Below are 72,089 nucleotides of genomic sequence, written 5' to 3'. Positions count from 1 at the left end.
TCCTCAGGAAGAGTGTTCCATGTATCCGGACCGTGATGTCTAATCGATTTTTGAGCAAGTAAAAGCTTTGGATTACTTAAATGAAAATCATGGGAACGACGGGTTGGGTATGAATGAATATGGTCATTGGTTACTAAGGCATTATGAAAAAATGGTAATAAATTTCGAGTGTGTTTATACATAAATATAGCAGTTAGATATATATGTATGTCATGGGCTTTTAAAGTTTTTAGGCGATGAAATATAGGATCGGTGTGAGCCAAAAAATTTGAGTGTGTGCATATACGAAGAGCCTTTTTCTGAAGAATAAAAATTGTATTTAATTTACTTTTGCTACAGTTGCCCCATACAATACTGCAATACATTACATATGGTAAAAATAAAGTGTTATATAACATAATTAAAGTTTGATCATTAATCAAATACTTTATTCTCCTTAAAACACCAGTTGTTTTAGATATTGCTGTAGTAATATTCTGCACATGAGTATTCCCAGTTAAATTGCTATCTAGGGTCACTCCTAGAAACTTGGTTGAGTGTTTCTCAGCAATGTTTATACCATCAATATAAATACTTTTGGGAAGGGTGGGTTGGGATTGAAGAGTATGAAAATGTATAAAACATGTTTTATCAATATTCAATGAAAGCTTGTTACTTCTAAACCATTTCGAAATATTACCTAATTCCATATTAAGTGTATCAATCAGTGTTGCAATATCCTTATGAGAATAAAAAAACGTTAGTGTCGTCTGCAAATAAGATGAAGTTCAAACGAGGGGAGCAATTGGTGATGTCATTAATGTAAATCAAAAAAAGTAGGGGTCCGAGGATAGATCCCTGAGGGACACCACATGACACGTTAGAATATAATGAGTGACTAGATTTAAATGCAACATATTGTTTGCGATGACTTAGATAACTTCTGAACCATGACAAAGTAATCCCTCTCACGCCATAATTCTGTAATTTTCCAAGTAAAATGTCGTGATCAATAGTGTCAAATGCCTTACTAAGATCCATAAAAACTCCAATTATATGTTCTTTTTTAAGTAAGCGCATCAATAATATTATCGACAGATTTGATTATAGCATAATCGGTAGAATATCCTTTCCTAAAACCAAACTGATTCGTATTCAATATATCATTTCCAATCATAAACGAGTAAAGACGCTTGTAAACTGCTTTTTCTAAGATTTTCGATAGAACAGGCAACAATGAGATGGGTCTATAATTTTTCACCATTAATGGATTTTCTCTTTTATAGATGGGGATAACTTTGGCGATTTTAAAAAGTCTGGAAACTTGCCATTAAGTAGGGATAGATAGAATATATGGGTGAGAGGGGCTGCTAGGGGGTAAATTATCTTTTTCAATAAATTCACCCTCAAATTATCGGGCCCACAGGATTTACTACATTTCAAAAGTCGAACAATATCAATAATTTCAGATTCATTAATTGGAGTAAAAAACAAAGAATTTTGATTATTTTCAGGTAAATATTCTTTATAATTTTTTGTATCATTTATGGGAATCGATGCTGCTAAAGAAGGACCAACATTAACAAAAAAATTATTAAAAATATTTGCAATTTGGTCAGGATTGGTGATAACATTATCATTATGAGTAATACTATCAGGACATTCCATAGGTTTCTTTTTGAGTATTTCATTAACAGTCCGCCAAAGAGCACTTTTATCATCCTTGTTAGATTCGAGTTTATTTGAAATATATGATTTACGTGAAACTCGAATTAAAGTAGTTAATTTATTTCTATATATATATTATACCTTTTCACATTTTCAGGAGTGGGTTTTCTCAGAGATATCTTATAAAGACGGTTTCGAGTAAGAATGGAATATATAAGACCTTGAGTAATCCAGGGTTGCCGGGCTCTTTTCCTTCCGTTTCTCTTGGTAGTTAAAGGAATATGTTTGTCATAATAATCTAATAATTTTTGTAAAAAAAATTTCATAAGAAGAATCAACGTCTTGGAGTTCAAAGACGTCATCCCATTGTTCTTCAAATAAATCTTGATTCAATGAATCAATATTTTGTGGTGTTTCATTTCTATACATTTTCAAGTATTGTTTGGGTTGGCGGCGTATTGGGGTTGTTACAGATTTGTCTTTAATCATAAAAATCGGTAGATGAATCGGTAGATTGAAGCGAGGGTGAGAAAGCCGGTAGATTGAAGCGAGGGTGAGAAAGCCCTGTGCTACACAAGGAAATTGTTGCATTTTTAGTGAAATTCAATAATCTTGTGCACACTTCATGTAGGAAATTTTGAAATTCTTCATGCAAAATAGAAAGAAATGTGAATAGTCATGGACTATGTTCATGGATGAAATGTCATTGAAAGTAGTATGTGTTATCTCTTGATCCGCGTGTGAGTATTCACTTAATATAAGTCGATAGAAGGGGACCTAAAGGGGAAGGGACAGTGGGAGGGGTATCCCCCTCCCACACGAGGGAGATTTTGAATTTTCGATCAGACCTAAAATTCAGCGATCTGGTGCACACTTTTGGTGAAATTTTTAAAAACTATGGCAAATAAATATTCACAAAAATGTGAATTACTATTAAATCGGGGTATAATCAGCTCTTGTTCCGCGTGTGCGCCATCACTGTATAACAGTACGGAAGTTAATGAAGCGGGGATGGGAGGGGTAGCCCCTTCCCACACGACGGAGCTTTTGCATTTTTAGAATTGAAATACAACGATCTAATGTACACTCTTGTTGGAATATCCGAATATTTGCATCAGATAAGTGTAACAAGTCATTTATGGCGGGAGACCAAGCGGGAGAAGGATGTGGGAGGATGTGTCCCCCTCCTACATGAGGGAGCTAAAAATTACATCTTTATGATTGCAATTCAAAGATCTGGAATGTCTGGCGCACACTTTGGTGGAGCGTGTAATGTAATGTAGCCATAATATAGCAAGGGGCGGGGGGGGGGGGTTGGAAGGGGTGTCCCCTAACCCCTCCCATTCGAGGGAGCCTTTGCATTTGGATCGAAATGAAAATGTTATATTGTCTAACACACATATTTGAGATACTGTCAAACAAAGAAGTGTAAAAATGTATGAATAAGATCCCAGCAGGGGAACAGGGTAAACTGAAAGAGGATATCTCCTTCCCATGTGAAGGAACTTTGGAATATGTTTGAACCGAAGTGACAGATCTGGTGCGCACTTTTTGATGAAATATTCCATAAAGTGTCAATCTCAAAAGTCTATACTAAGTGTATGGAAGTTGGCCTAAAGGAGGAGGGTGTGGGAGGGGGTATCCCTCCGACGTTATAGGGACATTTTCCATTTTCAGATCTGGCGCACTTTTGGTGAAATATCTGGACAGTTTCTATCAAAGAAAAAAAAAAGAAGCAAGATTTTTTTTTTTTTTTTGAGGGGGGGGGGGGGAGGGCGGGGGTAAAGTCATGTGTTTGCATAGCCCCCCCCCCCCCCCCGATATTTTTATTCCAGGATTGACGCCACTCAATACGAGGAAGCTTTTGCATTTTTCGAATCCAATTGGAAATATCTTGTAAACATGTCTTTGATGGAATATCGGAAATTGTCAATCCCCGAAGTGTACTACTACTAAATCTATGGGGGGGGGGGGGGAGGGAGGGGGAGGGAGGATATCTATTCCCACACAAGGGAACTTATGCATTTTATGAAACTGAAATGACAGATGTTTTGATGAATTATTCGGAAATCTGTCAATCTAAAGATCTGAACTAAATCAATGGGAAAGGACCAACAACATGGGTAGAACGCGAGAGAGATATTGTATTTTGCAGAATATTGAAAAACAACAATCTCGTGCACAGTTTCTGTAAAACATTTGGGCAGTTTTCCATCAAAAAAGCAAGAATATCTTCGACATCTCGAAAATCATTGGGGGGGGGGGGGGGGTAATATTATGGCAACTGCCCCGCACCCCTGCATACGAGAGAGCTTTTGCATTACTCTAGAATGGAAAAGAAATTATCTCGTAAACACATTTTTGATGGAATTTTGATACTTGTCAATCTAAATTAATGGTAAATAGGAAGAGGATATTCCCCTCCCACGGGAGGAAACTTTGGAATAACGTTTGAATTGAAGTGACAAGTCTAGTGAACACTTTTTGATGGAATATTCAGTATTTTTCATTCTCCCAAGTGTACTTTCGGTATACGGAGGGTATTCCCATCCAACACGACGGAGATTTCTCATTTTCAAAACTGAAATGTAACAATCTGGTGCACACCTTGGGTGAAATATTGGGAAAGTTTCGTATGGAAAAAATCCACATCTTGGGAATTATGGGGGGGGGGATGTTTGCTCCCCCTCCATATTGACGCCCCCCCCCCCCCCCCCCGAGGCGGTGCTCTCCCCAAAAATGAAGGAGATTCTTCATTTTTAGAATTGAAATTCAGCAAACTATAGTGAGCCCTCCAGGGAGCATATTTGAAAAAAAAATCAATCAAAAAGGTAGGAAAAATAAATATCCAGAGACAATCTACACTTCGTGTTCTGCGCCGGGGGGGGGGGGGGGGGGGAACACCCCTCCCACGCTATGGAGATTCTGCATTTTCAGAAGTGAAATTCAGCGACCTGATGCACACTTTCGGCGAGATATTTGAACAATTTTCAATTGGAAGGCTAATTCCTGCGCAGCCTAATTTTCATACCCTTTACAAAAGTGAGCAGTGCTCATCTAAGCAGGAAATATTTTTAGACTTTTTGGTGTCATTATGAAAGTTGAGTCCATAAGCTATCCATACATAGTAAACATTTCCGCCAGAATTGTATTTTTTTTTTTTAATTCGGCGGGCATTTCAAAAGTGTATTGTTTGTTTTTTTGAGACACACGGTAAACATAATGGTACTCTGTTAGAAATCAAATGGTGTTATTTGTGCAGACTAGGCTCATCAATAGCATCTTTTACTACTTTTAGGATTCGTATACACAATTATTATTTTCTCAAGCGCTCGCTCGCTCTCAAATAGGTCCTAGTAATATTGATCAACTTCAAGCATGATTCAGGTGTTGAAAACGTTAATTACCATACCAGTATACCTGCTATGACGCGCGCCACTCGAAACCATCTACAAATTACGTATATATGAGAAAAAAAAAAAACCCCACAAACAAATTTCCTGATAATCGAGCAGACGATGATGACTTCGTCAGAATACACCTATGGAAATGCAAGGGCATATATATATATTATATGTAATGTATATATATATATATATATATATATATATATATATATATATTAGATGTAATATACTATATATTATATATATATATATATCTATATATATATATATATATATATATATATATATAGATATATTATATATACTTGTATGTATCATAATTATCATGATCAGGAGCGTCGAGAAGTTTGGCGGGGTGGTGGAAATACCATTAGTTTGAGTGGGAAGTTTCGAGGGATGTTTGCGTTCACACTGGAAAAATTTCGAGATCTTAAAGATCGCAATCGTAAACTTCTCGATCTTCTGCCAGTACGATCGCCCCTATGATGAGAACCCCCCCCCCATACGAATTTAGGCCTTTGATTAGATGATAAATATGTAATTGAAAATCCTCAGGAAAATATCAAATAACTTTAACAGAATGCAAGGGATCAACACTCATTTCAGTCCTGAGCAGCCTCCCATGAACACACCGCTTCACTCTTCATTAGTGCTGATAATTCCAGTCCGTATCATGTGAAATGCTCACAGTCAAACCACATCCTCGATGAAAGCGTGCACGTTCTGCAATATGATGCCAGGCCTCCTGTCAATAGAAAGTAGAATAAATCTATGAATAAACTAGAAAAGTATTCTCTGACCTCTACCAAGCAGTCATTTTCAACCTATTACTGTTAATTCCACCCTATATGAATAGCCATGTATTTTCAGATCATCCGTATTATTAGATTCCTTCCATGAAAAAAAGAAAAGAAAAGAAAAAAAAAAAGAACGAGCTCATTGCTGCTGCAACTGCCTCCGTCGTATTTGCTGCCTAACGAACTAAAAGAAAAAGTTTCTAGTTCGGTGTTCCTGGCGAACAAAATCTCTTTGCAAACAGAGCAATGGCTCGAGGGGTCGCAAAAGCAAGCGCGCCATCTAGCGCTTAGCATTACAGACCCCATCATGAAGACTCCTTCATTAATACATGTATTTTCAATCAAGAGAAGTAGATCAACGAAAATTTTGCGAAAAAAAAACAACAGACAGACAGACACACACACACACACACACCCGCACACACAAATGACCTGTAAAGTTTTGTCGTACAAGGCATAATTTGCAACTCTGTGTGATGAAGATATTGAGTTGTTTGGTTTGTACAAAAAAGAAAAAAAAAATAGCTCATTTTCATTTTGTTTTTCAAACCTTGTTGGTATGTGATAAGAGCACTTGGAAAACATTTTTCTTTTTTTTTTTTTTGAGTGTGCTCAGCAATAAGTTATGTCTATACCAAAACATTGGAGAAATGAGAATGACTGACAATTTTGTGAAGAAAATTTTTATAGAGCTGCTCAACACTTTCATCACACAGAGTTGCCAAGTTCGATTGTCATACTTCCTAAACTTTAATTATATCATTCAAATTCATAATTTAATAATATTTATACATTTTTTGATGTATCCAATTCTCCCCCAAATTTTAACAGATTTACAATACTTCTAACTATGCCAAGTTTTCTGTTTTCAAACAAAGTTACATGATGATCTAACGCAAACTAAAGAATAAGGGACGTGTAGTAAAAGAAGCACACAGAAGCAGAGAATAACACATAAACAGATCACATTTCAAACAATATAGACTAAAGATGTGAGTTACATTGGGACTAAAAAAAAAACAGAAACAGAAATAACAACAAGAACAACAAAAACAAAGAGCGATCGCATAATTATGTATGTCATGAAATGTTTCCCTGATGAAGACGACCAATAATGGACACAAGCATGCACATGACTGTATAAGACTTCCCAGCAATATTACATAATGTATAAAATTATTAGTCTATTCTTAAAGGACCAGAAAAAGAGAGTCGCGCATATTATAGCGATCTTTAGATCCGCGACGTGAACGCTATTAAAAGACGACGCAATACTAGTACACAATCCATGAGCAAAAATAGTGCTCTACTGCACATGCGCGAGACAGTATGATATTGTCCAAGCCGGGAGGCTGTGCCGTCTTAGCGTTTGCGTCGCAAATCTAAAGCTCGCTAATATCGTGAAATGCATGAGTTCCAACATTTAGGCGTTATCGTATTAATGAATGTGTTTTGTGCAAAGAGTCGACCGAAGATATTTTCATAATCATGTTGACAGAGATTAAATGAAGAGACAGATTTCTAAAAAAACAACAACAACAAACAAAACAAACCAAAACAAACAAAACAAAACAAACAAAAGAAAACAAAAATTTATCTTAACGCACTGATTCTCCGATATACCTCTCGCCCGGGGAAGCTACGCAGCTACGTGTGTATTCCTGATTTAAACCATTCCCCGCCCCTCCCACCACCCCCACCCCCCCCCCCCCAAAAAAAAAAATGTCTCAAAGTTTGTTGCGTTTATGTGGGCAAAAAAGAAAGAAAGAAAGAAAGAAACAAGAAACAATCAAGACTAGATTTCGAATTAAGACTAGATTTCGACTGTAACGATGCCGCAGTCCAAAATATATTCACTCACTATCACACAGAGGATTAACTTCTTTCACTCACTCATAACGACGTAACTCAACTCTTTATTTCACATTTCAATATCAGAAGCTTAAATAAAAACTTTGATCAATTTCTTTCTTTTGTGAGCACGTTAAAAACCGAATATAATATTATCGGGCTTAGTGAAACTTGGTTAAAGGAGACATCACCCTCTTCGCTGCTTACAGTAGACGGTTTTAGACTCATAACAAATAATAGAACATGGAAGAAAGGAGGAGGAGTCGGATTTTATGTGTCACAGAATTTAGATTGTGTTTTTTTTGAAAAATATAGCGTGATGTCAGAAGTTTTTGAGAGTGTATTTATTGAGGTCAAAACTTTAAATAAAGGTAAAATAATAATTGGGGAGATTTATCGACCACCAAGCTCAAACCCTGCTGAATTTTTGGAGTTATTCTGCTGCCTTATTTCGAGCAGTTATTTTGATAGTAAGACATGTTTTGTCATGGGTGATTTTAACCTCAATCTTCTTAATTACAATGATAATCTTATATGTGCAGATTTTCTTAACCTTATGTTGTCGAAATCATTTATCCCCCTTACAAGAAAACCGACTCGAATAACCGATGATGTATCTACTCTTATTGATAACATTTTTGTAAATGACTTATTTTCTGACATCACTTCTGGCATAATAGTTTCTGACATCACTGATCATTTTCCAATCTATGCCCTTGTGTCCAATTTTATGACTGCTAATGTTTCTCACACCCACAATCCGGGTATTCGTGTAATGTCTGAATCCAACCTTAATAAACGTAGGGAGAAATTAAGTTCAGAAGATTGGTCCACCGTATACACCCAAAGCGATATTGATTTAGCATTTGAAAATTTTATGAATATTTTGATTACTAACTATGAATCTAGTGTTCTCCTCCAAAGGCCTCACCATTCAAATTACAAAAAAGTACCTCGACAACCATGGGTAACAAAATCTCTTCTCAGGTCCATTAACCGCAAGAATAATCTTTTTCATAAATATCGCAAAAATCCATGCCCTCGAAATAAATCAAGATATACTCGATATCGGAATATATTGACACGTGTTGCTAAGCGGAATTATTTTTCGCGACAGTTTGTTAAATATAAACATGATGTGAAGAGTACGTGGAAGGTGATTAACGAGACACTCAAATACAAAACCAATACCGATCCTCCCAAATATATTTCAACGGACGGCCGGCAGATTAACGATCCGGTTATCATGGCGGAATCTTTTAATGATTATTTCGCAAGTCTTGGTCCACATCTTGCCAGTAAAATCCGAAATCGTCAATTGAATATCACAGATACCCAGGTAATAGGAATCCTCAATCAATATTTTTTGAACCTATTGTTGAAGAAGAAATTGTTGATATCGTCAAGAATTTAAACGATAAAAAAGTTCAGGATATGATGGAATTACAAATTTTCTTTTGAAAAATGTTTTGAATCAAATCATTTCTCCTTTAACGTACATTTTTAATCAATCTTTATTTAATGGTAAAGTCCCCAGTAAAATGAAAGTCGCAAAAGTTGTCCCTATCTTTAAGAATGGACAGAAAGATTTGGTGAATAATTACCGACCAATTTCTTTATTGACTTTGATCTCTAAAATTCTTGAAAGGTTAGTTTACACGCGATTATTGAAATTTCTCACAAATCATATTTTATCAGATTCTCAGTTTGGTTTCAGAAAACATTATAACACAACCCATGCTTTACTTACTTTTATAGACAAGGTAGCTCATGCTATAGATAATTTTGAGCATACAATTGGAGTTTTTCTTGATTTTTCTAAAGCTTTCGATACGATAGATCACGAAATTTTATTTTCTAAACTGTGTCATTATGGAATTCGCGGGACACCTCTTGAATGGTTTAAGAGTTACTTAACCGATAGAAAGCAATTTGTTAACATTAATAGCTATGATTCGCAGTTAAAACTTATTTCATGTGGAGTCCCACAGGGCTCCCTCTTGGGCCCACTTTTATTTATCTTATACATAAACGACCTTAAAAAATCATCGCCAATTTTATCATTTATTTGTTTTGCTGATGACACAAGTTTGTTTTGTTCTCATCGAGACCCCAATACATTAATTGATATGATGAATACTGAGCTTAGGTCTGTGCAATACTGGATTTATGCAAACAAATTATCCCTGAATATAGAAAAAACTTATTATATGGTATTCAGTAATTCTTTGAATGTTGTTCCACATGAGATCAAAATAAATGATATATGTTTAACGCAGGTCAATAACGCAAAGTTTTTAGGGCTTTGGATTGACCGAGAATTATCCTGGAAAACTCATATCAATTTTGTAAGTAAAATTTTGTCCAGAAATATTGGAATTTTAAATAAGAGCTTAAACATTTGTTCCCTGTTTATATTTTGCAGAGTATATATTCTTCTTTAATATCTCCACACTTTAATTATGGAATTTTGGCATGGGGAAATGCAATTAATTTATTATTAGATTCCCTTCTTCGTATTCAAAAGCGTGCAATAAGAATTATAAACCACGCCGGATATTTTGCTCATACCAACTGTTTTTTTCATCAAAACAGAATTCTGAAAATTCCAGACCTATTTTATTATAATCTTGGAATTTTCATGTATAAACTAACAACTAATGAATTACCGTCTGTTTTTATCCACATGTTCAAAAGAAATCGCTCTATTCATTGTTACCCCACTCGTCAGAGTGACGCTTATCACCTTCCCCGTACTCGCACTATTTTTGCAAAGAAAACAATTATGTTTACTGGACCCAGATACTGGAATGACTTCCCTCAAGATATTACTTCTTCCTTATCTTTATTCACCTTCAAACGCAAACTAAAACGGCTATTACTTAGTGGATACACACTACCCGACTTTTAGCAACATTTTTTTTTTCTTAATACCCCCAGTCTTTTGTCTTTGTCTGCAGCTTCAAGTCATTTAACGATACCGTTATAGCACTTTTTTTTTTTCTTTGTAAACGCGGCGAAATATGTACAGTCTCTTTTAAGCGATATTAAAGTACTCATGTGGTTCGATAGTTCGTTCTTAATACTGATTTTGCACTGGTACAATTTAAGTTGGTCGAGATAAACATGTCCGTTCTCCGTATAATTTCACGCCTATAAATTCGGGAACCTACAGTTTTTACAAGCATCACTGCTTTTATGTAGGCCCCATCATATTTTTGACATTGATTTGTGATATCCTCAGATGATAATGACCATTTATATTTGTGTGTAATGTTTGTTTGTCTTTTTTTTTTCAGCATAAGATATGGTTGTATATATTTTGTACTTTTGTTTTATTGTCAATCATTTTGTAATCCCATCACTGAGAAAGTGGAAATATGAAATAAACTTGAAACTTGAAACTTGAATCAAACGCACACTTACAATGCCACAAACACTTGAGTTATAAAGAGACCTGTGCCCTCTTTCATAAAGCTGTTCGTAAAGTTACGAACAACTTACGAGCGACTGGTGATCAGTTCTGATGTGCTATACTTATCAGAATTTCCATAATTCAGCACAAGAACTGACCACCAGTCGCTCGTAAGTTGTTCGTAACTTTACGAACAGCTTTATGAAACACCCCCCTGATCTTAAGATTAATCCTCCGCATGTGAATGTAGTACCTGAATGTTATAGCGTATGACAAGGCTACAATGGTCAGCTGATGATCGCATGATCAACATGATGATGATGATACGTTATTGTTTGGACGAAAAGACTTGAGTTACTTCTTGGAGTTGACTCAAAGCCGTTGGTTCCGTGCTTGGCTGCCACATTGTTTTCAAGCATTCCTTACTTCCTGAGCAGCTATTGTATGTCAGCCAATAATGATTCCAAATGGACAGAATGGCAATGGTATAATAATACCATTAATAAAGATGATGATGATATTAAAAAATAGTGGCAATAACAATGGCAACAATAATGTAAGTTATGATAGTGATATTGATCATAATACTAACTAATGTTAAGAATGTCGATATGTAAAAGATTAGTATTCGTTATCGTGGTTGTGTGTGTATTTGAAGCCCCAAAATTTTACACGATCGAATATCTTTATTCTATAATAATTTGCATTGCAATTCTTGAATAACTGAAAAAGACAGACTCCTTTCCTGCTCAAATATATTGGGAAGGTATACAGAGATATACAGACACGATAGCAGAGATCATACCTTCGAACAATGTTTTTTTTTTTCTTACTTAAAGAAAAAATACAGAATGATACAAAATGACAAAAATTGGATAAGACATAAGGAAGATATGACATGTGAAATTTCACATTTTTTCGAAAAACATTACTTGCCCAGTCCTTCTGAATATTCAAATGAGCGAGCTGGATGTTGTTATACCCTAGGCCCTGTCGTCAAACCTTTCCGTGCAGGGCTTGCGTGCGACTAGCGAAAAATACTTTTTGCTACCCGGAGATCCCCCGCAGATGACCCGCACATGAGATTATCTAGCACATACCTTGCCCGTAGTTGCGCACGCAAGCCCTATTTTCCGGGCAAGCTGTGTGGGGATTTTCTGGCACGCAGGACAATTTTTGCGGGTGTCCCACAGAGGTACACGCAGAACAACAGTAGGAGGTCCAGTAGGTGGCAGCACCTCGCAGGCAACTCCCACGAAGGTACCTCGCAGTCCCCGTATGTCGCTCGTAACTAAAAACGGATCGGTTTCGAAGCACTCACGCAGGTCACACGGGGTACACGCAAGTAGCAGGTAAAAAGCACGCGTCTAGCAGGTAAGACGCAAGTGCCAAACTCGGAAACATCCTTGTCCGCCGGCAGAAAATTCTCCTGCGTGCTGGAAAATCCCTACTCGCAACAAGCTCGCGTAGCCTGCCCTGAAAGGTGTGACAGGGCCTTATTATTTTTCATCTATGTTATGAAATTCGGAAAAATTACTTTTAGCTAATTATATACAAGAGTATAAGTAAAGCATGTAATAGCATGTTCCCTTACCAAGACATGACAGTATGGCTTTTTCATTTTGGGTGGTTTTAAGACAAGTTTCCTATTCATACATCTACAATATGAGATTTTTGTCAATTCTGTTTATGAAATGAATAAGAAATTATAAGAGCATGACATCGTCATCTTGCTCATTTGAACATTCATATGGACTGGTCAAGAAATGTAATACGAACAATGTGAAATTTCGAAATGTCATATCGTCCATATATTTTTGTATCGTTCTGTAGGGAATATTTTCTCCTTCTTTTGAAGTTTAATTAATTAATATTCTTGGAGTGGATTCCCTCTTTAAGAAGGAAGTCAGCAGCAAGGTGCCACTTTGAGTTTCGGGAAATTCCCTGCAGCCTTCTAGTATTTCGGAAGGTGATTTGAGAAGACTTTCGTTTTTGTATGAGAGCCAATACCTTGGGGCAAATTATTTGTAAAGGGCCCCATTTTTCTCTCTTCTTTCTTTCTTTAAAACAACAACAACAATACCATCACAATAATCACGAACGCAGGAAAAATCGCAATCATCAAGTCACTCTGCCAAGCAGTTTATTATAAGATTCTTAGAATTTATGACTGAAATGATTTTCAATTAGGACAGTTTATGCATAAATATAATTTGTTATGATCTTCCGATGATATTATCTGAAATGTTTATCAAAAATGGTTCGGTTCATAATAACCAAACAAGACAGTCTAACTCACTGCATTTGCCTTTGAAAGGAACATTATCTGCTATGAAAATTTTTACATTCACAGGGCCTAAACTCTGGAATTCATTGGACACAAGTTTAAAAGAAATATGCATGTTGAGCAATTTTAAGGAGCGATTTAGAAATAAAATATTATTAAGACATTCTGATTGAAGTTATTAATCCTCTTCCTTGATATCCTCTTCTCTCTCTACCTCTTCTTTCCCTTCCCATCTCAACGTATCTCATCTATTTCCTCTTATCTCTCTCTCTCTCTCTCCCGTAATGCGGCGCTTAAGTTTTAGTTATTGTGGTTCCGTATGCCTTTCAGATATTTTGTTCTGTTTATTGTTATAATATACGTATGTGTCTCATACTGATGAAGTTTTATTTTTTTTTTTTAGGGGGTCTAAGTAATACAAGCTATGCTTTAGTCTCCCCCGCTTTGGTTTTTATGACTCCAAAGTGTTGCATCTGATGTTATTAGTACATGTATTATACTTTCAATTATTTTTATACATGAAAATAGTATTTATTGTATAGTAACTCAGTTATGTTTCATTTATATTTTTGTGAACTCAAAGTAGAAATCCAATCAAATCATAATATAAAAGTATATTCACCTTGTTAATCTTTGTGATCAGTAAGCCAAACATTGTACACAGAAAAAAAAGTCCCTGAAAATATGAGGAAAGTGTGTTAAGTCTTAAGGTGAACAAGAATTAATATTTTGTGGAGGAATTCGAATCTATCATTCCCAGCTACTGAGTATGTACAGTGGTACTTGATATTGAATTCTTCCCAAAGTCTTATTTCAGGATGTATGATTCAACTTGGTGGTTGGGCCCGGGTTAAACACTCTGTCGAAATTCGAGGCAAGTCAAATTTTCGTTATGCTAATCAGAAACGGATTCCTGTCTTTAAAGTGATGTGATATATCATATCTATCCTAAAATGAGTGTAAACTCAGCTAATTGTGCACTATTCCGAAATAGAAATTAATCGACGAAAGTAAATCACTCGTATAACGGATTGATTTGTGGATTGGTAAGCCCCTGTCACACTTAGCCGGATAGGCCAACCGTACAAGAAACGGGCGAGTTGCTCATCCGTTGTTCAAATCGTCAATCTGCTGGACAAAGTGTAAAGTTTCCGTTTTAGAGGAGTGTACATACACGGTCTAGGGGCCAAACAAAACGAAAAACCAACGCACCTGGGGCGATTGTGTAAAGGAAAGTGGAACGTGCGCAACGCGTGAGAAACGAATATGAACCGCATGCTAACAGGACAAAATGCGCGAGGAACAAATGGGTGACGCATGAGACGTATCGATAGTCAGGGAACCGTGCGTATACATTTGATATGCTGTGCATAGCCGTTCCATCCGTTTCATCTCTTACAGCAAAGAACTCGACAGGAGACCTATATAGCGAATGGAAATGCGTGGAAAATGACACAGAACAAAATGTTTCGTTCGTTTGTTTCTTTAATCTGTGCTATCACTGGCTTTTACAATTTTCACATGTTATCGACAGTGTAATTAATGTAACGTGTGAAAGACAATTTCACATGTTTGGCTATGAGAATTAAAAAAAAAAAGTCATTCATAAATCAAATGGTATAGGCCCTGATGGGCAGTTTTTAAAGGAAGCTCCGTTCCAATCAAATGGCTAAGATGGAGATCCACATAGTAAATATATATCAAAATGTGAAAATGGATCGCCAGGCTTTAATACCGTTGTTTCAGCAGGTAATAAAAGTAGTATATAGGAAGTCAGCTCTTCTTTCCGTTAACACTCTGTGTGTGCCACGTTTATTTGTTTATTTCCTGTCCATAGGTATGTACATGTATATGAAATTTGTGCACATTTGACTCAGTGGCACAGAAAGGGTGAGATTGAATTTTCTATTCTTCATTAGAATTCAAATTCTACTTCAAATTCAAATTCAAATTCAAATGATTTAATTTCCATATAAAGTAATACAAAGTAATATACATAAAGCTTACAGGAGTACAGAATATTTTAAGGAATTTAAATCATAGCTTCAACAAAGCATGAATACAATCATAACAATATCAACTTTCTTTTGGTAAATAAACAAGTACAAATACAAATACAATTTTTTTTAAAACTATATATTAACAGGAGGAATTCACAAGAGAAGCATAGCTTGTAAATTTTGTAAATTACTGTGGGAGATAAGGGCATCTCAAGATCCGTCAGGACACCATGTACAGCGATGTATGAAAATTTTAATATCATGACGTCAGGCAAAACAGACTGAAAAAAAGGACAATGCCAAGGACAGGAACAATATCAAGGACGGAACGGGCAGGAAAACAAATTTAAGATAGGCATAACAAAGAAAGAAAGGGAAATAAAAACAAGTGGTCTGCAATTAGGTTTTTGCGAAAGGTCACCACGGCATGGATGGGATAGAAACTTAAAATTTAATGATAATTAACTAAATAATGAAACAAAGACTCGAATTATCAAAAGAAAAAAAAAAAACACCCCACATTATTTATTTATCAACTAATAAATTTATTCATTATTCGTTTCTGTGAATATGACAAAATTTTTTTTTCAGTTTTGATTTGAAGGGAGGAATAGTCAGAGTCTCTTTGAGAGTGTTGTCATGACTGTTTCAGAACCTCGCGGCGGGCCATTGAAAACGAATGTGTTTCAATGATAGTCACTGGAACGTTGAGTAGGATAATTGTGAACATTTAATTGTTGAAAATCTAATCAAATATTTCGTGATAGATTTTTTATAATTGTATTTAAACATATATTGTCCCAGCTGAAATAAATATAAATCATTTACCTTAAGCATTTTATCATCAGTAAACAAATTTTCAGTACGAGCACGTGGATTTACGTTGAAAATTATTCTCAATCTCAATTTTTTAACTTTTGTTTTTGTAAAAGAAATAGATGCGTGTTGCCCCATACAAAAATTCCATAATACGGTATAATAAAACTGGAGTAAAGCATAATCAATGTAACTGATGGGAAAAATATTCAAGTTTATTAGTTACATCTGATCATACGTTGAACGACGCGTTCTAATATAAGTCGTTGAGCTTAAGCCATAAGGAAGGAAATGTGTAACTATAGTAGCGATCACACATCGCCGGTTTAAATGGCGGTTCATGGTGGTTCGGCAATTCGCCAATCCGCGTTAGCGACGTGTTCAAAACGTGTTGAGAATGTAAACACATCGCGTTTAAAGTGCTTTCCGCCATCGTTGGGACACGGTTCACGGCGGTTGAGAACCGCCATGAACCGCCATCTAAACCGGCGATGTGTGATCGCCCCTTAAGCGATTGAATTATTATATCCTTTGCCCCTTAAATTCCCCGTTTTGAGCATCTCTTTGAAGGAAGTAATGGATTGTCAGGAAATACATCTAGAGTTAACTTCCCGGTGACGAATGCTGTAATTAGCTTGTGTAACATTTTTGTTTTGTAACTACCAGATCATTTTACGGTCATGTGCACCAATAACCTTCAAGAAAACAGGAAGAACCACCCTGTCAAAAAAAAAATAAAAAAATAAGGCAACTTATGCGCGCATGGATATTTTCAATTCATGGAGAGTGAAGAGTCTGAAGATTAGGATAAATATTGAGACGATTTGAATGCAAGAAGTCACATCAGGACTGTGCCTGAGACAATAACAAGTTTTTATCTTAGATATAGGCTGATCAGTTATCGTTCTAGTATTGTACTTTTACCTGCCTGGACGACTTGCCCAGCTACGAAGATGCCGAAACTTTCTGTGCTCGTTTTGGCCGTCATGATCATCGTTTTTCACTGCGGTGTCAGCGCAAGTGGTAAGGACTGTAAAACCCTTTGTAGTAGTCTGATAACATAATTTCCTTAGTTTTTTTCCTTAGTATGTCAGCTTTGTTGCTCTATTATCATTCTTAGGAAGTGACTGCAATTTTCCTTTGAATTCAGCCAGATCCATAATACGTTCAAGACCTTGAGTCATGTGTTGCCGATGCTTCCATTCCCGCCTTTCATTGTTTATATTATCGCAGATTTTCACGATCTGTTTACTTTCCATGATTTTTTTTTCTTCGAAAGCATTTCATCCCGAGTTTATTTATATTGCTCTGATGCAGACGTCTTACAGACATATCCACATGCACATCACTTGAAAATCACACAATGTGAGTAAAAAAAAAAATCCAAGTTTTCTCACATCACTCCTGCACTGGTTACAAGTTTGTGAAGGAGTTAAGTTTGAGATTCTATTATTGACTTGGAAAGGTGTTGATGGTGGATGTGCTTCTCAGAATATACCTGATCTAATCTCTGATTATGTAGCTAGTCGAAATCTTCGATCTCGCGGGAGTGGAACAATCCAATCAGCGTCAGAGAGAGAGCATGTGCATCTGCTTAACTGTCTTGAATTAGTTGTCCTCCAGAGTCCTCCACCAGAGCTATTAATATTTCACCCAACGTTACATCTCTTGCATCGAGCGATGTTTCGCTATAGAACATCAACCTGATGGCGAATGATTGATGAGATGTCCTCTGGAGGAGTCAGTAATTTTCGGAGATAAACATTACAGTTGTTTTTAATCACGTAACTTTCATAATAGTAAATTAGCAAAAATCAAAGTTCTTTCTTGATTTGTATAATGATGGGGCACAGAAATCCCCTCCGATGGACTATTACTATGATATTCGGCATTCGTCAAGTATTCTTCATTGTGTTGCTGTTCTACAGGACAGGAAAAAAGTTTGAGGCAAAGTGTACAAAAGCGCACAAAGCGCAATGTATGTAATTTATTCTTTGAGTGGGGGAGTCCAATTTTATCACCCTATATGGCTCTTCTCAGGCCCACTCCGCTAAAAGTTGATTTCTTCATATAACGTGAAGTCTATGCACGTGTGTCATACCTCCTCTTCAAATACGAAACGAGCAATGAAGTGTATCTGATGTCAAGTCTTTGGCCATTAATTCAAGTAAGCCCTGACGAAAGCGTTTTCCATTTTCCATTTCCCATTTTCCCCTCCCCCCCCCGTCTCTCTCTCTCTCTCTCTCCAAACCGGAGACCCTGCAGGTGATGCCCGCAAGAGGGGTAGGCGGTCAGTGCTGCAGTTTTCGCAAATGGTCAGATGTGCCACCGGTCGGTCAGCATTGTGGGACTACAACGGATACGGCTGCTGGTGTGGCGTTGGTGGAAGGGGAACACCTGTGGACGGTACCGACAGGTGAACTATTTGTTTAAAAAAAACCCCCAAAACCGCAATTTTCTATTAAGGACCAAGGACCTTTCACATTTACAACATCACACTTGATATTTTCGAGATGTGATTGTTAATGTGCCATTCAACAAAAATGCTAATGATATTGATGGTATTGTTACAAAGATGAAAATATAATGGTAGATACGAAAAAAACACCCCACCTTAATTGTAAATAATAATTGTCATTAGCTGTCCATGAAAAGGGAGTTTTTCCTTGATTCTTTTCATACACCACAACATTATAGTCACGGTCTTAACCATAGGCGATGAAGGGATCCCGATCGCGATTTCTAAAGCGTATAATATTATGTCCCTTTATTTTCTAGCATTTTTAATAGATTTTGAATCTGCAAACAAAATCCCAAGATATATTTGATGGAAAGAGAAAAGTTCTTTTGAAATGAAAATATTTCGGATATTCCACAAAAGAGCAGACTAATGCAATGACTCCTCAATGTGGGTGGGGACCAAGGGCGCCGGAAGCGGGGGGGGGGGGGGGGCAGGGGTGGCACTTGCCCCCCCCCCCCAAACAAAATGTTGGGGGGGCAAAACGAGTTTTTGCCCCCCCAAAGTGCCCCCTGTAACAAATAATTAATCACTGATCTAAAGACCAAAATGAACAATAAAGGCATATTTCTTGTCTAAATGTTGTAATTTCATAACTGAAAATGCAAAAATTTTCGCCCCTAACGGGGCGAAAATTATAATACACTAACAACATACATTATTGTATCTATACACTAATAGTAACTTATGAATAAATTTAGTGTATAGATGGTAGCCTCGTGTCCTCGAGTGTGCCCGCTGAAACATACCTTTAGTAAACCTTACACATTTCATTTTCTTCTTTGCTTTCTAGCAGTATAAGAATATTTTTTATTGTTCGAACGAATTTAATTCCTCAGAAATTAAATTCAAAATGCTCTATAAAAGCGACTTTTAAACTCTGTTTTTACAAAAAGTCCCTACCGTGGGAGGGGGTATCCCCCTCCCACACCCTCCCCCGCTCGGTCGCTTCGCTCCCTTGACGACGATCTCACACCATCACATAATATACCCCCGTATGTTAAGATCATAGTCCTTCCAACTGATTTTTTTTTTTTTCAATATGTTAATTCCCTAGAAATGTGCTTTTAAATGTTCTATAAACGCGACTTTTATACTCTGTTTTTACAAAAAGTCCCTACCGTGGGCCCCCCTCCCACACCCTCCCCCGCTCGGTTGGTTCGCTCCCTCGCACCATCATAATCATATTATTAATGTACTCCCGTATGTTATGATCATAGTCCTTCCAACTGATTTTTTCAATATGTTAATTCCCTAGAAATTTGCTTTAAATTCTCTATAAACGCGACTTTTATACTATGTTTTTACAAAAAGTCCCTACCGTGGGATGGGGTATCCCCCCTCCCACACCCTCCCCCCGCTCGGTCGCTTCGCTCCCTCGCCGAGGATCTCACACAATCACATTATTATGTACTCCCGTATGTAATAATCAGTCCTTCGCACTGATTATTTTTCACTATGTTTAATTCCCTAGAAATTTGCTTTTTAATGGTCTATAAACGCGACTTTTGTACCCTGTTTTACAAAAGCTCCCTACAGTGGAGGGGGGGGGGGGTATCCCCCTTTCCACCCCCCCCCTCACTCGCTTCGCTCCCGCGCCGAGGATCTGACATCGTCACATAAATGTGCCCCTGTTGAGATTTTGCCCCCCCCCCCAAAAAAAAAAAACAAAAAAAAAAAAAAAACAGAAGTGTTCCGGCGCGCTTGGTGGGGACACCCTCTTCAGCACCCTCCTCCATTGAGTACACTGTGAAAGATGCACACGCGGAACAAAAGGTGACGGATATGATGCCATACAAAATGCTGTGAATCATACTCCAGTCATCATCACCAGATTCTACGATTTAGTCAATCAGAATGTAGCTGATCTTTTTTTTTTTTTCAATCACGGGCCTACACTTAATTACGTCCATTGCTTCTGCACAAGCCCCTGTCTTAGAGTTCTTTTTTTTTTTCTAGGACGCGCGCTCTCCATCCTTCCCCCTCTCTCTCTATAGGCCTATGTGTGTGTGTGTGTGTGTGTTTGTGTGTGTGTGTGTGTTTGTTGCGTAATGATTTTGTGTTGTGTGGTTTATAATTTCCTTCAAGTTGTTGAAATAATTGAAATGAGATAAACTATATGACTGAATGTATATTAACTGACTTATTTACCCATTTCATTGTATGTGTAGATGCTGCAAAGTCCACGACGAATGTTACGACGGTATAAAACGCGATTGCTCTGAATCTCCTTACTGGACTAATTACCGTTACTCAAAGTATAACTGCGAATCGGGTTCTCCCTGGATCACATGTGGTAAGTACTGGATCTGATCTGAATCGATTCTGTCTGGTTCAACAGTATTTCGGCATTCTCAACAGTACAACGAAATAAGATACACAGCTCGCGGGAACATGTTCATGACGACACACGATTTTCATGCTATTGTATTGCAACTAGAAATGATTCAAAATGAGTCTCAAAAATGGTTAACTCCGCCAGTTGAGAAATGCATTCTGCTGCTTACAGCGCCAACAGCGCCAACATTCGGTCATGTCTTATATGAGTGCGACCATTTGATGTGTGCAAATGATAAACTTTTTATTTTTTTTTATTTTTTAGCTCAAGTGTATTCCTTAATCTTTTTGTAGCAAAAAAAGCTGCTGAAAACTGCTTATCCAATAAGGGCGAGCCAATGGAGTAAAATGGAGTCAAAAGGGGCCTGAGCTTTCGATCCTAGCAGAATCTTCGTCAGAGGCAAAATGACAAACATGCAGGGAAAGCAATCACATATAAGGACTTTACACAACAAGAACAGACAGGGACAAGCTGGGTACACAGAACAAAGAAACAAAGGAGAGGGAGGTCATGGGCAAGGAGCCCAACAGGTAAAAGGAGGGGGATTAAAGCAGGAGGGTGGACAGACAATAGGCAGAGGAGGGGGGACAGACAAAAGGCAGAGGGGGTCAGTGATGATCATGAGGATCAAGGAGGCAACCAATGAAGGAAAAGGATGAATAGGGAGGCAACCTCAAAGAAGATAGGGAACACCAGAGGGATAAAGAAAGGGAAAGAGTGAAAAAAGCAACAGCAAGAGGAAGGGAGGGGGGGGGGGGGGGGGGGCTGAGCAAACAGTGAGCCCTGAAAGGTGTACCAGGAGGAGGCAACAAGGGGAAGAAATCAAACATATCAAAGTGTATACATATACACACACAGTCATAATAATGACAATGAAATAACAGTAATGAAAAGAATATTGATAAAAGAAATAAAATAAAGCACATATGAAAAACTGGGGGAGAGAAAACTGTATACATTGTAAGTACACAAAAGGCAGGCAAGGCAAGATAAGCACAAGTATGTGTAAACAAACAAAACCGGGTGTGTGTGTGTGTGTATAGGTAGAAAAGGCTGTATAAAAGAGACTCGGACTAGAGGAAGGAATCAATTGGGGAAAAAAGGGTCTGCAAATGGAAAAAGGCACAAAGAAAGAACAAAATGAAATTGAAAAATGAAAAATGAAGAATCTTTTTGACAGATTAAGAAGCAGGGAAGTCTAAAAGGGGGAACTGATCCCTTTCATATATTTTCAGCATTTATGTTAATCATAAATGATTGGACATTCTAATGTAGTTTGCACTTCTGGTTCTACTATAGCAATAGCAATATCATTATATTTGAAAGTAAGAGAATCATGCTAAATGATGACACTCTACAGATAGTATGACATATTTCTGCACAGCGCAACATCATGTTTATTCACTTACGTTCCCACTTTTAGGATATCGACACTGACTGAAAGTTCTAATAATTGATATTTGTTGATCATATTATTTTCATGCTAACGGAAGCAAAGTGGTTAAGTTGAATTTTTTTTACAGTATAAAGGGTACATTATACGCACTTGAGTGATGAATCTTTGTGTATTACATTGAGGAGGCTTCCATCACGATCAAGAAAGTTTTTTTTTTTTTTTTAAAATCAACTTTAAGTTATCCTTCATCTTTTATCTTGTATATTGCTATTGCAGTGTGTATAAATCCCCACTTTGTTTAATGGTTATGAAACAATTTATTGCACGAATAATGAAATTGGTGAAGGATGATACGCTGTACGATTATACATTATGTATACAAAAACAAAGTGTGTTCATGTTTGCTTGTTTGATGAAACCACAGTGCTATATGCATACTTTGCTCAGTACGATATAGCTGTATATTACCAATGATCTGATGCATTCACCGCCTTTGAGCATTTCATTTACAAGTGAGAATGATGATGCAATTTTATGATTATTCTTACTGCCTATACGCTAGACGATGGATGGAACTCCTGCAAGAGACGACTGTGCGAGTGTGACCGACAGGCGGCGCTGTGCTTTGCTAAACAATCGTTCAACAGCCGGTACAGGAGCTACAGCAATGCTAACTGTTAAACTTGTTCAGAAATTGGTTAAGACGTAACTTCAGAATGTAGCTTTAGAATGTCACATAACGATCTAGAAACTTCAGATGAATACCTTTTTTTAACGACTTTAACTTCAATATGCGGCAGTCCAAAATGGTCGGAACTGGCAGGGCATGACAGGCATATAGGATAGGTCTACGTCATGAAAATTTAGTTCCCCTAAATGTTGCTTTTGGCAAGCGGAGTCGTATAATCAAATAAAAAACATCTGAGTTAATCAAGAATGTTGCAAAGTTCTGAATTTAATCTTATTTCAATCTTTTTACTTTGCCGAAAATCCTCTTCACCGAATTTACGGCAATTCAAGTACACTGAAATGTTCACAATTTAATGAATTTTTCATGAAGTCTCAGATCTTATTTTTTTTTTTCAAATTAATTTCTTCTTCTGTTCTACAAGTACCCTTACACCCCTGGTTAACATTTCGGTTTCAAAGGAACATACTGATACACTCCAAACCGTGGTTATGAGATTAAAAAATTAGCCCTTGATATACGACCCAGTTTAGAAATCTCATGACATGACAGAACAAATCTGATAGTCGTGACAAAACATCAGTCATGCTGTCGATTAAAGCACCTTATAACACAAAATATGCCCTTGTATCAGGATCTTTGTCTCTTGTCTTAATATTTTCTAGCTGCTGCAGAGCGTCGTCCACGTTGCTAGGTAATCGGAAGTGCAATTCCAAATTTTCTTTAACTCTGTCACTAAATGCCACCAGCGGTTACAATCTCAGTGACGTTTGGTCCTGACACTGTTAGTAGGTCTAATGCAACAAAATGCAAGAAATGATAATGCTTTGGAGGAGGGTTCCTTAGGGGAATGGTGGACACATCGGAGAGCTAGACGTATTAAATACTCTAATTGTTGTAGCCAATCATTTCGGTTCTGTTTTTTTTTTCTTATCTTAATGCTGTCACTATCAATCAATTAATCTGTCTCAATCACTCACTCACTCACTCACTCATTCACTCACGCACTCATTCACTCACGCAATTAATTAATTAATTAATTAAATTAATTAATTAATTAATTACTCAATCAATCAATCAATCAATCAATCAATCTGCCTGTGTCTATCTATCTATCCATCTATCTATCTACTTACCTATCAAACTGTCTATGAAGACAGGTAAAACTCCCGAGATCCTTTCCAGCAGTCGTTATCTTGATTTGATTTGATTTGATTTATTCATTCTCCGTATGGCAACATTTACATTTTTTTTTTCAACATAATCAAACATAATGATATACAAATATGAAACTCATTATAGCTAGTTTCAACAATTTCAACAATTTTGATTACAAATGCATTTAAGACAACATTACAATACATGTGTTACGAATTACCATACAGAACGGTCGCCAATAATAAGCTATAAGCTTGACCCTTTGGCAACCGATAATACAATACGTTAATGCAATAAAAGAAGGGGGTCCAACATGATGCTCGCGGGTTAGGGGGATAATAGGAGAGACAGAAAGAGCAGGAAAAAGAGGGTGATAGAAACCTTCCGATACCAGGCTTGCCAGATCAAACTCACAGTAAATACGTACAGGTGTACATATGATTATAGATTACAGTGATGTATTCACATTTCACGCACACATAGACATGATACAGTGTTGCTATTGTCAAATAAAAGTTACATTGAATTAAGAATACAAGAGCAATAAAAACAACTATGAAGTATACACAGTTCAGCGTCCTACCAGGGCGTATAGAAGAGGGTAACTTGCCCGACATAACAACAATGATAGATATCAGAGACAAAGACCATGGGAGGAGTGCGGAATGGGCACAGGCAGGTGCATCCCGTATGTGCAGAGTCTCAAGAACAAACTATAAAAGCCAGGGATAAAGAATGGATAGGGTAGGGTTTCTGCAAAGAACATCACTGATCGTGCTGGTACTGTGTGATCAACATGTTCTTAACTGCTTTTTTGAATGAATATATGGACTTGATGTTACGTAATTCAGGGGGTAATTTATTCCAAAAATCTGGGCCAGTGTGTCTTACGGATTTATGGGCTAAGAGTGTTTTGGGGTTACATAAGTGCACGTCTGTTGCTTGCCTTGTTGGATACGAATGAACTTCTGCATTTGAATGGAACATATTTTCAAATGAACGCGGTAATGAATTAGTATTGAAACGGAACATGAAGAGCGCGTTTTGCAATATATGAATATCTTTTACCTTTAAAGTCTTAAGAGAGAAAAAAAGAGGATCTGTGTGATCATAATAACCAGCATTTGCACATATACGAATAGCTTTCTTTTGCAATCTTAATATGGTATCATTGGTATACATCGAATTTGCCCATATAAGATGTTACAATAAGAAATGTACGGTAAAACCAGTGTGTTATAAAGCATGATTAAGATATCCAGAGGCAAATAATGTTTCAGTTTGCATAATATTCCAACATTTTTTTTTCTTTCATCATCTTAATGCCTTTGGTGTCCTGAAGACCATCGTCAATGCTCAATAAGTCGACATAATCGACCTCCTGGGTCTTCTTGCATATCCATGGTATGATGGGGATCCCTAAGAACAATTGAGCTCTGGATGCCATTGAACACGATACGACTACTTACTGTAATCATAACTGATAACCAGCCGCTATATCTTACTAACTCTTCTTCATTGTACACTCTGATATACGAATAAAACTGCTTGAATCTTCCATCTAAACTGGTATGTCACTGCATCATTCCTGTTTGCCATACGAGGAGAGTACGGTACTGGTGTATGTACGTGTTTGTGAATGTGTCGGTATATTTAAATGCATGTATGCATGTGAAAATAACAACATAATATTGATATAATATTATGTCGCTATCAAAATCAACAATACACACACACACACACACACACACACACACACACACAAAGGACTCCATATACAGGATATAAGATGAACCAAAAAGTACATTTAGTTTTAGAAGGGCATTCTACGACTCCCCCTCCCCCCCATATTTCCAAGCAAAATTGAGAAGTTGCAAATATGAATATGCTATCTTTAAGCATGTTACCACCTCAATTTTTCTTTTATCTTGTTTGCCATTCATTAATTTCAAGTCATTAATTCAAATTCATCAATGACTCAATGCTCTATTGGTAGGCCTGTGCTGCATTTACCCTTACTGTGTGGACTATGATAACAAAACATCGCAGATGGTCTAAAAAAGACAGTGACATTTAGAATTATACTCTTTGAATTGGTATAGGGAGAAATTACTATTTGATTCTAAACGCATGTAGTAGTTGATGTATATCCTATTTTGCTATTAACACATATCTCCAAATCACTGTAGTCTTATCTATCATTTCCTTACTGTAAATTGTCATCTCTGCTTAGATGATATGCACGTTTATGGATAACTTGGGAGACAGCAATTTGCAATAGATATATACGACATACCAAAGTAGTTCCACCTTCATTAGGCAAATTGTCGTCCCAGATACATCCCCCAGTACATTTCTATCAGCCGCACTTTAACTGCATAATAATTATTACCTCAAAGTTGTTTTAATGTGTAGAATACTACGGTTGTATGTGGGATGCATCAATCAAAGAACTCTTTTCATGGTGATCCCCCTCCAAAGTTCAAAATTATTGTAAAGCATTGTCACATCCTAATGTTAAAAGAGAAACAGTACCGTACTTAAAAATACAAAGAAGAACGTGCTTTGTGTTTAAATGGGAAGCGAAGGGAAGCATAATGTGCACCTAATAATAACAAGCCACATTAGGAGGCTGCAAACCAAGGAGGTACTAGGGGCCTAGTACCTCCTTGCTGCAAACGAAGTTGGGCATTCAATTTCTCTCCGAGTTTATTGTATAACGTCTTGTTTGCTCGAAAATGTCACCTGATTGCTCATCTAAGAATAGATGAGAGAAGTTAACGTATGCACAAGGGGAGACAAGGAATAATAATGTGGATGGTTGAATTGAGAAAGATAAAGAGAAAGAGAAAGATAGACAGAAATAGAAAAAGAATAGAGGAGGGAGAAAGGGAGGTGTGTCAATAAATGTTATATTGCTCGGGGCAGATCTGACGTACAATGTTCTCACGTCCGTTCAAGGTTTTAGTCACAGAGGATCAATCCAACAAAACTCTGTCGTCACGAAGTCTCTAAGAGCCCGAGGCTGGTTCTAACATCGATGTTTATTTTTCACGCTGTTTACATCTTTACATCAAGACGTTACCTTTACTAAAATAAGACTACTTGTAGTAGAATGCTTCTCCTGATGTAGCTCCAAATAGAAGTGTGACCATGATAACGATGCATTTCACCCATCCCCCGATGATTTTATGTGAACATTTTGTAAAATATTTGCAAATGTATGCAATTTATGAAAATCTGTCCCTAACAAAACATGCTTCTCGTGTTCGAAATGGCCATAAGAGGCATTTTATTGTCCAGCCTTGTTGCCCATGGACCTTCATCAGAGATGCATTGACGAACAAAAAAGAAATGGCCCTATAGAATCAACTATTTGCTTGCAACAATCATTACGGCTTGGAGTATTAGAATGATTATAATTTATGCAAGCATGTATATAGAGAGGTGATGACCTCCCTGATGCAAGGGACACTTCAAAATTTTCAACGCCATAATTAGTATTGCATGATAATTAGTGACGCATGCTGTACAAATACATAATGCAGGAGACATATCGACGTTAGTGTTTTGCTAACATATCATTTAGGAAAACTGACACCCTATCCTAATGTAGGTGGGTGAGCAATCGGCAAAATTATGAGGAGAATACACAGTTATTTATTTGTTTTTACTTTCAGTTTATGCTGCTGCTTGTCGCCGGTGTTCATGGGTGCACGTTTTGGTGCTTTTGTGATGATGTAGGCCCACATATCAACTGTAACTTACATGTCATCATGTTTTTCTCTCTGTACTAATTACTTATCTGCTTGTACAACTATCTTGTATATACAAGAATATAAATGACAAAATATATGTAATAAACGTAGACACATGGGGTAGACACAGATACAAACATATCTACACACACACACACACACACACACACACACACACACACACACACATACAATCACATAATATCAGGGCTCGACACTAAACTTCCCGTTTGGGCCACTAAAATCTTTTAATCAGTCTGAAATTTAGATGGTCCGAAAAAGATTCTGTACAATATGTAGTGGCCCGATGTGAAAAACAAACGTAAAACAATCCATTTAGAATTAAGTTGTCCGATAGTACCACCAAATGTTCATCTTTTTTGACATTTGGTGGCTAGACATGCTAGACATCAATGTTTATTGGCCACGGGCCACCGGGCCACTTCTAATTTACTGACGACAACATAGACTGAGTTGCAATGATGAACGTTTATTACTACAGTCTGGGGCGAAAACACTTTAGTAATGTCGCCTTTGCCTTAAGTTACCGGACGGCAATATGTTTCAGGCAAACGAAATGTTAAGTTGATGACAGATTATTTAATTGGGTAGAAAGATCTATGAACTGCTTTGGTCTAAAGTGAATTTTCCCCTCGTGTGTTAGGGCCTTTTTTTTGCGATATAAATGGCGAGAACTTTGGACCCTCTCAGGATACCGATGGCGACGTCAGCTTTGGATCTACATGTATTACGATCTTGCGATCTTGCTTACGATCATCATCACAATGAATTTCGTTGTTTCTTCCAGAAAATCTTCCTTTTCAATCCTGAAATTCAGTATACAAGTGATATTGATTCTTAGACCTGGTCAATTCTTGGTGCCGTGCCAATACCCCGAAATCTGACGTTCGAGAGTTTTGGTTTGTTTGTGCAGCTTTTTAATTCCTTCACAACTGTCCCAATGGATAGAATGCAGCGAGAAGTATTGTGTGTCTTCCCAAGAAAAGCGGAACATATCAAGTTATCGATTTGACTTCTCCTTCATTATAGACCTTTAAAGCCTCCATTCTCACGTTAACCAATTACTTTAACTTAAAAGCCGATCATCTGCGTAACACTTCCCTCCTTCAAGCACACGTATTCTCTTTCAAGGCGTCTTGCTTTTAATTGAGACGATCGTGTTTAGAACTATCTGAAGAAGAATCAGCATCAGTCTGTATCTTGTGCCTTCTTTCTGTTTTTGAGATAGGGCTGCTATTGCGCAACATTATTGTAGCTAGGCTATTAAAAACAAACAAACAAACAAACAAACAAACAAACAAACAAACCACGAAATGACTAAATTTCACCTCTGATCTCCTGCCACAGTCTTTCCCTGGTTCAACTTCCCATCACCCAGATTTCGATTTCTCCTTCCATTTTCCCGTCTGCGCGTGGTTGTGCAGCACGTCTCTGGACAGATGTTTATTACCTTGAATTCAATCTTACCTCACAGTACCATGTTAACGTATATAAAACAACACAGCATAAACGCTTATGTTAGAAACAGTAAATACCCACTGCGGAAAATGTGCGATCTCCTTGAGTGATTGAATTTATAAACATAAAAAGAGAAGGTTTATATTTCTTTGATTTGCCTGAATACCCATCTAATCTGCTTTGTTGCTTAAAAAAAAAATGGGCTGACACATTTTCAGCAACATAAAATAGAGTGTAAGAGAGAGAGAGAGAGAGAGAGAGAGGAAAGGCATAAACGGAGTAAAATCCTTTGTGGATTGTGCAAAAACAACAACAACAACAGCATCAACAGCATCAACAGCATCATCAACAACAACAACAACAACAACCTAGAGGTACAACGTTTGTAGTCATCTCTATACTGTATGCATGTTTTTGATATGCGATGTTAGGTAAAATTTACCATTACTTTTTATATCTGCAATATCAAAAGGGAGATTCGATCGAAAGCGCTATTTGTATCTTCGTCACCAGTTTCAGTTCCTGTTTTATTTCTCCACTTGTATAAAACAAAAATAAGTATGACGATATCAAACATATTCATAAATCATGGACATAAACAGGAGTTCTCAGTACATAATCATAAAAATAATACATATATTTCATGACGACAAATATTAAGTATACAGGTGGAGAAGACCATTTGTCAATAAGCAAATCTCTTGACTTGGACAACGGCCTCTAAGCATTACGGTTTGGAACATTTTTTTTATTCTATTTTTTTTTTTAACTGAAGGAACAGAACACATACACACATATAACAAATAACAAAAAACTTTCAAGTATTTCGCATGTCATTTGACCGAAAAGGACAACACAAGGTAGAATAATACAAAGGGACAAAAAATAATGAGAATAAGGGACAAGAATAAGAGGGTAACCAAATAGTAAAAGTACAGAGAAGAAGAGAGAAGTAAAGGGGAAGAAAAGTGATAGTATACAGTGTTCAGGAGTTGGGAGCTAATAAGGACATATTTCTAATTCGAGTGATGTATTGCGAGAAGAACTTTTTGTTACAGGACGATTTAAAACATTGTAAAGTAGTACTGCGTCTAAGATCATCGGTCAATGAGTTCCACATAATAATGGTATTATTATCTGGACCGTGACGGCTTGTGGACTTTTGAGCTATAATACGTTTGGGATTGTCAAAATCAGAGCTGTAGATGAAACGATAGGCCTATCTATATATTGACATTTCTAGATTTTCTAAGAGTTACAATTCTGGTTGTAATTTATCAACGAGGTGCGGTTCCGGTGTATCTATACATCACAATCGAGTTGTCTTTCATGAATAGAGTAAAATTCACGAAATTGTGTATGTCTTATTATACTAAGCACAATCAAAAGAAATCATAACTATTCTCTTTAACTTTCAGATAATTTTAGTAAATAGAGACTTTGGTCTCAACCACTGTACAAACTAGATGACCCGATGAGGCAGGGAGGTGAGAAGAAAGCGTCTCACCTCCCTGGATGAGGTTATAGAATACAACTGACTTCTACAAAAATATTACCTATATTTCCTTTAAAAAAAAGGATTTTAGCTGTATTCTTCAAGTTATAGGAGAGCTGCAATAACGAGGTAACCTCCTAGATGGAAAATTTTGCACTTGAGTACTTCGCTATTGTTCAAAAGTACGATTTTATTTTATTGTTTTTTTTTAAAGTGCAAATCAAAGTAAGAGTTGTGAGGTGATAACGACATCGCCTTTTAGAATTTGTATTTCTTGTTGCCATTGAAAACACGATAACTTTCATAACTTTCTTATCCAATAAATGATGCAACCTTAGGCTGTCTGCGTGTACTTTTTAAGCAAAATTTGAACATGGAGACACATTAAAATTTAATGATGATGATGATGACGATAATAATGATGATAAATATAATGAAATAATGATAATAATCATAACAATAATAATACATACTAAAACAATGATGATAAAAATGATTATATTATATTATTCAATGTGATGATAATACATATTAAAACAATGATGATAAAAATGGTTATATTATACTATTCAATGTGAGAATAAAACAAATGAAATTTTTGCAGAAATACCACTGGTCATACTAAGACGACTTTCAGGGATCCAGGATCTTGACAAAACACTTAAAAACAACAACACAGGCTGTAGCTTGAGAGTGCCCAGTTGAAGTATTGATCCTCTTTTCCCCTCTATAAATAGGATTTGCGTGACGCCACAAAAGGCTGAATGGTCCTTCTGGGCAGATGATTGTTAGCAAAATCGATGAAATCGTCCGGATTATGGGGATAAGCGGGGGCAACAGAAGCTATAGGACGACGCTACACACTGGTGACCGACCGAGAGAAAGGGGAGTCGATGTAACAGTTAACCGTATATACGCATTGATAGGAGTTTGATTACAGTGAGGGGCGTTGAAAAGGGCTTGTTGTCAGGGGGAGAAACAAACCGCAACGGAGAGTCCAGGGTGAGAGGGTCGCGGACCAACTGACAGGAAAGGTACAACTAAGTTGGATTTTGTACGCGAGCAGATTGTACCTTCTTTCGAGTGATATCACTGACCGGTTTCAGAAATCAGAGAAAATGTTTGGCGACTGTACGTTGTGTTTTTGATGATATGTGGGTATTCGTTTACTTTCACCGCAAAAAATGTAGCTGAATTACAAACTTGACAATTGTTATTGTCATGCTTCCACGTGAGTCACCATATTCTGACGTGGTCACTCTGTGACGTGTACGCGTGAACTAAATACCGTACTTGAGAGAGATTATTGCAATAAACCCCGGAGTTAATCTTGTTGTGAAGTTCATTGCAGACTTTGTTTACCGGCAGAAGTTGTAGTAGACATCCTCAATTGGAGAACGGATTTTCAGCATTGTTATCTGCTTCTACAGACATTCATTTGCATTAGTTCGTCAACCAAAAATATAGAGCGTCGAAGAAAAACCAGTTTTGGTCAAAATGGCCACGTTATCATCGTAGATCAACTTCATCATCGGGATCCATTAAGCTGAGAGCAATATGATCACCGTCGATAGTACAGGGCCTAGTCGTCCAGCTACGAAGCAACCTGGTGAGCAGGCAAACGATGAAGAAAACGCGGCCGAACGGCGACACAAGAAGCGCGCGCCGCGAGACCCGGGCGACGCGCTGGCCAGACGGCGCTTCGAAAACATCCGCAAGCACTCGGCGCGAACCCGTCATCGCACCGGTATCGTCAACAACGGGGAGAAGAACCGGTTGACGATAGCCGAGAAGCAGATGCTGAAGAACCACCGAGCCTCGGAGGCCAGGATCATGCGACTTAAGGAGCAGCTGAAGAGGGAACTGCACGAGATGGAGGCCGGGAGACGGGCGCTGAGGAGACATTCCATCTGCGTCAAGGATGAAAACAGGGACAAAGATCGACATTCTCTCTCTAAGTATGCACAAAGAGGTGAGTATCTGCTGTGTTAGATAATAATTATAAGCAAGTTTTTTTTTTTTTTTTTTTTTTTTTTTTTTTTAATTACAGGCCTACATAGCGTTTTACTTGTTTTTCAAAATTCGACCCTCATAATGCACCCTGAACTTTTTCAATACCTATACAGTCTTTTTCCTTGACCAGTAAACATATGCAAATTAATGTTCTCAAATCGTCTCTTTGATGAGCGGGAATCCCAATAAAGACCATACAGGTAATTTCTAATCTCAGCAGTGATTTATATTTAAATTGTGTAATCAACAATTACACTCTTAAAGACGTCAGGTATCTGTTAGATTTCTTGTCGCTGCTTTTGTAACTCTTGCGCTATAGATGCTTCTATCTGATATTCACATGTCTTCGATAGTTGAGTGAGTTATCATCTTTGAACTATGCGAAGTAGGTGGGATAATATACTTGTCATCTACAAATATCTACGCACATGAGTATAAAAGAATTTTGTGTTGGTTTGATTTCATTTCCACATCAGTCACTGCTTTTGTTTTGATATAATTTATAATGTTTATTAGAACGGTTCGAGGAAAACGTTGTGTATACAAAATGTGATTTTTGTGGTCGTTTATTTTTATTTTTATTTTTAGGATGTTCTCTCTTTCATTCGAAGGGAGACTCTCGGAGCAATTGTTGGCTTAATGAGTACGGTTACCACCGTGGCAATCATTCTTTTCAATCATTGACATTATAAGCAGAGGTATCATTAATCTTACCATTACTCTCATTATGACTGCCATCGTGGAAGTACGGTAGCAACGTAGATTAGGTTTCGAATATATGGAAGAAATTGAGTTCGTGACCTGCCGGTGCATAAAAACATCGAACAAAATTCCTCTTGACTCAGACACTGGCAGATGTCCAATTGGTGTCTGGTAAATGCTGATGAAACATCTACAGACCTACAATTTACATCCTTATCATTATTATTCTCTGTTTTTTGCGCAGGTCGTTACATGTATGCGATCCGGAATGAGACCAAATCCCAGAAGGAGGATATGGAATCTTACAATGAACGCCTTGAGAAAGCCAAGAAAATGCTGCAGCCGGCCTTAAAACAGAGCAACCTCGCCATGGACAACGGCAAGCTCCTGGGCAGGGCACCCTCCAATGCCTACCTGAGCGTTGGGCGTCGGATCAGCGTGGTCGAGGCACCGCCCGCCGCCAAACTCCTCATGTTCGCCGACAGCGACGACGAGGACGAGAATGACATCATGGAGGTGATGAAGGAAATACCGGTAAAAATTAACATTGACAGAAAGACGATGGCAGCGGCGGCCAGGGCCAAGAGTTGCGCAAAGACGCCGCCACCGTTCGACCTCAACCAACTCCGCAAGGAGTTCTCTCCCGAGCTGCGGAAAGCTTTGGAAGGACTCATGATAGATGACCCCAATGTCATGCTCGCCATGCCGGTGTCGAGGGAAAATACACGGGGCAGCCGCCGCGATAGCATCGGTCAGGGACTCGTTGAACACATGCCGGACATTGTCAACCCTGATGTTACATCGGCGCCGCCGGAGCCACAGACTGGTAATGAGAAGCAGAGTAGCGTCCTGAAGCTCCCACCAGTGCAGGTGGAGAAAGCACTGGTAGGGAGGACTCAGAAGGGACATAAAGCGGCAGCTTCTAAACCCGTCCTAAGTACTGTGGCAGAGACGTAATGGTACCCCAAGTAAATTGTGCCTCGGATATCACATAGATCTGTTCACCACGTTGCAATTTTATAACAAACTTGCGGAAGAGCTGCTTCAAGACGTATCGACAATCATATCATTCCAGGGGATATGGATGTGGGACGTGACCCTGCGTTTCCTACTCGTCATGCTTCATTCAGAAAAAAAAAATACAGCTTAATTCAGCCGATATTCGTTTCTGCGAACTTGATAACAACATGTTCGTTGAAAGCTTATATGAGGAAAACATGTTTTCATTACTATGCAGGCCAATTTATGTCTAAAAGTTGTTTATTTTCTCAATGTTTTGTTTACAACTCTCTTTAGCATACATATTCAATGTATATTTTAGACTACTAAAATGACGTTGTAATTCAGATACTTGTCAACTTTTCACGCAGATGAAACTGGAAATTCTTCAGTTTTACCAAAAAGTAATGATTACTGGAAGTTATCGATGTAATGAAAATCTTAAGGATAATTGTGCAGTTCATAACGTCACAATCAGTTATAGGGTACCAAAATATTTTGTTAAGACAACATAAACTTTTGAGAGTTTAAAGTTTTTGTTCACACTAATTGGCGCATCTCGATCCCTCATTAGCTCTTCCAGAATGTCCCTCCTGAAACTTCATACTCCGTCTGTTCATTTCTGTAATTCGATGAATTATCCACGAGTTTGTGAAACAGTACATTTCAAACAATTACAAGGATTTAAGCCATTATTACTTTGCAATAGAAAAAAAACCGGAACTTGGCAGGGGATCTGCAACACTGCCATGACTGCGAGATAGCTTTTGCTACGTGGCTTGCATATCAACGCAAAATCACTCTTATTTCGCACAGATATGTCATTATGTAAAATACAACACAACGAATAAAAGTTGCGGCTGTGACAAAATCTACGATACATAGAGTAGCAATTTAACGTCTTTTTATGATTTGTTCTGTACATTACTGAAAATAGAGCGAAGATCTTCATTTTAACGGAAAGTTCCAGGATCGGTCGTAAAATATTCAATATGTTGATATATGATAACTATCTACTATGAATGTTAGTGCAGTGGATGTTACTCTAACGTCCCGAAATACACAGAAGACTTTCTACGCACATTATTACGCAATCTGCAGACTGAGGGAGTACTATGTGCTGTTTTCTGCATTAGATATTGAGAAAGTATTACGTCATTGCTTAATGCTGAAAGTGATGACTGCTGCCCTTCGAGTGAAGTGAATTTGACTACTAGTGTTGTTTTCAAACTGTTCCGATTGGAAAAAGAAAACAAAATTCCATTTTTCAATAACAAAACAAAGTTGTACAAAGATTAGAATTTGAAACACTCTTTTCGTGGATAAATGAAACTTTCCGGAGAGCTTACTAGGATGAAATCGATTACACATTGATGGCAGAATGCTAGAAAAATGCACCTGAAAAAGGGACGTTGAAATATCTAAGATTGTGTACTGAGTTCCAATGTACTTGCCAGGGAAAGATAGATTGCGAATGTATGTATTTGAAATGGCTTTGATATCGAACTTTCAATAAAAATAAAAACATCTGATGATATCTAAGTTGGTTGAACTTGTGCATGTGAAACAAGATTGTAGTATGTTTAAGTACCATAATTTGCTGATAAGCTGATAACCACCGAATAATCAAAATGCAATAATAGGAAAGCAGGGGAGGAATACACACACACACACACACATATTTTTATTTCATGCATTAGGTTTCCACACAGAGTTACATAGCATAAAATAAGTTGAAATCATTCTCAAGGGTACATTCATGACAGATAAATAAAATTGTGTGTGTGTGTGGGGGGGGGGGGACCTACATAGAAGCAGATGCTTGTGGGAATATATATATATATATATATATATATATATGTATATGTATATATAATACATAAATATATTTTGATATCCTATTCAATCTCATGCTTCACCGCTAACGTTGATTATAGCTACACGATGCCTTCCTAAAGCTCGATCAAAAGTTAAATATATATGTATATAGATTGCATAAATGATATAATCATGTATAAATAGATACATATATAATGTATGTATAATATTATGTATATATGTGTGTATATATATGTATGTATGCATACATATATATACATATATGTATGCATATATATATAATTATATATAGTGTATGTATGTATGTATATGTATATATTGATATGTATATATACGTATATGCACGCACATAGAGAGGGAGAGTGATGAGAGGACAAGCGAAGTTAGGGAAGAGGAGTGGGACGGAATGAATAAAAAAAGAAAAGAAAAGATGTGAAACCACCAGAAAACCCCATTGATTACGTACATTTATGTTACGCGTAGCCCTTTATTTAGATGAAACTCTTCAGAGTGTCGAAGTCACCAAAAAAGTAAACATGTTGATAAATGTATTCATAATTTGCGTTCTTAATGTATGTATTTTGTACACAACACACAAAATCGATATTATAATATATTGTAACATTTTAAAGCGCTTAATATCATATTTCTAAGCGCAGGGGAAGTGAGAAGAAGAAGAAAGAAAAGTAAAGGAGAAAACATAAACAAATACATCTATACATAATAACTCATTACGCAAAATCATATGTCACAAAAATTACAACTAATACTAAAACTATCACCTATAAAACTGCCTGAAAAGATAAGTTTTAAGGAGTGACTTAAATGAACCTAAGGTATTGAACTGCCAGATGCTGATGGAGAGATTTTTCTATAGTCATTTTATAGTTTGGGGGCGAAAGAGGAGAAGGCACAATCACCATAACGTGCCCTGATATATGAGGTCGAGGGATAGCTGGAGGTGTGAAATCATGCCTTCTCGAGAGCTAAATGATTTCAAGATGATATCACCCAACTCAGCATCACCTATACTAATGTATGAAAACTGGATTAACAGTGGTACATTTTGATCAGTAGGAGCAAGTGAATAGAGGAACTCATTAACAGGAAAGAAAATAAGTACATTATCTTTAACTATAATATATAGGACGTACTCATCAAACAGGACACAAAATCCATGACATCAGAGCTAGGTTAAAAGTATCAATTCAACTAAATTCAGTCTGGTCGTGTATATTCGCATTTGTTAAGTCAGTGAGATGAAATATGATTGAATCTGTAAAGAGAAGCGCAAATTGATGCGAGAGATAGAATGGGTCTGTAGACAGAGAGGAAGATCCATGAAGGGAGAGGAGGAAGAGGAGAAGGAGAGAAAGACAAGGAGAGAGAGAGAGGGAAGGAGTAAGAACTATGCAGTATGTAGAAGAAAAGACAAACTACGATAACTCTGAATCGATAGATCGACATTGTGTAAAGGTGTTAGACACCTGTTGTGCAGCTGCTTGCTTCTTTCTTCCCCATACCGTCACGCTCCCTGAATTCCGTCGAGTTTCATTATAGGCTTGATCCGTGTTTGATAATCACATCTCGAGGAACAAAGGCAATGTGAGGAATCTTTTGTGAACTGAACATAAACAGAACACAAAAAAGAAGTCGATAGTCCGTGAAGGCGATGGTTACTCCAGTGTGTTACAATGGATTCTGCACTGTGAGTTATTTTAACATTATCGGCAAGTGTGAGGAATAAACAATAGGTGTAATGTCCATAGTTGTAAGGCTTCACTAACGCTCATCGAGGCGTTTTGCAGGGTCCAGCATCTATACTTTGCGTTCACTTTCCATTCTCCTTTTGTGTGTACACGTTTCATCTTATGTCTTGTGTTGTCAAATACTTTTTGCTAGTTATTTTTCCCCGTGTTGCTAAATTGTTGTGGTTGCACATACCATCGCACGCGCACACACTCAAAGTTGTGTCAAGTCCTCATTATGACCTCGAATCACTAATTACTCCCACATAATATCAAACTTGTATGCCTGCAAAATGCGATACAAATGAATACAGTCATGAATGAACACACACACACACGCGAAAAACTCACAAACGAACTTACACAGAAAATCTTAATTTACGAACTCAGTTTCTCTGAGCATTCCGAAGACTCATTCCATTCATTTCATTTATCATTTAATCCAAAACAAAAATGGTGACGAGATACGTGATTTAACTGCTAATGAATTTCGACGAAAGATAATCTGCCTAGTATTCAAAGGAAACCAAAACTCAATTTTCATTTTTCAAACGGGACTGGATAGGTAATTTTATTACTTACGACATGAATGGCATATCGGCAGCAGGTATCATTGTTGGTGTGGAAAAAAAAATATATGTCAAAATTCATGGAAAAAAAGTTTCACTTTAATGATTTGCATTGACTTTTACACAAATAATCAAACCTCTTGGCAGATCTTTGACCTCTCCAGTTTCCTGAAACTTTGCTCTAAGTTTCCTTATGGCATTGGGCGAAACCCCTAGTCTCCTGGCCACCTCCTTAACCGGAACCCCAGCTTCAAGGAAAGCTGTAGCTCTCCCTCAAAAATTTTCAGACGCGGCATATATGATGCAAAATGGCCATAAGCACATTAATGTGATGAACCAAAATTGGAATTAAAAAGCACATGGCTTCGACCAACATTTTCATATTGAAAAGGCCTATCGTTTAAAAAGTATGCATAACATCTGTTTAATAGGGAAGCACATTGTACCTGAAGAAATTCCTGACAATTACATAACAATTTGAAAAGCACATTTGCTAACTTGCACCAGATATACACAATACGCTTCATATAACCTTAAGTGCAACTTTTTTCCCCATGCATTTTGCCATAAAATGCATTTTTTCTTCACACCAACACACCAATAATGATACCTGGTGGCAATGATATGCCATTCATGTTATGAGTAGATTCCAGAAATGTCTTAATGATTACAAAAAATGGCTTGTAATAAAGGGATTATTGCGAAGAAAAGGTCAAGTTCTCCTTCATGTATGTTACATAATGGTCGGCAAATAATAGATGAAAGAGAAATTACCAGTTATTTCAGTGATTGTTTTTGTAGGGATGGTACAGTATTGGTGGAGATTAGAATTGGGCTTTTAACGTTTTGTGAAATACAAAGAAAACACTTATGAAATAGTACAGAGCATACCAGTTTAAGAGGAATTCAAAGTTTATTTGATGAAAATCGGGTTTGGAATGACTGAAACATCCAAAAACAAAGTAAAACAAAGCGATCGTAATTAAAGGTGGGTCCCACACTTTATTACAATTGCTCTGTTTTGGATATCTCAGCCATTTCAAAACCAATTTCCATAAAAGAATTCCTCATGGAATACATGCTCGTTCATATTTCATAACAGGTTTCTCATTGCTCACCAAAAATGTTAGAAACCTGAAATTAGGTCTCAACCAAAACTATACTATCCCTTTAATATTGGAAAGATTGTAAATGAAAATGAATATGTTATATCTCTGATCCATTTTTTGCTTCTCACCAGTCAAACAATAATTCCTTTTTTTTTTCTTTTTCCTATCAAAATCATGATGTTCTCTATTATATATATGATATCGTTGAAGAGATGAAAAATTCAGCAAGTACTTGAATTGATTATGTCGATAATCTTGATTAGGAAAGCAATTTATTGATTTTTGAAGCCTTCAACATATATATTAATTTTGTTATTTATGCAAGGTCTGTAGTAATAGGTACAAATCACTATATGTAACGATACTTTATCGGATACAAAATTGTGATATTTTACGTGAAGATCTTAGGGATCCAGATTGGGCCATTGTTATTTTCTATATTTATTTGATCAATGATTATGTTTGATATTAATCACGTATGGTCATACATATCTTAAATTCTGATGATTCTACATTACTGATTTCTCATTTTAATTTAAATGAGTTGATACAAATTTGAAATAATAAGTTATTCAAATGGTCAAAGTGATTTCATGATAATAGATTTATTGTAAATATAAAAAATTGTAAATATTGTAAATATATATAATTCTTTGTATTTTTGTAACAGTAAGAAAGAGATTTCAGAATTTGAATTTTCTGATGTGAAAATGAATGACGTAAAAACTGTCTCCAGTAGTCATTTCGTCGATGAAATGTTTATTTTGTAACAAGATGACAATATTTTGTAACTAAATGAACATTTCGTCCACGAAGTGATAATTTCGTTAACGAAATGTTCATTTTGTCGACGAAATGACCAATTTCGTAAAGAAATATTCCGTGCGACACTTGGCGCTCCATGGTTTTTGTCCATGGTTTAAACCATGGTTTCATTTGTACCACCTTTGTGAATTCGGGCCTAAGAGGGAGTTTAATGGTGAATGAGATTCTGCTAAAGACAATCCACGTAAAGATAAGAAATATAATTATGTATGCGCATGACTATTCATTAATTTTACCTTCCGTTTAACGGGTTAACAAATCAACGCTCCTTTTACTCATTTGCCATGTTCATTACATATTGTATTAGATCGTAATCATCGTTTCTGATAAAAAAAACAAACAAACTCTGAAAGCAATGGAAGAACCACTGCTTGCTGATCAGTCCTAAGAGTATTAGTATAGCGAGTATATTTAAGTGATAGATACCTTGATGAAATATTTAACAAATAGGAAATCAAGTTGTTCCCTTTTCCTTCTATTTGTATAGTTGATAAAGAGAAACAATGAAAAAAATAGAATATCCTTGCACAATCTATTGTAACGTATAACATACAGCTCATAATTTTTCGCAGGAAGGAGAGCACACCAGACAAGAAAATACAGAGAAATAAAGAACATGTTTAATTGATCTTTTCTATGATACAAATCCGTCCCGCTTGCATGTGTAACTTTCTACTGCTACGTCTTGTGTTGTTGTATAAACGACGAGAGGATATCACGCAAGACGGCGGATGAAGTATTCCGCTACGCAAACGTCTGTTCCGTCGTCATTTTAATCACTGGTGTCATGGTCGTTGAGGGCGGGATTCTCCTCCCGGAACTCTTGAGCCTCCTCTACTTCACGTTTCGAAATGTCTGGCATTCGAACTACGAGAGGAAGGAAAACATTAGTTACAACTCTTTTCTTCATTGCGTAGCGGGTCATGGCGCATTTACATTGAGCAGGTTTCTCACCTAGGCACTGTTCCGTTCCAATACCGGTTTGAATTGAATGACTTGCACAGGTTTTCATGCGTCCTTCTGATGCCCAAATTAAACTTGTAATCAAATAAATCTGGAAAGACTGAATGCAAGTATCACCCCATTGAATACATGAATTTAATACTGAATAACTTATGCATGTAAAATAACAAGCAAAACAATTTGGTCTTCTTGCAATGCGCCCTTATATTGGGCAATACCGCAATCATAGAAATAGAGTCTGTGGTTGGTGCAGCTATAATTCACTCCATTGGTTATTACGGAAATTTTAAGCAGAAATAAAAATGAAAAGATATTGATGATCTTAATCATTCAGTCATGTAAATAAAACTGTATACTAACACCGAGTGATTTTTCTGTTTTGTTGGACCAATCAACGAGCAATGTTATCCTTTCTGTAAATATCATAGGCATTCACAAAATAAATTTTGTGAAAACATTCGGAATCGTTTGTTTTTAGAAAATATTTGTGTGTTTCCCATCCACTTAATCCATATTGTGTGTCTATTCAAAGTATTTCTTCAGCATTTTGTTTGCTACCTTATATGACATTTCAGCACTCATTCACTGATAAATCGTCCCCTTTTTAGAACATCTGTGTTTAATATAGGGAAAACGTGTTACCACCCTAGTACTACATCTAGTGAAGCTGGCCCTGCGCTATATACACGTGGAGTAACATTTCTTTACAGACATACCAGTTATGTAGGTTTATCTCTTGTATGTACGTGCGAGAACATAAACACAGAAGTGATAACAAACCTAATTCCTTGGAAAATATGTCTCCAAGCGCAACGATTCCTTTTGAAGTTCAGGTGATCTTGATTGTGCGTGACTGGATAGTCACAAGATATCATGCTGTATAAACATTTATAGTAGTAATAGTATACAAAAAGATGGAATAAGGTGTGTAGAAAATGAAATTAACCATTTAGGTTGACGACCTACCTCCATTCGGAGGAAGCTGATACTCCATAAAGACACCTGTAGAGTTAAAGAAGGAGAAGTCCATGCGAATGAATGAAAAGGGAATGTTACCTGTATACCCCTCAATTATTACCTAAAAAGAGATCGGGTTGGGCTATATCAGGACTATATGACTGTGTGTGTGTGTGTGTGTGTGTGTGTGTGTTTTGGGAGGGAATCAACAAAGGAAGTAGAAAGCTCGAAAACATAAAAAGGGAGGGGGTTGTAGGATAATCGTAGGAGACAATAATATACAAAGTATGATGAAGCACGTGAAGTGTGCTCCGTGGAGACCTTCAGGGGGAAGGTAAAACTTTGCTTGGATTTTGTTTTCGCCCTTCATAATTATAATATAGGCTTACTCCAGTTCCTGAAAGCCATTTCGAGTATAATCATAACCTTTTGATTCTCAACAAACAAGCGTTTCATTAACTAGTGGTTCTTCGGTGCTCATGATTGTAATGCCATTTAAGGGGTTAATAAATCGCAAATGTTTTAATACGCCTATTTTTGATAGAGGGAATGAAATTGAAAGATAATTAATACAATAATAATCTTCATTTATATGGGGCGCTGTGGCATAGTGGATAAGACTCCCCACTCCCAATCGGAAGAGGAAAAACATTTGGGATAACATATTTCTGGTGCACTTCTGGGGTTATAGGGTTATCAATTGAAAAAAAAAAAAAAAAAACAACCCACGAAAGTCCCGTGCTTACGCTGCTGGACAAGATGTTTCCCCACTATGTCCCTCTCGACCCAGGTGTATAAATGGGTAGGCCCCTACCTGGAAACGCTGGGGTAATAATAACTGCAGGGCCCTCTGGTAGGGCACTTGGTTTGGTTTGGTTTGATTTGGTTTTATTTCTGCCTTTTTCCAAATAAACATTACACGACGCATAAGCCAGCATACTGTCTTACAAATTAATTCAAAGTACATACATATACACACACACTATGAACATGACAGTATGCGATGTAATCGAGACGTGTAGGATAATATCATTCACAAAAAATGTTCAGAAGCGAATAGTTGAATCAACAGTTGTAACTCATGTAAATAATGATTGATTATTCATTCAGAGTATATCATGTCGCTCCAATAAATGAATTTCAGAAAAAAAAATAAAAGAGGGGGATTTAAATGAATTGATTTTATAATTAAACATCTTTAGCTATCATAATAACAGAAAAGCAGGCGACCGCGATCATAGGCAGCAGCTTGACATGGATCGAGGCCTCGGGGTAAAATTCGAGACTTAAAATCGATTTACATATCTGTATGACGGACGTGTGTACAAAGTAGAATCAATAATCAAATCTAAAATATCGTAGTAATTTATGAGGTCTAAAATAAAGGGAAAATTCAAAATAGCTATCGTTTATTTGTTATCAATAGGCATTCTTTACTATAATACTGTGCTGAGGTGAGTGTTGTGCTGTGCTGTGCTGTGCTGTGCTGTGCATGCCATGAAATACACTTTTGTTAATTTATCGTTTGGGTATACATGGTTGGGTTTACTTCTGGTGTATGTTTGTGTTGCATGTATGTCTGTTACATACTTCTGTATACAATATCAACAATTTTGATATGCAGCAAATTACTAAACTCCTAATATACCGATATAAACTGTTTATGAGTGAACATAAAACCCCAAAACTTCTTATCACTCATACATCATTATATTTCGATAAAAGATATTTTTTCATAAGTGCCTTAAAAGAATATAATTTTGTGATTGCCTTGATTTGCTCAGGGAGATTATTCCAAACGTCTGGTCCATGGTGTCTAATTCAGTTCAATTCAATTTATTGATTTCATAAAAACAATACAGCCAAATATTTGTACAATAATCAAATGTCGAGGAAAACCACGAAAAAGCCAGTGGCTTGAAGATTGTGATTCCCTATACAGAAGTACATAAAAAAAAAAACAGATTGGCATGAAAATACAAAATACAAAATGTTGCATAATAACAATAGATACTCAATAATAGACAAAAGATACACATAAAAACAAACAGAACATACATAAATAAAACACAAAACAGAACGTCATGAATGTATAATGTTCCAATACTTTGATAAAACGTAATTAATCATAAGATTCAAAGAGATATTGTTTCAATTTCAACTTAAAATGATTTAAACTCATAATGCACTTAAGATTATATTCTAATGAATTCCATATTTTTGCACCTTTATATTGCACTGAGTTCCTATATTTCATCTTAGATCGGCATAATGGCAAGACAAAGTTTTGTTTATAACGTGTATTAAAATTATGACTCATAGAATGCGTTTTAAAATAATCATCAAAAATACACGGCAATATCGAATGTACTTATTTAAACATAAAAATACTCGTTCTATAAAAGATCCTATCTTTGAGGGATAAACAGCCTACGTCTTTGAAAAGGGGAGGAGTGTGAGCAAGATAATGAGAGTTTGTTCACAATCGAATTGCTTTTTTCTGAAGAACAGTAAGACGATTTAAGTCACGCTCAGTGGCTCCAGACCAAAACAAGTAAGGCAAGACAAGGGCGTTGTGTAACATTAATAGGGTTTTCCTTGGTAATATCACGCGAAGCTTATAAATCATCCCAATGGATACGCTGATCTTGCCATGAATGTGATTGATGTGATTTTTCCAGGATAATCTCTAATCTATAATAATCCAAAGAAAATTAATTGAATCAACTCTGGAAATAGCATTACCATCTGCGTATATCATGCATCATATCATCATATGACAGCTTGACTTGTGAGCGATCATTAGCTTGGGATTGTGGAGGTGATAATCTTTGGAATGTCGAGTTGGGTAAGCGTGGACGCTGGAGTTCACAGTGAATAGGTTGTGGAGCGAGGAAGGGAGGGTGTTGGATTTGTATTTGTACATGAATATTGCGCATTTTAATTTATGAATATCGTTGATTTTCAGAGTTTTCAATTTAGAAAATAATGGTTCAGAGTTTGCAAGATAATGTGAGTTGGTGCAAATGCGGAGTGCTCTTTTTTTGGAGAAGGTGAACTGATTGAATTTTTGTCTTGTTAGAATATGCCCATACCATATTGCAGTATGTAATGTATGGTAAAATCAGTGCATTATATAAAATAAAAAGAGACTTTTCTATCAAAAGATCTTTCAGTTTGAACAATATACCTATGTTTCTCGATACAGTACTACTTATATTGTTTACATGTTCATTCCAGGTATTAGCATCAATAATTACACCAAGAAATTTAGTAGACTTTTTTTTTTTCTACAAGGGGTAACCCATCAATGTAAAAGTTACATTCAATATCAGAAGAATGAACATTTTTAAGATGTATAAAATTACCTTTATAAATATTTAAAGAAAATTTATTGCATTTAAACCAAGAAGAAACTTTACATAATTCAAAATTAAGTGTGCGGATTTTAGTATCTGTGGATCTTTATGTGAATTAAATATATTTGTATCATCTGCAAACAAAATGTAAGTTAAAATTGGGGAAGCATTTATTATATCATTAACATGGATAAGAAATAACATAGGGCCTTAGGTAGACCCTTGTGGTACTCCACAATTGATTCTTAATCTCCTGGAGGAACATGAGTCAAAATCAACATATTGCTCACGGTTAGACAATTAATCGGTGAACGATAGCAAGGGTATTCATCGAACTCCATAATGTTTTAATTTTCGAATAAGAATTTTGTGATCAATAGTATCAAATGCCTTTACTCAGGTCCATGAAAATTCCAACAATATGTTCCTTATTGATAAAAGCTTCAATTATTTTATCACAAAGTTGAATAATAGCGTAATCTGTAGAGTGATTTTTTCTAAATCCGAATTTATTCGGAATAAGAATTTCATGTTCATTTAAAAAAGAAAATCGTCTTTTATAAATAATTTTCTCTAGAATTTTTGATATGCTGGGGAGAAGGGATATTGGGCGGTCATATTTTTAGTTGTGTGTGATCGTCTTTTAATGGATGGGAATCACTTTTGCGATTTTCGGTGAGTTTGGGCAGCGGAAAGAACTGAGAAATATGTTGAATATGTGTACTAGTGGGGGTGCGATAACATGAATAATCTGTTTAAGGAGATAAACACTTAAACCATCATAACCCGAGGACTTACTGGATTTAAGATCTTTAACAATGCTAACTATTTCATGGTATGAAGTTGGTGAGAAAAAAAAAGAGAAAGACCAAATGATTCAGAAAAATACTGCATAAAATTACTATCGGTTACACTTATAGAAGATGCTAAATTTGATCCTGTATTAACAAAATATAAAATATCATTTGGGTCCGTAATTTCATATCCATTTTCAATAATTTTAGAACAAGTGTTTTTTTTTTTTTATTTCCAAAAAGATCCTCAAGTACCAAGTTTGTATTGGATCCTTTGGATTCAGTATTTTTTGAATAATAAAATTTACGTGACAATCGTATAATAGTTGTTAATATATTTCAGTAATTTTTATATCTATTAAAATCAACATCTAATCGCGTGTGTAACGCTTTCCTGTATAAATTATTGCGTGTTTTTATCGATAACAAAATACCCTTGGTAATCCATGGTCTGCGGGGCTTTCTCTTGTTTTTTCTCTTTCGTACAAGGGGTATATTCCTGTTATATAAAAAAAGAAGCTTATTCATAAACAATTCATACGAGCTGTTGACATCGGATTCACCGAAAACATCATCCCAAAACTCAACTGCCAAATCAGCAATTAGTCTATCAATATTTTGTTGTGTCTCTCTTCTAATATATTCGCGTTTATACTTATTCCTGATACAATCAACCTTATTCTGAGAAATAACAAAACTAGGGAGATGGTCAGATACATCAAAATATAAAATACAATTAGAATTTTCTGACTCACTGACATTGGAAAATACATTATCTATTAAAATTTCAGAGTTGTTAACTATTCTGGTTGCTTTATTGATATGAGGATGGAATCTATACATGGAGAGTGTATTCAATAACTTAAAACTATTATTATTTAATTTAGAGGGTAAAATATCAATATTATAATCACCCATAAGATAAATATATTTATTTTCACGTGCCAATTTATTAAGAATAATTTTATGTTCTAATTTTTCTAAAAACAAATCTATTGAGCTGCTATGGGGTCTATAAACCACTCCAATAATCATATTTTTGAAGTATTACTTGCAAGCTCTACAAATATATTTTCGGTTCCATCAATGTATATATCATTTCTGTTTTTAAAAGTGAGAGAATCATGAACATATGAGGGGACTTCTCCTCCTCGTCTGAATCTGCGATCATTTCGTAAAATTTTATAATTATCCATATTAAATACTGGGGCAGAGTTTTTATGTATAACCAAGTTTCTGTTATTCAACAGAAACACCGAAGAGGCTATACCCTGGATAAATAAGGCATTGTTATTATTATTATTATTATTATTATTATTATTATTGTTATTGTTATTATCATTATCATTATTATAATCATTGCTATCATTATCATTATAATTATTCATGGTACATTAGGTAAAGCTAGCTCTGCGAATTAGAAACAATTTTACACAGACATGTTACATCGTCAATACAGCGTATGTAATCAGGGGCGATCGAAGCATTCTGCTCATGCATGCGGTATGTGTGACATTGCTAAAATGGTCACGTCAAAACCCAAATCCTTTGAAAATGCAAACCTTCGAACTATTCCTTCTGATGTTGAGAGATCTTGATTATGCACGAATGTAGTCTGTGCGGAGGGATATCGTGATGCCACAGATTTGTATGTGATTCTTATCCCGTCATTACGCTAGCAGCCATGGTTCGCACAGGCGTAGGGGTATCGTGTAATCACTGATCGTGTTTGCCTCGTTCGTGCGGCCATAGTCACACTGGCGGAGAGACAAAAGTTATTTAATTGCTTCTGGTCAACTTTGCTAGGCGAGAGGCTGGACGCAGCCTGCTAATTTTTCAGGCCTAGAGGGTCATAAAATGAGTACTAATGGGGGCGGGGGGGGGGGGGGGGGAGGTTGTTTTGCAATATCATTTTCCAGTACTGTTGATAGGAAGAAATACAAGTCATGCGTGTGTTAAAGTGATTAAGCACGCGTTAAGCCCTGAAATTTTATGCTTTTTATTTGAATTAAATTATAGAAAGATACCAATATGACTAGAGAAGATATCGCGTAAGTAAGGTTGTACTTGTATAATAAAAAGGTCTTATACTAGGACTATGAGCCTGGCTCCAAACACCTCCCAAATGCGTGTTCGTTTCGGGCGTAACAGTAGACTGAGAAAAAACCGTCATGAATTGTAATGCCTGGTATCACAATTTCCATTTCAAGCAATCGAATTTTTGACACCGTGAATTAGAATTGAGGTATGAAAAAGAACATGTCTCCAATGGGACCTGTATACCCAATTTTGACTTTGTGGTTATCCTATTGTGTAAACATTTCAACATCGTAGTTTGCCACCATACAAGTTTATTTATTATTTTTTATAATGAATCTACAATTTCATTTTCGGACTGTTTAAACGTACCCTAGAAATAACATACTTTTTTGTTGTCGGACTAACGAGCCTTCTGAATAACAAGCCTTCGCTATTCATTCTTTCATTCCTTTTTTAAGTAACTAATGAAACTCTATAATAGCCATCCAAAACATGGTGAGAAAATAACCACAAACTGAAGCGCATATCATAAAAAAAAAAAAAAAAATCAACCCTATGCACTCTTGGGAGGGAATCGACACGAAAAAAGAGGATTAAGTTTGTCCAACAAAATAATTGCTTTAATTTGATAAAGTGTAATATAAAGCAGCATTGATTATCTGATCAACGGTTTTAATGTTTCATGTTATGGGGGTGGTATTTGACAATTTAAGAAACCGATGATCATTTAACGATCTTTGCACACACACACGCACACACACGCACACACACACACACACACACACAAAAGCACCCATACACCCCCTCCCACACACACACTCATAATATGTGAATTCATCTTCTTGGAAACAAGTAAGGATTTAGGTAGAGATTCGTGGTCTCAATACGGGACGATTTTCGACTAGCAATTGCTGAAGTGAGGAATGGACAAAATCACATTGAATGAATAGACATGCACTAGGCTCTCACATTTTATGTTTTCTTTTTAATTTCGAAATTAAGAAGATAATTTCATAAACAAGCACCGGTAGAATGACAAGGCCTTACCCTTCCGACCCCCGGGGTCGGAAGGGCGGCGTCGCATGGGTGTTTCCTACGAAATCTTTTAGAGTTTTGATACATTCAAGAAGGTCGCCAAAAAGGCTACCAAAACCTTCAATACATAATAAACGCTCAAGGGTGCAAGGGTTGCATTAACTACATTTGCATTCAGCACCCTCGAAATGGGCTAAATCCATCGATTTGCTTTCAATTTATGCACCATCTATAAGGAAATAGTTATATCGTAATTTTAATATTTGACGAGCATACTGACTATGTCATTGTATGTCAAAACCGTTAGTTATGCAAGTGTTCCTTAAAGTCTGCTGGCCTGTATGAAGTGCCAACTCTCGTGGCCAAATCTTTGATGAAGCAAAACCCCGTTTCTTCTTTGCTGTCGGGATAGGGCTTGATAGCATTTTGCACGGTACATTGAGTATATCTACCATTATTATTATGATGGCTTATTCATCTATCATCTAAACATAAAATGTATGAAAAAGTTTTGTTTCATATTGAGCATAAAATGAAACATCAGCCCCTTTTTATAGGCTCTTCCACAAATATTCATGGACTAAAAATCAAACGTGATATAAGTTTTATCTTATCGACTTTGATGCAACGAGATTTATGTTTCATCTCACGTTAGGTTTGTTTGTATTGTTTTACCTAGAGTTGTGTCTGATATTAACAAAAACATCTTCATGCAACAGGTCGATCAGGACTGCATTGTACAGTCAATAAAGTTGAACATACATGACGATCGTTTACCTTTACAATTGTGCAGCATAGAACTGGCAAAGAAAACATCAAAATAACACTTTCGTATTCCTCTTTTAAAACATTAAGGAAAGAAAAGTAACACAGCATTTTCGTTAGACCACATTTTTTTTCTCGAAAGGCACATATCACAACGTCTCTGCCAGGAGGCAGTAAACTTGTAACAAAGAGAAATAATCAGATCAGTTCAGATTTTATGCTTTACTGGTTTATTCTTAAAAGGGCATTGTACCGGTTTTCTTTTTTAAATTTTTTTATATGTTGTTCTTTTAATTCTAAAAGACCCAGCGGTGCAAACAGAATCAAAATTTCACAGCGATTTAGCCAGTAATTTCATGTTAAAAATTGAACTTTTTTGGTGAGAATTATGCTAATGAGCTGACGAGCCCGGATGTCGTGACGTCACAGGTGCCGACTATATCACTGATTACAAGCTCTCGCATACGCGTGCGTTAAATCGTACCGAGTAGCAGACGACGCTTAGGCCCAATTTAGCTAGCAGGCGGCACTTGTGTACTGTCCTATTCATGCAGCTGTCTCAAATTTCGCTGAACCGAATCGCACCAAAATTACAGGATATACTTCTAAGCATATTTCAAAATACCGTCTTATATTTGAACGAAATCGGTAATCGAGAAGTATCAACATTGACGCCGACTTTCAAGTCATCACTCAAAAAAAATCACTCTTCGCGAGAGATCATGGTAAACGCGACATGCACAATCTAGAACTGAAGTTAGCCGACTAGTACTTTGCGAACGGGGAATTTACGCGGGAACTAAACTACAAAATGTCATGATTTTGGCGATTTGTGTGATTTACGAACTATATTTTTCATTCGACTTTGCTCAAATAATTTATAAATTGATTTTGTGCTCCCGATTACTTGAAAGATTTGTCTCATCATATTACATGGCTAACTTCAGTCTGTGCGTGCGCAGGCAGGTAGGGCCTATGCCGCGATCACTCTTGTTTAGTCGTACAGAGCAGATTATTTTTAGCGACGACAGGAAAGTCGACAACTTCACTTACGCTTCCCGACGTGCGATTTGGTTCCAATTAGCGTGAGCAAGTGGACATGAGTCATAGAGTATTTCCTGTGATTTTGGTGCAATTTGGTTAAGTGAATTTTTAGATATCTACATGGATATGGAAGTACGCTAGCACTATACCTACACCAGCGCTTGGATCGCGAAGCGGCGGCACTGTTAGTATCTACGTGGTCAGGCACTCTTCCGAGGTATGGGTCCTACTAAAACTAAACTAGAGTAAAATATCCCGTTTGCGGCAGTTTAAGCATTGTTAAGAGTTTTTCCAACTTGTAAACAAATCAGGCAAATTATTTTCAACCATTTCATATATCATAGACAAGATTATTCATTAACGCAATTGTTTTCATGAAAGAAATTTACCACTGACCAACGCAGTTTTCATGATTTACCAGGGCAAAACCCGGCACAATTTTCGCCGATAAAGGCGATATGCGACGTAGTATTTCTGCTTGCGGCACGATGTACAATCCCTATGCAATGCGCGCGTGCCCCGCGATCTTTGGCTGAACGCCTTCACATGTCTCGCGAACATTGCGTAAGCGCCAATTCCCATTGCGAAAGCACGTGAAAATAGCGTGCGCACATGCATTGGCCGCAAACAAGATCGAAATTCTGGCGGTGTTGTTGATGTCTTTCTCGTGTTTTTCTCATTTTTTTTTCGATGGTAACATCCACTTTCCGAAAAAAATGGCGGCCCACATCGGCTCGCGAAAATTCTATTTTACGTGAGGATATGTTTTCAAAATCCAGGAACATCGAGAAAACGACAAAAAATCCAGTTTCTTGGACCATTGTTTCTTAACTGTTATGTTAAGAAGTACCGAAAATTTCATTTTGGATGCGATATGTTGTCATTTAGGTGAGAAAATTTCACTTTCGTCAGAGATCGTGCCCATTTTATCGGTTGGTTTTTGTTGATTGCTAGTGTATGTGTAGTGTGCATGTAACAGTGCAATGCTGTGTTTAGCTGTATATTACCGTGTATGTTGTACCTGCCGCGAACGGCTGCACGGCCGCTCACTGACGCAGTTACTCTAGATCTAGATCTAGTCCTTGGTGTTAATACGACCACCATGAGATTTATCTCGACTACAAAACATTGGAAATCCATAAAGCAGATACCTTACCTGAAAAATTCAGCACAGGAACAACAGTGCCTGCAGGACAAGGGTCCAGATCTAGATCTGGGGCCCGTTGCATAAAACTTTGTGAAACTAAATTAGTTAATTTTGGAGTTAAGACACTTTGCCTTATCATCAAAATTAACTAATATAATTGCTTAATATACGTTGCATAAAGCAGATAGTTGCTAATTTAATCGAAATATACAAAAAAAGAACTTGATCGAGGCGGAAAATTTGACACATGCGCAGGATCAGCGATATTGTCGTCTGCTAGGTTTGAGGGAGATGACGAGATGGCGCGCGAACTAATGCGATACGACGCGGGTGACCGTAACTTTCGATCAACGTGATGACGTGACTACGTTTACACTGTACACAGTATTTCTACAGCTTCGTCTGCATTCTACATCATACATATGCGACGCGTACGTACAAACGTACTGTACTGTACGTGGTTGCATGTATAGTATGCACGTGAAGTGCGTGCATGCACCGGCCGGACGGACGGACCAATGCAGTGTTCAACTTTCGTTCATCGTATTCGTAAGTACCGTACAAAAAGTTGTCAATTTTTATCTCCAAATAAATACCGGCATTTCTGTTTATCATGAATTCATGACTTTATATTAACTGTTTACTTATATAGCAAACCCAATTAAGAAATTACATCAATAAATTGGCATAAACCCATTGGCACATTTCATTTTTGTTTTCTTCTTCTCACATTGCCATTGGTCACCGCCGACAAGACTCTCCCCCGACCTCCGGGGCCGAGGTCCGTGAGGATGAGGGTGGGAAAGGGGAGCCTGCGTACGGCGTACGATGTAGCTTTGACCGATGAAATCTCGTCTTTTCCTCGGTGAATTTCACTTTTTTATTACTGACATTTGCTTGTAAGTCGAGGGGAACTGACCAGCGAATGTCATTAATGAAAAAGTGAAGTTTATCGAGGTAGAGACGAGATTTCATCGGTCAAGAACAAGGCGCGTAGGCCGTAACGTTAGCTGCTCATGCTCCTGGGTGAGGCTGATCCATTTCATTGATTGTCACCTCTTGTAGCATGGCAGTGACATACAAACATGCTAAAGCAATCAATGAAATGGATTACAACCGGTTAGCCTTCCTTCTCTCTATTGATTAGTATTGTCGACAGACTTGATCTCAGTAGGGAATGCAGCTGTAGACCCCTACTATTTAAAGCAATAGTACTAACAGTAACATGTTAGACATTAACCAGTCACCATATATAACTTAATAAAGAATAGGCAAGCCAACTAGTAATGACATGTTGAATTGCTTGTCACTGCATACTATATAACTTTCCAATTACCCTAAGTGGTAACAAAATTATGACAGCATATTACATATAGACCAAATGCACATTCGTAGCCCGACCAGATGCTGTAGTGTAAGTATGCTGTCGCTACGTACCTACGTACAGCGACGGGGGTGTGTATAGTTAGCACATTCCCTATTCAGAGCTTGACTCCTAGTATGTAACAATGTATGTTATTAATATGTCAGTTAAGTGCCTGGCTGTAATCGCACGCTATTCCACTTATCACAACCGATGAACTGGACATCATTGAGATAGACGATCGCAATCAAAGTGTTCCACTTCTTATTGACTGACGGGCAGCTGATGATAGTTGTTTTATATGAACTACAAAAATAGATTTCCACACAAAGATTACAGTATGCACTAGTTGCTATCTTTGTTTGAACTCACTGATCCAATACATCATGAAATCCAGCTAGAGTACGTACAGGCCGGTAGAAACAACATTAAAGTCCTAACTCAATAATCACTGATTATATTAGTGACCATGAACATAAAAGTGCAGTCTTACAATCACAATGAAATTGAATTCACAAGTAGATAATCAACCGACGTAAATTCTTAAAGCAACCATCCATGAACAAGTACGTGTTCTGTAGTATGCAGATTTTTACTGGCACTTTGTAAATAGGCCCTATACATCCAGGCAGTTGCACACTCCTATGCCACTGTGAAATGTGTATACATGCACAGACACACGGACTGAAGAAAACAACATATTGTTGAGCAACTGAGCAGGAAAAAAAGAAAACAAAACACCTGCATATGGGCCTTATATAGGGCTAGGTCCAGTGTTTTCTGGTCATATTCCCACCACCTGACAAGCTAAGTAAAACCAAAACAAAAAAACAAACAAACAAACGAACCAGCAATAACCAAGACAACAACAAAACAAAATAAAAGAAAACCAAAGGAAAACAGAGATTGTAAAAATGACAGGTGAGTTTTGATTGCATACTGTATAAGTGGTTGACCACTTATTCTCATTTACGGTCATGGATGTAGGTTTGTCTATTTCTCAGAGGTAACACCTTATCCTTCTCACATGCACATCAATCTGTATTTACTTTCACCCCCATCTTTCATTACCTTGCATCCATCACTTGCAATTAACCTTTCAAACCCATGTGCCCTTATAAGTGTCTGCCAAATGCACAGTTCCCACAATCAAGAAACACAGAATGCACAAGGGTTTGCTCTGTTATGTAATCATCATTATATTAAGCTATTCGTAACAAAGCTTGTACCTGTAAACTCAATTTCTTAGCAATGCTGCACTTGTAATAACCTTGAAGACTTTTCCTTTTCTTTCACATTACATTTCAGTGAACTAGCATCAAATACCGGTGGGAAAAGGGAGAAAATGGTAAAGCGGAGGCCAAACCTCACGTTACAACAGGTTTCTTTCCTGTCATCATTCGTTAAAAGAAAAAAAGGGGATCTTTTCGGGAAGGCGGGCCATTGTGCCGACAAAGTAAGTGAGGATGACACTGTCTCTGTCTTTACATAGATATGTTTCAAACTTAGTTATGTATCATATTTCATTCCATGTTACGCAAATGGCAATTATGCCAGTGATGTGATGAATGATAACAGAGTTTTACATCTTATGAAAATATTCAGAAATTATTTACTGGTAATGCCTTATATTTACAAAGAAAATATTGAGGTATTGCAGAAAAAGGAATGTGGAATTATTTCAGTACATTTCATTTCATTTCATTTATTTCCTTTTTCATAGATAGTTTTCAAACTTTCAATTAAAATCAAACAAACTAACAAACAAAAATACATGGTGTCAAATATAATATTGGTGGAATCATGAGAAGCACATGCAAAGAAGGCTTATTGAAAGTGATCCCTTAAGAAAGTGTGAGAAAGGACATTTTCATTTAATGCAAACAGTTCTAAAAAGAGAAATATGTATCTTCATTTTCGTACAATAATGACTGTCAACCTTAAAATTATCTCTTTTTTGATATAATGTAGGTAAAGAAGAGGAAGGATGCCACATGGCAAAATGCTCTGGATGAGCTGGAAGCACAGGGGCTACCAAGGGGACGGACAGCGAAGGACCTTCGCCTGACATGGACCGAAATGTCGTCCAAGGCCCGAAAGTACAGGGACCTGAAGTTCCGGACTGGTATGTGTAGCAATCATTCTCATGCACGCGACATAGTCAAAGGAAATCAAGACACATGCCTTTAGGCAGGGCTGCCAACTCTCAATCATTGAGAGTGAGACCCACTCATTTTGGTCCTTTCTTAACCTGAAACTTTATTTCATTTGCATGCATTTCTTTTGATCTCACTCATTTTGACTCCTAAATTATAGTATTTGCCTATGGGAGTCTCACTCTCAACTGGTTTCCAATTTTATTTTTGGCAGCCCTGCTTTATGGGCACAACACCCACATAGGCCTGTCTCTTTGTTCAGCCATGTTGGTTCTCCTCTGAATGACCACGTCTTGACATAGCTGGCGCTTTAACAATGCTACAGTATGTTAGTGAACTAGTGTATAATAATAATACTACCTTACTATCAAATCCAAGTATATATTATATTAATTTGAAGTAGACAGTCTATCATCTTGAATATATAACAAGAACATCACTAAAGAATTACTGTATTCTTTTAAAGATAGGAGCATTGGAAGATTTTTTAAGAATGCTGTGATTATGCAAATTAATTTACCATAATACTTCATGGACCACTACCAGCAGCACAACTTTACCTGAGTTCTCCGGATGTTAGTGCACTAAATCCACCAGAGTGGCTGTGGTCAGCCAACTTCATAAACTTGATAAATAAAGCAACCAATTCTCACAATTTCCATTTGGATTATTTGAAATCAAAAGTGAAATATATCGTAAACTTGCTACTGGTATGACTAGTGCAAACAATTACGATGACATAATTTGACTGGAACAGCACTAGATCATGCTATATATTGTACTATCAACCTACTCAAAAAATGAAAAGGCACAATTTTTTTTTTCACATTTGCACTCAACAAAACAGCACAAAATCTGTGAAAATTAGTGTGCTTAAAGGAAAAGGTCACCTTCTTAGATATGTGGGTTGAGTGAATGCAGCAATATTAGTAGAGTAAAGCATTGAGAGTTTGATGAAAATCGGACAATCCATTCAAAAGTTATGAATTTTTGAAGTTTCTGCTTACTCAAGGCTGGATGAGAAGACTACTATAACTTGTAATGTCACACGAGTACAACGATATAAAGAAAGAATAAAGAAAATTCAACATATTCTCACTTTTCTCACATAACAAAAGAGCACATGACTTCTCTATTTCAGAAGGCCGGGGGAATAATATTACCCTTAACATATGTCATTAACAAGTCGAAGAAATGTGCACTTAATTCAAAAAGTAAAGTTTTGTGAAATTCTCTTCTTATTTTCTTTACAATTGTACGCATATGACATCATACACTATGTTGGTCTTCTCATCCAGCAGTGACTACGCAGATACTTTAAAAATTCATAACTTTTGAATGGATTGTCCGATTTTCTCTAAACTTTCACTGATGTGTTCTACTAATATTGCTGCATTCACTCAATCCACGTGTCTATGAAGGTGAACTTGTCCTTTAATGCTTCCATGCTTACATTATATTATTGGAATTTAAGTATTACAATTGTATTCAATATAATGTAGAAAAATACTTCTATCTCATTAATATTATTGTCGTATTCTGGTCTTGGGGTGATTGTGTCACGTTGTCAGGATGTACTCAATACGCCAAAAGATTCGAGACCACGCAAGAAGAAGTAGGGGGTGAAAGAATTTATTCTTTCGCACTGCGAATTCGCACTGGGAAAGTCATCACCCAACATAAACACAGATATTAGCAATGGAAATACCTTTCTTCTAGCGTGAAAGGTTTTAAAAGTATAGTCCCGGCAACACACATCGATGACAAGTGGAAATGATAGAAGAGACTTAACTTTACAAGATCTATACAGTGAAGAGGGTGCGCATTAAAAGGCAACCCTGTGGGATGTGCCAAAAAATATTCCACCCTCACGGCAATATAGAAAACATATGATATCATATAACGCGAATATATGTTCCAGACATACAAGTTTTCAAAATTCCATCATGCCGAATAGCAAAGGCACTTTTGTTTCCATAAGATGCAACTAATTAATAGAGGAAACATTGCTCTACAATAACTACATTGTCAAAAAGGTGAACATTCAAAGGTAATCTCTGGGGAGGCGTCTAAATTTACACCTACACTCACACCCTTAATTACAAAATATGGATATTAGCAACGCAAATGCAGTTGTTCTAGCGAGAATGGTTTTAAAAGTAGGTCCGGCAATACAGCAAATACACTCTTATATAAATGAAAAGTCATGAAAATGATAGAAGAAGATTTGCTTTACAAGATCTACACAATAACAAGGGTGCTTATTGAAGGGCGATCCTGTGGCGTGTGACCCTAAAATGCCCTTTATCCTCTTGGCAATAGAGAAAACATATAGTATCATATAACATGAAAATATATGTTACAAACGTACGTGCTGTCAAAATTCGATCGTGCCTTATAGCAAGGGTACTTCTGTTTCCAAGAAATGCAATGTAATCAATACAGGAGACATTGCTTTACAATACTTCTATGGTAAAAAGGGGTGCACATTTAAAGCGGCCCCTCGGGAGGCGCCCAAAGTTACCCCCTCAACCCTGCGTTTCCATATGCAAAACGTGCATTATGCCAATGTGAGTATTGTTGTTATGAATGTACTCTTACAGTTACCGTTAATTTGCATTTTATGTAAATTATTTTCATATGACCAATTCGAAAAGGCAGCCATTGTGTTCATTGACCTACAAAAGTTTATAGCACTCGACATTAATTTCGATCTTTTTGCTAATTTTGTCCGATTTATCCTAGGTGGTGGACCCCCTGTAGAAAGGGTTGAGAAATGGGAATTGGTGCTGGATGCCCTGGTTGAGGAGAGTGTGGAAGGATTTGCAGATGAGGAGGAGGAGTCAGGGGTTCCTATAAGTCTGCTCAGCCAGGCTTCACAGGTGAGTCGTTGTTGCCGTTGAAATTGCAGTCTGTTGCACTCAATCTACATAGCAACACAGAGGGAACAGTAACACAACAGCAAGATTATATTCTAATCGAAAGATAGATTTTCTAATGTCTTCATTTTAACACAGCTTTATCAACAACAGGTTTGCCTTACGGCAGTGTAATAAAATAAACTTCCATGAAATGTATACGTGGAACAGTGGAACCTCCCATGGTACATTTACAAGTGCTTCAAATTTCTACTATTTAGTTATGAATATGTATGTTTATCAGTGGTTCCATAACTGGCTCATCTCTTTTGTTTTCATAATTCTTTTTACAGGCTTCAGAGAACACCATTGCATGTGGACTACTACATGGGATGGGGCCTCAGGAGACATATGTGGAGGAAGATAAAGAAGTGGAAGAACCAGAGGAAGAAGAAGAGAACAGGGCAGGCACATCGGCTGACGTGGAGCCAGTGGAGGTGATCATGGAAAAGAAAACGGGAGTGAAGAGGAAGACTACGATGGATCAAGGACCAAGGAGGATCGAGAAGGATCGAGAATCATCGAGTTATGAGGAGCGTCTTCTTGCCATTGAGGAGAGGAAGCTTGAGGTTTTGGAGAAGCTTCTTGCAGTAGCTTGTCATTACGTTTATGGTGAAGAGTGATTAGCTGGTTTGCTATTTATGCTGTAATTTGTTAAATATTTGTAAATAGTTTCATAGGAATTGTTCAATTTCCATCCTAGATATGACTTCTTTACACTGAAAATTTTAGTTAAGGGGAGCAATTATTTCAGCAACATCCAAACCTCGAGAACAGAAATAGAAAATGTATACGCAATTATGACTCACTAAAGTAGTTTGCAATGATAGCTGTTCTGATGGCCAGCCCAGTATGTGGATTTCCTCCCGCAGGTGGGTCAACAGGAACATGGTGGGCGTCATCCAGTTCACCATCAACCTCGGGCTGCCTCCATGTCTTGCTAAGATTATGTAGGATGGCGCATGCTGTCACGACTCTTCCAGCTCGCTTTGGGGTCATCTGCATCCCATGCAGGAGGCACCGAAATTTATGCTTTAACTGGCCATTAACTTGCTCTATTATGACCCTTGTTGAAGCATGTGCTCTGAAAAGAAAGCCATTCAGCAAACAAAAGACAATTTCTTGACACCAAGTCTTTGCATAATTATCATGACACATCTTGACTGCGATTCAGTGTTTTTACATTATGTTATATTTTGCAATATGGAATGCCATTTTCACCTGCAGGGTATTGCTTCATATCATGCACTCTGACTGATAGAAATGGCAGACAGAATGGGTTAACCCGTTCTTTTTAGGAGCAACTGATATACGGGAACCTGGTTTCCCAAAATGAAGACAGGAGTGCCTGCTTTAGTGGCCTAAATTCATGTTTCTTTGTGTTGTAATGCTCTGAAAAGTGGGTGTTAAAAAAAGATCAGAGTTTATTCTATCAGCATTTGTTCTATTTCTGTTTGAAAATTGCGTGTTTCACAGTACTATGTACCTTTTACTGATTTATTTTTTTGCTTGTTCTGCTGTAAACTTGTACGAACATGTACATAGCGATCGAGGTTGAGATAAGTTTTTTTGATATGTGGGTTCGCTGATCCACAGTCACCTCATTCAGGTACCTGGTTTTGTGTAGAACATCAGCGCACGCTCTGTTCATACCTCGCACCCGATCGATATTTCTATTGTTCACTGGCACATGTAGTTGACCGTGGAAAGGGGGATACAATGTACCGCTTGACTGCCTTCACACAGCTGGATTACCAACCTGTCTGCCTCTTCGTCGACGGGCAAAAAGAATCTCGTTTGGGGGCATTAAAGGCACTCAGAGAATTGCGGAAGGAACGGGTTAAGAAGGGCAAAGAAAATGGCTTAAAAAGGACATTTTCATTACAAGGGATATCTCAGAGTTGCATACTGATTAATGGCAATCCTCCACTGTTAAATAATATAGGAATCAAGATAATGACTATGCCATTTTCATAAAAAAAAACCCAATACAAACAAACTAATAATTTATGCATGCTAACCGGTTGTAGGCATTCTCTGCAGGAGTCGTTGGATTCAGCACTGGTGTCATGATCCATGGTCTCAGCGCATACCCGGAATCTCCCAGGAGTAGTCCGTGCAATGTTAAGCCCTCAAAACACCTCCCAAGGACGCTGTTCTGTATACAAAGGGGAAAAATGTTTTGTTGGCTCATACGGTGCATATTCCGGGGCATGTGCACTTTGCTTGCCTGGGCCCTTATAGAGGGTTGAAGGCGGAGCCTTTGACATTTTACCACAAAATCACATCAATTACACCCACATTTCTGTCTTTTGACAGGCCAATATTTAGAATGTGATGCTTTTTTAAACTATTGTTTTGCTTTATTAAAACAAATCAAATTTGACTCGATATCAGAAGGTTATTCCTTATGGAACAAACACACGGTCACACAGTGCGGTTTATGTGGTAATGTCCCAATTTCACATAGTACGAAATATAAAGGGAATTCCACAAAAATTCACTTTGCTAGCATAATGAAAGAGCACTTTAGTAACTGCTTTCAAAAAGAAACGGGGAAAACTGTTACCCTTAACATATGTTAGTATCAAATTGATGGAATGTGTAATTTTCATGAAAAATCACTGATTTTTATGTCAATTGCTGGGGTTTGGAGGGTTAGCCCTTATGGAACAAACACAAGGTCACGCACTTTGGTTTATGTAGTAATGTCCCATTTTCAAACACAAGGTCACGCACTGTGGTTTATGTAGTAATGTCCCATTTTCAAATACAAAATCACGCACTGTGGTTTATGTAGTAACGTCCAAATTTCATAATTATTATAGTAATGTGAAATTGGGACATTGACATAAAAATCAGTGATTTCTCGTGGAAATTACGCATAATTCCTTCAACTTGATACTGACATATATGTTAAGGGTAACAGTTTTCCCCGTTGCTTTTTGAAAGCAGTTACTAAAGTGCTCTTTCATTATGCTAGCAAAGTGAATTTTTGTGGAATTCCCTTTATATTTCATTTATGATTTAATTGTTGCCCACTCATACGTCATAACCTCTATTAGTCTCCTCATCCAGCGGTATCAACACCAAAACTTTACAAATTCAGAACTTTTGCATGGATTGCCCAATTTCCTAAAACTTTAACTGATGTGTGCTACTAAGGATGCTGTTTTCACTCAGTCCACATTCCTCTTTGGGTTTGGGCTCCATTTAACCCTAACTGTACCAGGTTATTTGAGCTGTGAAAATACTCGGTTTATACTTAGGGTCTGTATAACCTTTTTTGACAAGCACAGTTTACCTGCAGTATCCGACTATCATGGGAACTGCCTGGCCATCTTGCCACCAGATCAATGATTTTGTAGTTCGCAGCACAGACAATTTGGACGTTTATCGAGTGGAAATGCTTCCTGTTTACATAGGCATATTCCCTTTCTCCCAGTGGTGCTCCATTCAGTCGAACATGGGTACCGTCCACTACTCCAACGACTTGTGGGAATCCTAGAGTAAATGAGATGTGCTGCATTGTTGCAATATATCGACTCTATATACCGGTAGTAATTTCACATGTTCATCTTGAAATTTTGTGTCAAGCCTCAAAAGAACGCTTTCAACATTTTGAGAATCTGCCTTTTTAAGATGTACAGTAGTTGTTACCAATTTTGAATTTATGATTAATGTATCAATTACAATTTCCAACTACAACTATCACTCAATGTGATTAATACCACCACCTAAAAATGAGGGAGGTAGCTCAACCATAAATTACTTTGTGTGCTCTTTATTGGAAAAAAGTAGAATTCATAGCAATGCATTGTTAAACAATGATTAAATGTATATTTCACTAACTGATAATCACTATGCCATTTCTGAAGTCAAGTATATTGGCAATTTCAATGCTTTTCATTAAAAAAGAATGTTGTTACCATGGCAACAAAATGTTTGACATGAAAAAAAAAAATGATGAAGTTTTTACAACTGTATGTCACAGCCATCACATGTGCCAAGTAGAATTCATAGCAATGTATAGTTAAACAATATTTCGCTAACTGATAATCACATATGCCATTTCTGAAGTCAAGTAAATTGGCAATTTCTATGCTTTTCATAAAAAAAAAAATGTTGTTACCATGGCAACAAAATGTTTGACATGAAAAAAAAAATGGTGAAGTTTGTTCAACTGTATATCACAGCCATCACATGTGCCAAATTTCAAGTCAATTGCAAAAAAGAAAAAAAAATTGTTTTATAGTGCGTACCTGATATCTCAAAGAAAGCCACTTGTGCTTCTCTCACCTCTTCCATGGTCCTGGGGAATTTGATAACCTGTGAATATAAAACAAAGTACTTTAATGTACTAGTATTTTCACGAGGGTTAACATGATAGCTGGGTAAGATTGAACAATAAATCATTTTTGAGAGGAAAGTGTGTTGCTAATGTGCACATCTAGTTTGCAAACATGTCTATTGTTTGCTGTCTACAATTATACATCTTCATACCAACTTACATGAATGTCTGAAATATTTTATGGATGATACATTAATGTTCTAATTTTCTTGCTAATTTATTGTTGCATGTATATGATGTTTACATTTGATATATTTTTTTAGTCATTCATACTTAATTATTTATTTGTATATGATGCATTTGCAATTATTACAATAACCACATTTTAAGATTTGCTATCAGAGTCTGCTGAAAGCGTTTATTTGAAATCAGATAGTGATTACATTACTACAATGTAATGGAACAAGAAGCAAGTATATAAACATGTAAAACTGGATGTAAATATGAATTTAACACATATTTTGACATACTGGTAATTGTTTCTGTGAAACAATATAATAAAATTGAGAAACAAATCAATAATATATAAGGTGCTTATCAGTCTTATCCAGATTTTTTACTATGTAAGAACTAATTAATGTTTATTTCGTATTAAATACAATTCTACATAGGAATGTTTGTGTCATAATCATCCTGTAAAAACACAGAATGATAGATACAAAAAGGAATGAATGGAATGAGAATGAATAGAGATATGTCCACTTGACAGGAATGGAATGACTGTGAAAGGGTGCAATTCTGATAGCACTGACTGGAGTGCTCCCAAGAGAGTGACAATCAAGAGCTCGTTGTGAGTGAGTCTGTATGTGTTTACTGTGTTTACCGATCTGATACAGTATACCCTCTATATACATAACTTGGCTTGATTTTGTGGTGTTTACATTTATGGGCTATATATATGAGCCAGATGTTCATATTGAAATTTTGCGACGCACTGACTTGCAAAAATTAATCCCCTGAAAATTGTACAGTAGGGCCTATAGACATGGCAGTGATATCTGAAGAAAGTTTATAAACTAAAAAAATGAAATAAAAATGTAACCCCTAAACACGTTTCTTGCCTAAAAAATACACCGGCAAATGAGGATTTTGTGTTGTTTGTCAGGAAATATAACCCCTCTTAACAGGTTTGATTAAGATATCACCCCCTTTTTGTTGAAAATTAGCAGTTTACCACCCTTAAGTGCGTAATACATGCTATAGGTCTTTATCCGAGTGCACCTCCCACAGGCAACACACACTCAGAATAGAATGTAATAAAAGTCAACAACATATTGTAATACATTGAATACCATTATGATTGAACTGAAAAATCACCACAAATTTTTCAACATATGCCTGTAAATTATACTACTCATAATTACTGGTATTTGTGGGGGGGGGGGGGATTCCCAGGGAAATGAATGGAAGTTATCCATGATATTTGAAATATTTGATTGCTGTTTTTGTCATTTGTGGATTTTTATTTTTTTTATTTTTTTTTCCCTACGGAAGGTGGTAGGGTCCATGGTTGCACCCCATATTAAGGATATGTGTACTGTTCTGGTTGAGGTGAGAATTTAGTTCGATATTCAGAAAACAATCTATGAGATGTCAAAGATCATGCAATTCTTAGTGGTATCAACATTTTATTTGATAAAAATAGGTTTTGAAATGGTTGAGATATCCAAAAACAAGTTGAGGCAAAGAAATCCTAATGAAGGGATCAGTGCCCTATTGCCTTTTATTATTATCACTATTTATGGATATCTCAGCCATTTGAAAACCAACTTCCATCAAATAACCGTTGGATATTTCTTGAAATTACATGCTCTTTCATATTTCATAGGTTTCTTATTATCTCACGTAGGAATGTTATGGACAGATGAATCCCTCTCAACCAGTACTGTGTGTTCCCCCCACCCCCCCCCCCCACCCCAAACAGCTGTACCTGGGGTACCGCTGTTTTTAGAGCTCTAGCTCTGAGCAGGGACAAAACGTCATCTCAAAACATTCTGTGCTCCTATCATGTCCCCCAGCAATCAAGGCCAGCGCACGCAGTCACAGAACTCTACACACAGAACTCTCTCTGTGTAGAGTTCTGTGACTGCAGTGTGTGTCTTGCCAATCTTTGGTCTTTCATCATAGAGAGCGTGATCACATGTCAGATAGCACATGATAGAGTACGTGATAGTAAAGCCGACGTGTTTATAAATTGACGTGCTCTCTCTATACGAAACTCGACGACATACACATGTACGTTTCGATCGAGTGCAGGCTAGAGGCAAGTGTGGACTGCCTTGCCAACGGAACGCTAGTAATAAAGTAAGTTTACGTAGTTATTATGGTATTGTTTATATTTTCATGGAAAATTTGTTAATACAGAGAAAAGCAAAGAGGCGGAGCTCGCGTAAACCACATTTGAAGTAAATTAAATCATTTAACTGTATACGACTGAAACACCAACCAACCCCCTTACAGTAGTTACTAGTTGACAAGTGTTTACCGCGTACTAGTACGCCGCGCCATAGCTTAAGCATGTTAGACTTCTAGCTCAAAGGCAAAGCCCCATGAAAGTGATTACATGGGACTGAAGACGATAAATTAACTGAGGCGACGACTCGGAAGATCCGATTCACAATGTTCACTCGATACATCCATAAACTAAGCTAACTTACTTCAAGTCACGTAATGATAGAACTGCAAGGTTCATGGGTAGCTTTTGAGTCTAATTTAGACCGTAATTATAGCCATATATTTTAAAGAAATTGGGCGTTTATCGGGCCATGTATGTCGCCGGTGATACCGGCGCTGTCGAGACTTGGTAACTGCTATATCCGCGGCCGGGCTAACTACGCCCTTTTATAGAGTACCGGCCGTCTAGTTCACACACACACACACACACACGTTTCCTCTTAACTCAGTTTATATCATAAGTTATGAAATACTTTATTGTTGGACTGCTTTACAGTATTTGTCAGAGCTTTTTTACCCATTTGACGACCAATTAGCCCACAGATTATAAGACTGGCCTATCTAGGGGCTTATGATTGGAAGCCTTTTAGACGAGACACTGCTCTGTGTAATCATGGACTTATTGGAAGTAGACATAGGCCTACTCTATTTCTAGTACCAAGTATCAATTTATTCTTAATCTTATTTTTTTTCTAAAGTAGACTCAAGACCTACCTCATCCTTCAAGGTGGCGAGAGTATTAGAAACTCTGTGTATGACCCTGGATGCGGTGCTCCTTGTAATTCCATGGACAGTTGACGTGGTGTCGATCACGGCCCCAGTGGCGAAAAAATTCAATGCCACAAAGATTTGTTGGCTGGGGCTCAGTGCATGATTTCTTCTTGTGTTGTGTTGGAGAGAATCACCCACCATGTCAATAATCCTGATGCACCCTTCGCGTGTGAATCTGTACTTCCTAAATATTTCCTCATCATTGTAAACATCTAGCGGGTGATTTCTGTCTCTGAATACCCTCTCCCTTCTTCTTGCTCTCTCAAACTCCTCCCTCTCTCTGATGGCTCGAAATGCTTGTAGCACAGCTGCCATTTTCTTTGTCACTATGGTAGTAACCGCATCTTATGTAGGTGCGGTTAAGTTACCACAGTTTTTTAACACTTACCGTAGCTTTGGAGCGGTAACTTTACCGCAACTGTTTTATGCAACGCAAATTTTAGCTGAATCTTATACTTACCGCAGTTTTCCTACTTACCGCAGAAAATAGGCAGTTACCGCTGCGGTAAGTTTTTTATGCAACGGGCCCCTGGAGTCTGGACTTTCGTCTGGACTTTCTTCAAGTTCTGGCAGCTGTATGTATACTATATAACGTTTACGCTGTGCCTATTAGCGCTGTGCACGTACAGCTGTCGACGGGGCGGCGAGTGAGTGTAGGGGCCTACTCATCAAGACTTGAACTGCCACGTAACGTTATAATCTACTCGGTCCTTGACTGCTCACTAGTCCTAGTCCTAGTTCCAGTCTAGAGTCTATGTGTACTGGGTGTCGTTTTCTTCTAACTAGGCGTAAACCGTGATTGCCGTTGACTACCACTCAGTCCTCATCTTCGTTAGATAAGTTTGAACTGTCGAACCATTATCGCTCATCATATCAATGCATAGATCTAGTATAGACCTATAGTTAGTGCAACGTTACTTACACACAGTTTTCTATGGGCAGCACGTTCGGACAATGATGCCAATTTCATTTTGCATATCTGGAATATTCCCCACAAATTTTATCTAAATAAAAAGCTTTTGAAGAGATTCCTTTTAAAAATTAATTAATATTGTTTAACATGTTTATTTCAGCTCCATAATGCAATTCTATTAAATAACAGTTTTTGCAGTACTTCATGTGAGATTTCATCAGTAAATTGACATGTGTAGTTCGTTTTGCTAAAGTCGGAGGGTGGCACCTGTGACGTATGCCAAATTGTGTGGATCGTTCCTTGGCTTGCTCGTTTTCATTTTTTTCAAAAAAATCATTACAGGCTTATCCTGGGTTTTAGAATCCTCTCTTTCCAGTTGTAGGCATCAAAAAATGTAGATAAGAATTATCAGACAATTAGAAAATGTCAGTACAGTTTTCTTTTAATGTAATCGACCGCAACTTAAGAACAGTATGAACTCTACACTTTTTTTTTTTTTTTTTGGGGGGGGGGGGGTGTTTGTAGAGATCACCATGAATTAAACTGACACTGATCTGTTACCCAGTTCTGCATTTCATTTTTAGTCATGGCTGCCGTCATCGCTGTCGCTGATGGTGAGGTCAGTTTTCTTCCTTTGTATCAACCTGAGATCATCTTCCACTTCACGTTTCGATATCTCTGCCATTCGCACTGTAAGAGAGAACGAGAGAGAATATAAAAGCAAATATATAGAGATATATACAAATATACCATGAGAGAGATTTCATTTCTAAATTGTGTTCGTTATTCCGAAGATTCGTTCACCCAAAAATGACAAAAAAAAAATCGTTGTTACGAAGGTTCGTAGTTCGAAAATGAAACAAGGTTCGTTTAATATTCTTCAGGTTTGTTATTCCGAATCGCAAAAGGAAAATCCGTATACCTAGATATGTTTATCCGAAAATGAAAGAGGGTTTGATGATTCGAACATCGTTGTGGCATTATTCCGAAGGTTCGTAATTCAGAAGATGAAATAAGGTTTGCTATTCCGAAGGTTTGTTCATGGAAAAAAAAAGGTTCGTTAGTCTGAAGATTCGTTAATCCGAAAATGAAAAAAAAAGAAGGTTAGTTAGTCTACTGACGACCCCTTTATTGAAATTGTTGTTTGTTGAAAATTGCTGTAGTAGACTTCTTATCCAGCAATGACTGAGCAGAAACTTCAAAAATTCATAACTTTTGAGCGAATCGTCCGACTTTCCTCAAACTCTCACTGAAATGTTCTACCAATATTGCTGCATTCACTCAATCCACATGTCTATGAAGGTGAGCTTGTCCTTTACTATCAAATGTCGCTACACACTGTCTATCATACCACACAGCGAATTAGAAAGCATCGGATTAACTACCGACGTATCACATGTACTTAGACGCCATTACAAACCATAAACATCAACCACATCCAACATGGTCCATACACATAAGCTTTAGTTAGAAATGGGTGTAGGCCTATTACTTGTACGTCCTTTGGAGAAGCTAAGCACCGGTTCAAAAAAAGAGAGAAAAAAAAAAGATTTGTATTATCTTTTTCATGGCTCAAAATTGTTGCTTTCTTTAGTGTTTTTTTGTTTTCGGCTACTTTTTATTCTGAGATTTGAAAAAAAAAAATTGAAGATTATAGGGAGCATTCAAGAATGTCACGTCTTGAAATTGTGTCAAGCAGGCCCACAAAGTCAAATAGCAATTATGATAGGCAGAGTCAAAAAGTATGATATGCTTAAAAAAGAGGCGTGCGAGAAATATGAAATGATCACATTTATGACCTACCTCCAGTCGGAGGACCTGGTTGCATCAGGGTAGATGCACCTGTTCCGTAGGAAAAGAGAAGAAGCCAAGTATATAAAGTCAGGCATTACTAAACTATAAGGTTTTATTGCGTTCTACCATGTAACACCCTCTCATTTCTCCAAGGGACATAGCAGAGGCGTCATGGGTATCTCTCAGTGACACTGTAAAAATAGCAAGACATCTACGTAAACAATAAGATAGGATGACACGTCTTGCCCCCTTCTCCCTCCAAACTCCCTCCGAAAAGCACATAGATACTTTGCTAAATTGGAAAGGCTGATATCATTCCTCTTTATCATGGAAAGAAATCTGCCACGAACTAAAAAAAAAAAAAAAAAAAAAAAAATTGGCATCAATTGGCAGCAACCAAAATGCCTTGATTTCTGTCGTCTCATTGACAATATTCTCATTTACCGTATTTTTTCCATATTTCGGATGATTAGGCACAGAAAACCAGATTACTGCGAAAAAAAAAAACCTGACAGAGTATGGTAAGCATTGAAAATATCGGGATAATATTTGAAATACAATTTGAACTTTAAATTTGGCATAGAATCAATGTGTTAATGCTGGAGTAGTGTTCAGAACAAATAAAATGACCACATTTCATAACCTACCTCCATGTGGAGGCGGAAGGCGATGACGCAGAATAGCAGCATCTAGAGGAGAGGAAGTATCCATATTGATAAAATAGGTATCTTGTTAGACATCGCTGAAGTTTAAGTTTAATTTCGTTCATCCGTGCACGACACAGCATTTCCCACGTAAACCTAGATGGAAGCGTCTCACAATATAGCAAAAAAATTTCAATAATTAAGTTGTATTACAGTGCACACGCCTGTAGAAATATAAAATTAGGGCCTACATGACGGGGATTGTACACAACCATTACGCAGCATGTGTAGTAGGCCTATATCACTGACAGTAACAAGATTAGAGAAATCCCCAAAAAATCTTTATAAGCAAAAACTAGCCACACTAGTATAGGAACATGTAGCTCTCAACGAGTTAGTTTGGGAAAGAATGTTTACGCTCTTTATTTGCTGACAATCCCCTATAATACATCTATTTAAGGATACTATCTTGATGTATTTCTTGATCCAAATGTGCTGAAAAACTCAGACAAATAAAAGCAAACAGCAAACATACAACACAATTCCATAGGATAAACTGGTTTGCAGAATAATTGAGGTTAAAGGGCGGGAATAAGGTTCCAATAGTTCTTCAAACACCACAAGGGAGGAAGATCCTGTGTAAATTAATAAAGCAATATATTTTTAGATCAGACTGAAGAGAGGGGCAATAGCTGTTTACAATGGCGAAATCTGTTCTACTTACCGCTTTCCTTCACGAACAAGGCACTGATAATCAGAAAGGCCAGGCACACAATCACATGTTCCTTCATTTTTGCAATAGTTTGCCAGAAAACTCCCCTGAAATTGATATTCTGCTAGAAAATTATAGATAGACCGCAATCCAGACTTCTTCAATCAGCTTAGTGTTGGCTTCCAAAGCGTTGTTCATGCACTGTATGTACGAGCACATCAACTTGCGAGTTTGCCGACCATCTCCTTAAAGCCATATACATCACGGTATTTTATCCCCAACAGCAAAATCCTTCATTGATATCGGACTACGTAATGAATGGGAAGAAAAACTCCGACGCTTTCATGCTTTATCGATAGGATAACGTGGCCGTAAGCACGTCTCGAAAATTCTCATTATTCATACCAAATTTGATCTTTGTGACCTTACACATGTCATAAGGGTATTGAGATTTTTCGAGTATTGTTCACTGATCACATACGTGTACTTGATTACACGTGCCCTAAAAGTTAAACAAACTTGAGGCTGTCAAATGGTAAGCCTTTTCAATACGTCAACCTTATCTCAATGGACATAATACACACATAAACAATTCAGATAATCTTATTAACTTATAATCTTATTAACTTAAGCTGTATAAACGGGGCAATAATATGCTGCCCCGTTTATACAGCATAAGTTTATAAGAACTATAGTTTGACCCCACCAGTCATACATCCGCTAGTCATACCGCCCACGAGTCATACGGCCTACAAGTAATACAGACCATGAACTCGACAATAGGCAAATAAGGCTCATGAGTCCGACACTAGGCAAACAAGGTCCACGAAATTGTTCAATGCCATATTCTGTGAGATCTTATTGTTATTATGTTCATTCACATATAGGCATGGTTTTACTAGATAAGATTAAACGTTTGGACCAAACAATGAGAGAAATTGGACAAAGATTTTCCATAAACAGCTAGGTGTATCTAATTCACGAACAAGATGAAACGGGGGCTTAAAAACAAATAATTGTCAGGCAAAAATCAAAAGAAAATGGCATGACAGTTG

General features: G+C 37.0%; 4 protein-coding genes across 4 annotated transcripts; 3 read left to right on the top strand and 1 right to left on the bottom strand.

The window, feature by feature from the left end:
• The first annotated feature begins 17,173 nt into the window (after positions 1-17,173).
• On the top strand, positions 17,174-23,153 carry LOC140242721 (acidic phospholipase A2-like). Its single transcript, XM_072322484.1, has 4 exons — positions 17,174-17,243; positions 18,486-18,636; positions 20,910-21,034; positions 23,035-23,153. Exons 1-4 carry the CDS (start codon positions 17,174-17,176, stop codon positions 23,151-23,153), a joined length of 465 nt encoding a protein of 154 aa, XP_072178585.1.
• Positions 23,154-32,607: 9,454 nt separating this feature from the next.
• LOC140240075 (uncharacterized) lies at positions 32,608-34,722 on the top strand. Its single transcript, XM_072319886.1, has 2 exons — positions 32,608-33,022; positions 34,010-34,722. Exons 1-2 carry the CDS (start codon positions 32,608-32,610, stop codon positions 34,720-34,722), a joined length of 1,128 nt encoding a protein of 375 aa, XP_072175987.1.
• An 18,779-nt stretch (positions 34,723-53,501) lies between these two features.
• LOC140242710 (uncharacterized) lies at positions 53,502-59,380 on the top strand. The gene is made up of 4 exons (XM_072322473.1): positions 53,502-53,507; positions 55,630-55,777; positions 56,293-56,446; positions 59,223-59,380. Exons 2-4 carry the CDS (start codon positions 55,667-55,669, stop codon positions 59,378-59,380), a joined length of 423 nt encoding a protein of 140 aa, XP_072178574.1. The 5' UTR covers positions 53,502-53,507; positions 55,630-55,666.
• LOC140240064 (putative nuclease HARBI1) lies at positions 58,139-67,286 on the bottom strand. Its single transcript, XM_072319876.1, has 6 exons — positions 66,915-67,286; positions 63,658-63,724; positions 62,700-62,899; positions 61,417-61,553; positions 60,205-60,479; positions 58,139-59,403 (listed from the first exon to the last, which is right to left on the bottom strand). The coding sequence occupies exons 1-6, from the start codon at positions 67,284-67,286 to the stop codon at positions 59,399-59,401; spliced, it is 1,056 nt and encodes a 351-aa protein (XP_072175977.1). The 3' UTR covers positions 58,139-59,398.
• Positions 67,287-72,089: the final 4,803 nt, after the last annotated feature.

The sequence above is a fragment of the Diadema setosum genome, chromosome 2, assembly GCF_964275005.1.
Source record: "Diadema setosum chromosome 2, eeDiaSeto1, whole genome shotgun sequence".
In the NCBI taxonomy this organism is placed as follows: Eukaryota; Metazoa; Echinodermata; class Echinoidea; order Diadematoida; family Diadematidae; genus Diadema; species Diadema setosum.
Note: the sequence above shows the minus strand (reverse complement) of the source record. Positions and strands in the feature narration are given on the sequence as shown.

Bases quoted from the DNA above. Each gene is read 5' to 3' on its own strand.
- LOC140240075 (XM_072319886.1), top strand. From the start codon at position 32,608: ATGATCACCGTCGATAGTACAGGGCCTAGTCGTCCAGCTACGAAGCAA. The intron at 33,023-34,009 runs GTGAGTATCTGC...TTTTTTGCGCAG, and splicing joins CTCTAAGTATGCACAAAGAG to GTCGTTACATGTATGCGATC.
- LOC140240064 (XM_072319876.1), bottom strand. From the start codon at position 67,286: ATGGCAGCTGTGCTACAAGCATTTCGAGCCATCAGAGAGAGGGAGGAG. The intron at 61,554-62,699 runs GTAAACTGTGCT...CTTTGTATACAG, and splicing joins ATGATAGTCGGATACTGCAG to AACAGCGTCCTTGGGAGGTG. The intron at 60,480-61,416 runs GTTAGCATGCAT...CTTTCTTTTCAG, and splicing joins GCAGAGAATGCCTACAACCG to AGCACATGCTTCAACAAGGG.
- LOC140242710 (XM_072322473.1), top strand. From the start codon at position 55,667: ATGGTAAAGCGGAGGCCAAACCTCACGTTACAACAGGTTTCTTTCCTG. The intron at 55,778-56,292 runs GTAAGTGAGGAT...GATATAATGTAG, and splicing joins CGGGCCATTGTGCCGACAAA to GTAAAGAAGAGGAAGGATGC. The intron at 56,447-59,222 runs GTATGTGTAGCA...GATTTATCCTAG, and splicing joins GGACCTGAAGTTCCGGACTG to GTGGTGGACCCCCTGTAGAA.
- LOC140242721 (XM_072322484.1), top strand. From the start codon at position 17,174: ATGCCGAAACTTTCTGTGCTCGTTTTGGCCGTCATGATCATCGTTTTT. The intron at 18,637-20,909 runs GTGAACTATTTG...TTGTATGTGTAG, and splicing joins CCTGTGGACGGTACCGACAG to ATGCTGCAAAGTCCACGACG. The intron at 21,035-23,034 runs GTAAGTACTGGA...CCTATACGCTAG, and splicing joins TTCTCCCTGGATCACATGTG to ACGATGGATGGAACTCCTGC.